Source organism: Dioscorea cayenensis, chromosome 2, assembly GCF_009730915.1.
Source record: "Dioscorea cayenensis subsp. rotundata cultivar TDr96_F1 chromosome 2, TDr96_F1_v2_PseudoChromosome.rev07_lg8_w22 25.fasta, whole genome shotgun sequence".
Lineage (NCBI taxonomy): Eukaryota > Viridiplantae > Streptophyta > Magnoliopsida > Dioscoreales > Dioscoreaceae > Dioscorea > Dioscorea cayenensis.
In genome coordinates, this window is record NC_052472.1 from 16,567,713 (window position 1) to 16,639,801 (window position 72,089).

A 72,089-nucleotide genomic window follows, 5' to 3' on the forward strand; every position below is an offset into this window, starting at 1 on the left:
GAAATTAAGGTGGGATCAAGGTTCAGATGAGAGAACGTTGGAAATTTTTGAAGAGCTTGAAGAAAGAAGCAAGGGGCAGAATGAAAAGGATGCCCCAGAAAGGAAAGGTGAAAGTGATGATGAGGGAGTGGCGGAAGGAGAGGCTGAAGAAGAAAGCAGTGATGATGATTATAATCAGAACATAAACTTTGATGATGATGAAGATGATCTGAATATGGAGGAAGAAGCTGATGAAGATTTCTATGAATAGAGGGTTGTTCTTGTCCCTAGGTAAGTTTTCGCTGCAGAGGTATGTTTTCTCAGCCATTTTGCATAAGGTCTTCTTTGGTATTTTCTCTGGGAAGAGTAGCACTTCTCAAGATAAAGAGTTCCATAGTGTATCTTCAGAGTTTCTAAAGCTTTTGATTTACTTACAATAGTGATTTTTCTGCTCATACTGAGTTCATGCCACCTAACCATTGAAACTTTTTTTTTTCTAAATTCATTCTTTAAAGCTATTTTGATAGTTAGAGTGTGAAATTTTGGCTATTATCTAACTGAAATGCAAGCAAAAGATTATAAAATTAATTGGAATTAAATGATATTGTTGGATCTTATGACCAAATTATGTTCAGAGAATTTAATCAGACCCATAGTTATCAGATTTGCTAAGCCCCCCACCGATCTTCGACTAGATCGCTCCTACCCAATCAGAGTTCGTTTTCATTCCGGATCGATTGGGTACGCGATCTAAGACGATGAAAGGGGCGTATCGAAATTAATTAACCGTAGATTTTATAAAAATCTATCTAACCTACTTTTTCTTTTTCTTTTTTAATAGTTATAAATAGCGTTACAATTTATTAGATTTAAAGTTGTTATAGATAAAATTGTTATCAATTTTTAAATCTAGTATAAGTTTTTAAATTATTATCTAATATAAAATTTTATTACATAAAATTATTATGTATATATTCTTTAAAATTGCAATAAAATTAGTTTTTTAAAGTTTGCTTATTTACTTCTATAATTTTAGTCATGATAAATGTTATCCTTATGCACTTTTGAATCTATTTAGTAATCTAAGAACATCTTTTTATTTCAAATTAATATTAAAGTTTTATAATTTTATATGTATTTTATATAACTGGATGTAACTATCAATCGTATCTTGAATCGAATTAATCGTACCGATTATGCCTACCTCCCACCATATCTGATATAGTACAAGCATCGTTTTCTTGTATCTATGATCATACCTCACCTGATGAGCAGTAGAGTCAAACCATGACTTAAACAGGTTTTATTACTATGAAATCTTTTTCGACAAACTGAACCATGGATTTTACACAACTTTGTGTTTTTATTTTATTTATTTATTTATTTATTTTGTGATATTTGTAAGAATTGAAAGCTTACTTTTTGTTGAGATAAAAGCTTTATAAAATGAAACGTTATACTTATCACAAATTATATACTAGTGTGTAGATAAAGATAAGTATGAAAGCCATCAAAAATATCAAATTTGATTGGATTACAAATACAAACTAAATCCTAATCCGTTTAATATTCAAAATTTGAAACCAAAACAACTAGAAACTAATTGCTTATATATATATACACATATCGCTCATTAACCAGTTTTGCACTTGCACTAGTTCATTATTGGTTGAAGATGAGTTGCAGAAATACTAGTAAAATTGCAGCACTTGTCTTGCTGTCCTTCCTCTCCTTCATCGTTTTCTGTCATGCTTCTTCTTTCAGAATCAATGATCAAAATTGTGCTAAATATAAATATGATCCTTCATCTTTCCCAGACAAGGACTTTGATTATCTACTGACTGACGAGTACACTCTTTGGTCTCCTTCTCAGAATGAAAGTGATCACAAGGTTAATTGTCTAAAGCACTACTGGGTCACTGCAGAGAGAAGAAAAGTGCTAGACTGGGCTACTGCAGGGTGCAACTTAGAGTCAACTCAGTGTTTAGATTCACCTGCGGAATTTGTAAGTATATCTGCGGAATTGTTCGCATTAAGTAATAGAAGACCTGTAAGAATTTCAGATGATTTGCGTGATAAAAGAAGAAAGGAGGAAGAGGAGGAAAGCAGATTTCTCTACTCATTGAAAGATATTTACTACAAAGAAGAAGAGGAGAAGAAGAGTGGAAAAGTAGCAGAGCATGAGCCTCATTGCTTCATGAACATCACAAGGCCTGTCCGATATAATCGGAGAAGACCAGCTAGTCCTTCCTAATTTCAGGAATTTGCATTTCTAAGTGTTTTTTTACCTTATCTTTTTTATAGATGAATTAATTTATCATTATTATCATTGTTATTATTATCTGATATGGAATTTTGTTATGGTTAATGACATGGATTGTGTGATTTAGATCTATTTGAATACATGATAACAGTTAGTTTCTTCAAATCAAAACTCAAACTGATTTTCTTTCTTTTCCAATTAAAAGTTCATTAGTTTCTTTTTGAGTTTTGGCATCATTGGAAGTTCATTATTACTGTTACAACTCAATGTTGGTCTGAAGAACTTAAAGAAACTTATGTTTTGATGCATGATGGAAAGAACCTTTCTTTTTGTTTTCTTTCACAAACACCTTTGTGATTATATTATTTATTTATTTATTTATTTATTATTATTATTTTGCTTTGGTAGATGGTTAAAATATTTATTAACTGAATAAAAAGGATGTATCATGTTTTATTTGGTCCATGCTTATATGAATTACTTTGTTTTTTCTATCTCATTCTAAAATTTATAAATTATGTTGAGATATTTTCCTCATTTGATAACAATGAAAGATTGCATGAAAGGATGACACTGCATCAAATCTTATCCTCCCAATTAGAGATTGTTAAGTCAGAAATTTTCGCATTATATCAAACTTGCATCCATATCATTATGCATGTCATTATCCTAAAAATTGTAAAGCATTATAAAATCACATCTAAAATCCCAAAATCTTAAAGTCAATTACTATATTTGAAATTCTAAAACCTAAATCCTTAATCATAAACCTTAAACCGTAATTCTTAAATCGGGGGTTTCAATTTATCATTTACATGTTTATACGATAAAAAAAAATTAAGTTTTTTTTTTTAATATATTCAGATGTTGTAAGATTTGAGGAGAAAAAATTTTGTGTCACCGTATCATTTAATCATTGTACTCTGATAAGATGGTTTCAAGGCCATCATCATGAATAAAATGATCCTAGAACCATCATAATATGGTTAAAGCCAAATCTTAAGTTGAAAAAACCTTATAAGAAAAGCATAAAAGCTTTCAAAACTTGATTGGATAAAGATAAACGAAATCCTAATCAGTATAATGCTCAAAGTCCAAATCAAATAACTTGAAACTTAGTACTTAGCCAATTAAGCATATATCTTTTATATATATATATATATATATATATATGGCGCATAATTAATAGCCCATGCATGTTTTGCACTTACACTTGAAGTTGCTATTCATTATTAGTTCACAATGAATTGTAATACCAAACTACTAGAACTGCAGCAATGGCCATGCTCTTTATCATCTTCTTCATCCTTCTTTCCTCTCATGCTGCTTCTTATGTAATACCTTATGATTTTTATGGATGTGATAAATATAAATTTGATAACTCATCTTTCCCAGACAAGGGCTTTGATTATCTGCTACCAGTTCACTATCCTGAGTTTGATAATGACAATCTATTTTACAATAAAAGCAAACACAGGGCTGACTGTCTAAAGTACTACTGGTCATCTGAGAGGACAAGTGTGCTGTTTTGGGCTACTGCAGGATGCAACTTGGAGTCACATGAATGGTTAGTTCCACCTGGAAAAGTTTCATCAGAAACTAATACAAGAATATTAACACCTTTGGAAAGAGTTGCAGAGATGAGAAGAAAAGAAATAAAGGAGTCAAATGAGGCAGAGAGATTGCTCTACTCATTGAAAGATAGGTACTATGAAGAAGAAGCAGAGAAGAAGAGAGGAAGAGGAGAAGACCATGGGCTTTATTGTTTTATAAACCCTGAGCTACAACTTTTTAATTCAAGACAAGGATTTCCTTGTAACAAGAAAGGGATTACTAAGCTGTGGAGCACAGACTTTAAATGGTTTTTGGAAATGAAAACGTGACACCAATAGATCAAGCGGACCTTCTATAATGTATTGAGCATGCCAAGTTCGTGTACGTGAATGCTTCAATTTTTCCGGTCTTATCCTTTTTGAATAATAGTTCTTCGATTCTCATAATTTATGTACTTAAATTTTTTAATTTATGAATTATATTTAAGATCTTCGAATGCCAAGTTAATTTTGTTGGCTACCCCAATAGCTTAGTGATAGGATAATTGGTTTCTATAGAAAAAGGTTGGTGGTTTAATTACTTGTCAATTCAAAGTCTAATAATAAAAAAATGTGTGTGAAATGATTTCTTTGCATTGTTAGAAAAAGACACTCCATCAATATTTTAATTTATAATAAATACAGTCATTTTTTTTATTGGTAAGATATTTAACTCTTATGCTATGTTTTTGTTGAGGGCCGGTGAGAGAAAGTAAAGCGAAGGGAAAGAAAAGTAAAGCGAAGGTTTTGAAGAGTCAGAGTGATCACTTCCCTCGTTTGGATAGATATTTTTAATTTGACGAAGGGAAAGGCCCTTCGAAACCCCACTTTTCTGGACCCCGATTTGGGATACCGGGAAGAAAACCTCCTAAGAATTTTAAAATTATTTAAAAGATCTTAATACCTTTAATTTTTTAAATTAATTTACATAACGCCACTTCATAAGTTTCTTTTTCACTTTTTCAATCTAATTTTATTTTAATTAAGTATTCACACAACACTCATCACATATCCTTATTTGTATATATTCCTTTTTTGTTTGCTTATTTGTTTATGTTGTGTTTTTTTATCTGTGAATTCATCCCTAGAAGAATTTATCTCAATAGAATTCTTTGCTATCTAAATTTTAATTATTCTAAGTACAAATAAAATTAAAATTTTCTTTGAGTGAAAATTATTATGCTATAAATGAAAATATTAGAATAGATTTACTAACAATATAATAAAGTGATATTGTAATAATCCAATAAATGTTATAGGAGGAATTAGTCTTTAAATAATGTATGATATACTTCCAAAGAAAAAATAAATGATGGTATTTGAAAAAAAAAAGTAAAATTAAAATTTTAAAATAAAAATCAAAATAATAATTATAATTTTAATAATTTTAATATTTATTACAAAATCTGGTTAAAGTGTGAATTTATTTGAGATATTTACAATGCATGTATTTAAATAGAAATAAAAAATTTCTATTTAATAATAAGGGTATAGTTGGTAAATTATATTATTATATGTCATTTCCTTTCATTTCTCTTCTTTAACCAAACAAGATTTATCAGAAAATAAGAGTTGAACATTTCCTTTCCTTTCCCCTACTTTCTCTCTCCTTATTTTTCCTTCTATCTTTAAATCCAAACACTATGTTATGTGTGAAGTTGAGGATTCTACTTAAACACATTATTAAAAAAAATTCGTTGAAGAAATAATTTTTTAAATAAATCAATCCGTCTTTTAAAATATTAAATACATCAAATTATATATATACATATATCAAATCCAATTTTTAATAACTCAAAATTCAACTGACCAATTTGAATTAAGCCAATTGGAGACATAAAATAAGAGCTTGCATTTCCTAGAACGCCCCATTAGTAGTTCGATGCTAATCCGTCTCATAAAAAATTTTTAACAGGCTACTTACTTATCTTGGGAAAAAAAAGTCTCTTAAATAGAAAATTTTATAATAATCTCCCAGGTGTCACCCATCCATTCTTAGGGCCTGTTTGGTTCAGAAGTGACTCACTGAAGTGGTGGAAGTGTAAAAAGGGAAGTGGGACAACAATGTCCACTTTCATGTGTTTGGTTTGGGGAAGTGAAGATCCCGTAAACTTGACTTTAGTAGTTCCTGATGTTTGGTTGGCAAAAAAAAGTCCAGTTCCACTCACCATTTAAGAACAATGGTGAGGTTACCTCCCTAAGTTTGGTAGTTAGGATATTTTTGTTAGGATATTGTTATAAGTTAACAATATTGTGATGAATTATACATAAATTTATATTTTTAATTTATTTATTTAGTTTGTAAAATTGGATAGTATGATTATCATTAAATTTGTGTAGTGTGATGAATTGTGCTGAATTGTAGATAGTATTTTTTGTGTTTTGATAAGTTAATGGTTAGGATATTTTTGTTAGGATATTGTGATTATTTTATTTTATAATTTTTGTATATATTATTTATTTATTGAGATTACATTTTTTTTCCTTGTCGTGAACTTCGAATAATTGTTTACCACTTGAACTCATAAGTAAGTTTGTATTACAATAATCTCGTAAGTTTCAACTACAATAAGTTCAAACATCATTTACACACATACGCAGATTTGTACACATACCCAGACTTGTTTACATTCACAGGTAGAATTTACAAACGAATGCTAATTTACATTATAACAACTTTAACCACATTGATGCCAGTCATAGACAGTGCATGAGGGAAAAACTATCAGAAATGTGCAGAGGAATCCTCGTTGTGATCATGGCTATCAATGTCATGAAGCAGGCTGTAGTGCACTCCATCTTGGCTTAGGTGGCAAGTCAGTTTTGCACTTCATAGGCAATGATTGATTCTCATCTATTGGTTGTTATGCAAACAAAAACTAAAAAACCTATGCAGAATGCAAATGAGAAATCAAGTGCAATTTGCAACTGACTGTGAAAACCAAAAAAAACAATAATTAAAAAAAATGCACAACGCATAAAACACCAAACTGAGATGTAGTTGTCCCTTAATGTACCAAGTAGGGTGCAATGGAGACAACGAGTGCCCCTTTGCCCCACCATACCTGCTACCAATTAAGAGACAAACCTGGAATTAAACCCTCAACGGACTTCATTGACAATTGGGAAGCAATCATGGCTGCAAAAAATGCCCCGCCAGTGCACCCAATCCAATAGAAGCACACATCGGATGATACAAATTATTAACAACATAATATTAGGGAACCTTGCCTCAGTGCTTGTTAAAAATATTGTCGTTATCATTGCCAGAATACCTGTACCTGCAAGCATAAAGCAAACAAACAGAAAAGACAGAAAATGAAAATATAAACTTAGTAGACTTGATAGAACAAATAAATGAAACAAGACATTAATCAAAATAACCAAGCAGGAAACTGCAGAGGAAATTAAATCAAAACAAAGAGCACATATAAGTCTAGATAGTTGCATCATAGTGTCTAAGATGGAAGACCCCACCAAGCCACTTGCTAGAGCCATGGCCCAAAATAGACAAAAATGTTCTAGGTCTTTAGCAAGCAAAATAAACATGATTGTCTAAGCAGATGCATGAGATGCAATTAGTGCAATATGCAGATAATGCATAAAGCAGTGCAATTAAAAGTAGACAACCAACATGCCCCAAACATCCCTTCAGCTAACCAAGGTCCAAGCATTCCATATTGCAAGAAATATTCAACCGAGGTTAGCGAGATACTTATGAACCCTAGGCCTGCCGCATGTCCATTCGTTTGACCATGAACCTCCTGTCTTCAGTTTCCCCCTCTTATAGGTAATCAAACACTTCTTCCAGCACATGTTCACTGAAACCCTCAACTTCCATAGCCCTTGAAAACAGTGTTTTCGTCCAATGTGTAGGATTTTTAATCACAGTTGCCATTTCCCCAACAACTGTGACCAGATCAACCATCATTAGAATGCCTTTTGGTTCCCTTGGTGCGTTGGGACCTCATGCTAGATGATGTCATAGGGCTATTCACAACAAGAGGTGTTGAATTCCCAATGCCGTCATCATCACTGATAGCTTGTTCGACTGGTGACTCAAAATTCTCATTCTCATTGCCTTCATCCCCAACAGTTTTCTCTCCAAGGTCCGAATATAGAGATGTGGCATACGACCCCATCGCATTATCCTCACCACATATAATCCGGTGTCCTTCATAGTTTTCAATAGGTTTGTTGATATAGGGTTTTGCAGCTGGGTGGGCCTGGAAAAAAAATGAAAACAAGTGAGTATGACTGAATAGAGATGGACAAAAGATGTGAGAATAACAAAGCTAAAATACCTCTATATAAGTGAATGCGACGATTGGATCAAGGGTGATCATTTTGGTTTCGTCGTCACATCCAGCCCCACTCAGTTCTCTTGCCTTTTTAATCTCCACAAATCAGGCCTTCAGCGTCCGGTAGTGGTTTTCAACATTTTCAGCTGTGAAATCAGTATTGAATTTGGTCTTCACAGCGGACGCAGCATGGGTAAAAGCAGCTCTCTCAAAAGATTTATCGCATTTCAGCCCTTTGTTTGCATGCTCAACCAACAACAGAATCAGAAAATTATCAAATTCTTCTTTCCATCTCTTGTTGGGAGTTCCACGTTTTCCCTTAGTGGACCTCACATTCGCCCCATCGATTGCGCAATTGCCAACTTCTATTCTTGATGAAATTCTAATTAACAAAACTGACGATGCATGTCAGACGGTGCGGGGAAGACAACTAATGATGTATAACAACCACTTCAAGCATTAGCATGTATAACAGATGAATTGACAACCACTACAACATGATAGTGGCTACAGACATGCATTGCGCATAATAACATAGTGAATAGAAGCAATCCACCTAAGAACAACCATCATAATATATAGATATAAAGACAGTTAAAGTAGGAGTGCATCAAATCCCATTTCAATGTCTATAGACATGCATTAAAGTAATTTGAGTAATGGAAAAACATGGAACCAATTCAGAATTCTAGAAGAACAATTAGTACAATGCATGAAAAATGTCAAGTGCAAATGATAGCATGCCTAATAAGGCAGATTGCATGATTTTTAAGGCACTAATTAAATACATGCAAAAGTTGAAGATGTTCATGGAAATCATGCAGGACAAAGCAAATTTAGCTGACAAACAAATAGTTCAAATAAAAATGCAGTCATATATGGCCAGAATATTGTATCCACATCTCATTAGCAATTCGATCCCTTAGCTCGACCCACTGTCTGTTCTCTTCACGCTATTTCTCATTGTGATTGAGGTTGGGATGCAAGAACATCATCATCATGCGTTCCTCTATCGCGGAATATTTGATCATTCGGGTCAACACCCGCTATGTAATTGTGAAAGATACAACATGCAAGAACAAACAAAACCTAAGTCATGAAAGGGAAAAACTGGTGATAGGTCAAAATTTTGAATCGATTTTTTAATATCGCAAACGCTCGCTCAACACGTGACCGTAACATAGAGTGCCTTAGGTTGAATAACTCCTTTGGGTTCATCAGCGCCATACTAGAGGAACGGACGCAACATATCTGCTAATTGTTTCCCTGGACTGTAGGAGCTCTATTCGCATGGTTCTATTTTTTGTATTGTGTCCAACTATGTGTAAGAAAATCGCTACGTGCTCCTCTACGAAAACATGTCTTGTTTCAGCGAGTAGGTGCCTATCACGCGTAATGGAGGATAAATGCTTGAACAACCCTACATCCATCCTAAGTTATTAACTAACATAGTAATCTTTTCCACCCCTTAAGATACGCTCAATGTGGTGCTTCCTAGTTAGGTCTCTAAAAACTGAAGGCTGTCGAGACCTTGACACCCTAGGTTTATGCAATTCTTCAAACAAAAATGCAACAACGACAACAATTGTTGTGAATGCAGCTGACAGGGGTATGGCACGCTCATTAAGTACCCAACTATCCATCTACACCAAATGATGAACAAGTGATTATTTATACAACATATCCTTTTGTGTCCGGAATAATTTCCTAACCTACATGCTGAAGCGGTGAATATGTTCACATTCATAGTTTGTTAAGAGATGAATGCAGCCTGATTGTGTCCTTAATTCAATCACAGTTCAATATGGACATAGCATTGATTAAGAATAACAAATTCTACAGCATCCTAACAAAACATAGAAGGATAAAGAATAATTGAATTATAGCATGCACTACCACAATAGAAAAATATTCCACATAGAAATTGTCAAACCTGCATATATATATATATATATATATGGACTGCATTCAAAGTATCCTACAGAGGGGTCAACATCCATGTGGTACAAATTGAAACAAGTTTGAAATTAATTAGCAACAACTGTTATAGCAAACCACATAGGCATACAAGAATTAAAACCCTAGGTAACAAAAAACAAATGTAGTAACGAAAATTTGATATGCAACAAATAACAAATGTAGTAACGAACCATGGATTTAAAAGACTGGAATGACAAATTGGATTCCAAACAAAACTAATTTAGCAACATGCCCACAAAAAAATAAGATGCAACTACTAATGCAACACATCAAGACATCTTATGAAGGAATAAAATACAGTAACACTAGTGCCATGGCTTACAAATTTGTTTCATTAGCATAGGCAAATAACAACTACAACAAAAAAGTGATTGAATTCAACATCTAATGGAACATTCTATAATAATTAAAAAGCATGATCCATACACACAGTACATGATGATGCATGCCATAGCAAAAGAAAGAATTTACCAAAAAGAACATGAATAGAGCAACACATCAAACATTCTGCAAAAAGAATTCATGATTCCAACGTCATGTAAAGAAAGCATGGTATCCAACCATAGCTAAAACATCAGATAGGACAAAATAAGGGTGCCAAGCACAACTGAAAAAACAAAATACAGTTAAAAAAAGTCATGACACTAGTAATACAACAAACACCTTGCCAAACAACTGTAGTACTCGATTGAAATACAAAATGAAAAAGCAGAATTTGAAAAACCTTTTAACAAACAAGGGATCACAAGTCTGATATTAGAAAATTCATGAATGAATCAATATGCCAGGAAAAAATGGTGCCATGTGGCAGATCAAAGGAAAAATGGGGGGAAAACAATAACCAAGCAACATAAACATGAAATTTGAAATCTTGAAAAAGAAAAGATAAATCCAAGTAAAGTATACAACAAGTTGAAATAAATAAACTGGAATCATGGGTGAAATCATAAATCGGGCATTAAGAAGTCATAATCGAAAGAATATCGCCTGAAAACTTGATGGTAGATGGCAAATCAAAAGGACAAAAAAAAAAACTTCAACGAAAACATATCATAGATCTGGCAACATAAATCCACATATTCAAGAGCCTAATATGAAACCAAAAAGTAGAATTAGGGATGAACCCTAGAAAAAAAAACCTAGGAAACAAAGGATAAAACGGTGACGGATGAATCCTAGAAAGGGAAAAAATAATGAAAACACCGAGATATCGAAAAATATTGGAAAAAAAAAACCTGATTACAAAGATGAAAAAGGATTAGGGATGAACCCTAGAAAAACAAAAACAAAAATACCCAACCCTACAAAACCACAACATCAACACCTGCGAGAGTGGAGATGTTGGAGACGCGAGGAAGCATTACCTCGTGTCAGGGAAACAAATGGTGAGTTGAACACGAAGGAGAAAGTGAAGCGGCGGGGAAGATGAAAGAGCAACCAGTGGAACGAAAAACCCTAACACAAAGGGGAAAGTGAAGCGGTGGGGAAGAGAAAAGAGAAGGTGAGTGGAACGAGGCCCGCCGAATCACGTGGGCTGTAAAGCCCACTTCAGCCATGTATGCAAAAGTCCACTTCCTCTTTTTTTCCCTGAAGTGGAACGGGTGAAGTGGATGGATAATGGAGGTGTCACATCACCACTTCGCCCACAAAACCTGTGAAACAAACAGATTGAAGTGGGACAAAAGTCACCACTTCAGTCACTTCGGGCTCCACCCCGGTGAAACAAACAAGCACTTACTCTCTCAGTTCTCTCTTACTTTTAATCATTGGCCATAGTTTATACAATATAAATAGATGGTTTTTTTATATTTCAATAAAAATAATAAGTGTCGTCTCACAAGAAAATCGTCAAAATGGCATGTATATACAATAATGTGCACAAATTATAATAATTTAATAACTCCTCAAACTTTAATATGTGAGACAAATTAATACATTTGGCACATCCAATGGTTATATGTCCTAGTCACCTAGATTTTTAATTTTTAAATCCAATGACTTCATATTTTTCCCACCAGATCATAGCCGCACACAAAAAACCAATAATTCAAAAAAAATCCAAATCCCAAAACATAATCCATATCCCGAGACATTTTGAAAAGTTGCCGTCCAGACTCCAGATCACAATCAGACAAAATTTTTTTTTTAAAAAAAGGCGGGAAACGAGACGTTCACTTCCCTCCATTTTTTTTATATTCGCAAATAAATAAATCTTTTGTAACGATCGTGCCGGCCTCTTCGTCCTTCTCTTCCAAGCTCTCTTCATCCCCTTTCCCTTTCCAACGAGGGCTTCAATCTCTCCCCAATGGCGTCGGCTCGGGCCTCTCTGCGTGGAGACCGGCCGATCCCTGTTGCCGTCAGGGCCGGCGGCCATACTGTCCGCTCTCGGCCCAGCACTGTCAAGCGTTCCGTCGCTCAGAGCCTTCGAGCTTCTCTTGACGATGATGAAGGTGTGTTTCTATCTTATTTTGTTGTTTTTGGTCTATGGGATTCGATCGGTGTGCAGGGTAATGGGGGGAGAGGTGATGGTTTTGTGATCTCTTTGTTTGAGGAATGGGCTGGAAAAAATTGATTTTTTTTTTTAAATTCAAATTGCGTTTTGTTTTGTTCGAAATTTATGTTATGAATGCAAGCTATGGCTTGATAATTGCTGGTGATTGGGTTCTACGTGTGTGCGGGGTAATCGATGGAAAGGTGAAGGTTTTGTGATCTCTTTGTTTGGGGAATAGGCTGGAAAAGATTGATTTTTTTTCTTTTATTATTAAATTCGAATTGCGTTTTTTTTAATCTGAAATTTATGCCATGTATGCAAGTTATGGTTTGATAATTGCTGGTGATGGGGTTCTGGGCGTTTGGATGAGTTTTTGTTGGTTTCCTAATTGAGCCAATTGAGGGTTTAATGCTATTGGCAAAGGGGAGCGCTTTGTGATCTCTATGTTTGGAGAATTTTCTGGAAAAGATTGAACTTTTGTTGCGCTGTCGCATGTGGCTTGAAAATGTTTGGGATTCTAGAAGGCTGAAGGCTGATGGCTTTTACTATCTTATTAGATTGTTTTCTATTGGTAATTGGTTGAATTTTTTGCGTTGATCATTATTATATTAGCTCTAGTAGCTTATAAGAGACACTGGTCAATGTGTTCATTATTAGGGGATGAGCCTCTGTTCCATCAGTCATCACCATGCCACGTGAAGTTCAGAGAGATGGTTCATTGGAGTAGTTTTGTGAATAGGAGAATTTGTGTTCTATGTTGGACTCAGCGACGTTAGGTTGATGAGTCATAGTAAGGGCAAACATTTGGACATTATGCAAAACGTGTTTAAAGCTATCAGCACTTTTTACATTGTTTGATGGCTGAGCTATAAGAAGTTGTAATAAAGATCAATACACTAACAACTTTTTACTCTTGTCACAGAATCTGGGAGAGTGAGAGTAGCTGTTAGGCTTCGACCAAAGAATGCTGATGATCTTCTTTGGGAATCAGATTTTACAGACTCTGTTGAATTACAGCCTGAGGTACGGATTCCAGTGATATAAAATCTTTAACAATGTGTTAATTTAGCACGAGGAGTATATCATCTTAATTAATTAAGCTTTGTGCAGAAGCGGTTCAAGGATTCTTGTATTTCTTTAATAACAAATGCATGGTTCTGTTACTTGCAGCTGAGGAGGTTAAAGTTGAGGAAAAATAACTGGATCTCTGAGTCTTATAGATTTGATGAAGTTTTCACTGAAACAGCTTCTCAAAAACGTGTATATGAAGCAGTCGCAAAGCCTGTAGTGGAGGTAAATGGCTGATCTTTGATGGAAGTAAACTATCTGAATTTTTCCCAATATCTTAAATATTTTAGGAATTCCAGTGCTGACCATTTATGCTCAAAAATTGTAGGTTGGGGTATCATATGCACGCTTATGCTTACTGAAATTGAAAGCTAAATCCCATATGATCAATAAGAAATTAGCAACAAATGAAAGTTTGCCATGAAGTGGATGCCATGATGTACATGCTATTAGAATTTCATTGGTTTAAAGTGCCAGTCCTTCAATATTTTCATTGTCTTCAATTGGTACTGAGTAATTTTTTGATTGGGTGTGGGAGCTTGGAAGCTGACCATTGGCATAAAAATAGAATATCTATTAATATTCTCGGATGCATAATTTTTGTAAAAGTGCAGAAGTGAAACAGCAGGTTGATGACAAAAGAAGAGAAAAGAAAATAAAAAAATGGGAGTGCGGAGCAAAAGAAAAATAACATGCCTAATTTATTAAATATAGCTAAATATTGAATTTAGAATGCTTGATAAGTGTCAATTTATATCATTTGTTGTAGATGGAGGATGGAGATTGACATTTGCTCATTTTGCCTTTTAGAATATCATACTAAAAATATTAATACATATTAGTTCTCCAAGATTGTTTTTAGGGAAACTGTTTTAGCATGTTATTTGCCGTGGACTCATTATTTATCTATTAGCACACTTGTTTTTTATGTGATAACATTCAAATTGTAATCATGCTTCACGAGCAAATTTCAATGTTGACCACTCAAGGTATGCAAACTACCACCTCTTAAATATGATTTTTATCTGCCATATTATAAGTTGATATTTTATATGCATCATATTCTCTTCATAAGCTATGCAGTATCTGAGGAGCATCATAGGATAAAGCATCTAAAGTATTGATATCCTGATTGACTGTTGTTCTGATTCATTTTTTGAGACAGTTAATTATCTGTAATCTTTTGCAGAGTGTCCTAAATGGGTATAATGGGACTGTGATGGCTTATGGTCAAACAGGTACAGGGAAAACATTTACTCTTGGTCAACTTGGGAAAAATGACGCATCTCAACGTGGTATCATTGTCCGAGCTTTGGAGGATATTCTTGCTGATGTCTCTCCTGCTTTTGATACTGTATCTGTCTCCTACGTGCAAGTATGTCAATAATTCTCTGTGCAGCAATTGGTTCCCAGCTTCCAAAATATAATAATTGAGGTTTCAAAAGCACAGGTCGTTTACAGATTCTGTTATAGGCTGTTGTGCAAACTTAGTAGTTTGAGTGTCTGATTACCTTCTTGATAAAATTTCTGATTGATTCTTGTACCAGTTTGTCAAAATCACTTTAGGCCAGAGCGTGATGCTATCTTTAGTTCTGATACAAGTTGGCAAAGTGACAAGTCCATTTACCTTAGAAAATGCATACTGACTCATGCTATGGCTATCCTTCGTGAATTTATATAAATATAAGCTGATAGGTCAGACACCTTAATGACCAAATAACAAAAAGTTGTTTGTATCTTGTTCTCTACAAATGGCATTCAGCTTTCAACCTTTAGATGCTAAGGTCCTAAAATATTTATGTAAGAAAGTGCCTTCTATTTTGGTCCAGGAAGAGGCTACTTGAGGCGTTTTTTTTTTCCCATGATCTACATTGTGTGCATACAGATTATTCCATCTTAGGTTAGAACAGTAAATGTAGCTTAATAGTAACTGGCAACTCTATTTGCTAATGCCATTAAGCACATTGATTATGTCTGTTCATTACATTTACCAATAATTTACTGACTTAGTCTTTTCCATTCTTTTATTAGCTATATCTAGAATCAGTTCAAGATCTATTGGCACCTGAAAAGATCAATATTCCAATTGTTGAGGATCCAAAGACGGGTGAAGTTTCCTTACCTGGTCTTGCTATAGTTGAAATTAGGAACCTTGGCCAATTTATTGAACTTCTGCAAATTGGTGAGGCAAATCGACATGCAGCAAATACTAAGCTGAACACTGAATCTTCTAGAAGTCATGCAATTCTAATGGTTGGTTTACCTAATTAAGAGTTATACTGTCATAGTTTGACCTATAGATATATTTCTGTTTTTTCACTTGTCTGGGTCATGCAGGTTCATGTCCAAAGGTCTTCCAAAATAAAAGATGAAACTGAGGTCTCTCAAGGAAATGATACAGATCGAAGTATTTCTTCTCAACATGTGTCAATGATCTTGAAAAGTAAATTACTCATGGTTGACCTCGCAGGGTCTGAAAGAATAGATAAGTCTGGTAAATTTTCTAAATTTTAACTTTGTATCTACCATAATTCATCTTTCCATGTCTTAGATAGTCAGAGAATATGAGAATCATCATCTATTTATCACACATTATGAGCACTTTTCCATTTTAAGTTGAAAATGTCTAAACTGAATAATGAAATAATTTTGAGCTCAGGATGTTTCAGTTCATGAAAATTTTTCTAGTCTCTTGCTCACATTGTCCACTTAATCCTACAGTTGGTTCATGCTTGAGTACTCTTTGTCCTATCCTGTTTGCTGTAGTATTAAATGCCATAAATTTTTGGTAATATCCCTTCGGGCCTTGTCAGATCTCTCATTTGATTGTTCTTGGCCTACGTTTGGAATCAATGTGTAAACTATGATTTTGGATAGCAGTAGTGTTTATTTAATCATTTGAGGCTATCACACAATGAGCTTTACTTGTTTTAAAAGAATGTTAATCATTTTACATGTTATACCCATGAAGAAGATATTAAACTTTTAGTTCTTCTGGAATTTATGACACCTGGATTGGTATTTGATCACATGATTGATACTTAGATGCTTGAGAGAGCATGTGCCGTCCATTGTTTTGTGTATGATATCGTCTAAAGTGCTGCATTATAGCTTTCCTAGAGGTTTGATGCAAATCAAACATATTATCTGTATTCAATTCAACCAAATAGCTTAACCTAATATATGAGTGACCATGCTTACATATTCAGATCCATATCTACGAAATTAACCTATGTGGGACTTATTTGCTACTCTAATAAAACCTACTGAGTCAATCTTTTCAGTTGATTTTTTAGTAGTCCTTATATAAGAAAACTGTCTTGGTCTCTTCCTTCCCATTATCATCTGAATTTTCTTATGTTTTTTCAGTTTCTCTTCACTCTTAACAAAACAAGTGCTAAGCTTCTTTTTGAATGTTTCCTTTTGTTCCTCTCATACTTCTCACTGCAATGCTCAAGAACTTGTCAAGTTGATTTGGAACCTACTCAAATTTTTTGATATCTCTCTGGTTTTGAATTGATTCTGTCAGATGCAAACCAACATTTATCGTATGGGCTTCATTTGACACCAAAAGATAAGCTGATAGCATGAGAGACACAAACATATGTATTCAAATCCAAATTTACTGTATTAACCAACGTGTGACTTTTAATTACTCCAATACATCCATTATATTTGTCAGCCTTTTTAACTTGCCAATTGCCAAAAATATGGCAACACCTATATATTGAAACTAAATTAACTAATATGGGACTACTAGTTACTCATAGATTTAACCTTTACCCTAAAATGTAAAAAGAATCAATGCTCATATCAGCGTGCTGACTTTATGACTTTGAGGATAATTTATATCAAATTTATAGGATCAGATGAGTCTTGACAACATAAGGCAGAAAATAAACGACAGTTTTCAAACATAAACCTGGTGACCATAATTTGCAAGGCCTTTGAAAGGTACTAGGTTAGATTGCATATTATAATGATGCCTGTGAAACCTTTGCATGTCATGATGACTCCAAAAGTATATCATGAATTACTGACCTTTTTGCCTGATCTGTAGTCATAGCATATAATGACCTATTTTATAGGTAGTGAAGGGCACATGCTTGAGGAGGCTAAATTTATTAATCTTTCTCTCACGTCTCTTGGGAAGTGCATCAATGCATTAGCAGAAAACAGTCCTCATATACCAACAAGAGATTCAAAGCTTACAAGGCTGCTTCGTGATTCATTTGGAGGTATCTTCCTGTTATATTATTAATTGTAATCATCAGCTTTAATTTTTTTTGTATTCAATAAAATAGACACAGGCGTTCTTATATTCTGCAGTTGAAACATGAAATATCTCATTCTGATACCTTCCAAGTGTGCAGGCACAGCAAGGACATCCCTAGTTATAACAGTTGGGCCATCTGCCAGACACTACTCTGAAACAGCGAGCACAATTGCATTTGGGCAAAGGGTTAGTGTATACGCAGTTGGTATTGTGATGGTACATTTTTTTATTGTTGGTCTTGAAAAATCCTCTTTTGCCATAATAAAGTTTGTGTTCCCCTTTGTACTGTGATGGGATGGCACATTTTTGATCGTTGGTCTTGAAAATCCTCTCTTTTTGCCATAATAAAGTTTGTGTTGTTTTATTTTCAGTCCTACATGTTTAGTACGTCCTACTGTCCTAGAATTTAGGTATTGTTTTTATATATGGCTAAATTATAAATAAAGTACTGTTCCTGAACCGGAAATTGGGTTAACGTAGTTATAATTGTTTGATTGGCTTTGTTTTGTTATAATTGGATTTCTTCAATTTGTATCCTGAGAATTTTGTTTGATTGACTTTATAAAGTTATAATCATTTCAGGCAATGAAAGTGGTTAACACGATAAAACTGAAGGAAGAAATCGATTATGATAGACTCTGCAGAAAGCTTGAATCTCAGGTTGACAGTCTTACTTCCGAGGTGGAGAGATTGCAGAAACTTAGAGATGATGAGAAAGAGGAGATGGAAAAGCAACTTAAGAACTGTGAAACCCATTTAGCTGAAGCAGAAAATCAGCTTGATATTTTCCAATTGGAGGTTGATAGACAAAAGAAACTCAGAGATGATGATAAAGAGCAGATGGAGAAGAAACTCAAAGATTATGAAGCATTATTATCTGAAGCTGAAGATCAGGTGGAGCTTCTTAAGTCACAGATAAATGAACAGAAGAAGCTCAGAGATGCTGAGAGAGACTTGATGGAAATAAAATTGAAAGAGCTCAACACCTTGTCCGAAGCTGAGACAAATTTTGCTAATAAATATGAGGTACGTTTTTTCTTTTATTTTCTTTTATCTTTTATCTCTTTTTATAATAGAAAATATCATTAATGACAAACTTTTAGTGTTTTTGAGTAGCCATGCTTACTGTCAGCATCAGTTTTGCCAGCTGCGAGTTGAACAGTGCCTTTTCATTACCCCTAGATTTAGTCATAGATTGTTTCATTTATGACATAAGTCACATAATGATAATTTACACTAGCTGGTTTGATCTTTTTTCCCTTTTTGTCTTTGTGTATGAATATTGTTTATATATTAATGAACTATTTTTATTCAGAGTTCTTACAAATGAACATTAAAATCAGTGTCACAGAAGAAGCCCACAATTACATAGTTCTAAATCTAAATATCCACGCATTCAAATCAGGCCTTTGCTTCACTTGATAAACATTTTTAATTTCCTTGGATATTATCTCCACAACCATGAACAATTAAAAGAAGGTAATGATCAATCCTCATCTGATCGATTATTGAGTAGGAGCGAGTTCTCCTGGATTCTGCGTAGCTTCCTGTTGTCTGTACTATTCACAGTGAAACCATGTTGATTCTCTTGTTAAGCATTGCATGCTTTGTTCAAAGAAGATCTACCCTTGTCAATATAATTTAGGTATTATAGAGTAGTAGTGATTCCAAATTTCATCTTATACTGGCCAAAACTTTCTGATTTACGATATTTTTTTATAGGATTTTCAAAACAAATACTACCCTAAAATTTGCAACATGTTGGTTGTTCAAAATGCATCATGCTTTGCAAAAATTGGCTCACATGGTCCATGAAAAGTTTATGAAAACTAACTGCAGAATGCTTCTATGATCAGTAGTGCATTTCAGGAAGGACGTCTATCTGTCTGATATTCTTCTATATTTATAATTGTTATCAATTTTATTTTATATTATATATATATATATATATTTTTGCAAAAATGTAATTTGTTTATCAAATTATACAATATATATAAACCTCAAAAAAGATACCATCTTGGAATTATTCCTGTCTAACAACATGTTTTGATTTGTCCCACTTTTTTGGCATGAGTTTGGAAGATGAGAAATAGAACATTGTGAAATCTTAGTCTATACCAATATGTGAATTTATTCTATCATTATTTATTTGCAGTGCTTAGAGAAGGAAAAATCTCAATTACATGTCGAAATCAAAAAATTAATGGAGGAGTTAAATACACAGAAGGGCCGAAATGATCTGATGAGTGGTGAAATTTTTCGATTGGAAATGTGTTTAAAGCAAGAAAAGGTAATGTTTGTTTGTTTTTTTATAGTTTAATTTAATTTAATTTTATTTTTATAATTGAAGTTATTTTCTGTTTGTTGACAATGTTATAAAATCATGCAAATACCCAGTAAGCAATAGTTACTAAATGACCTAAATGTAAAATGGATGTTGCTGGAGTTACAGTTGGTTGATCACTTGATTGAATATAAAAACATGGAATCTGAACAGACATCTCAGTGTATTTGTATTTTAGCTGCTTATGCAGATGTCCAACCATGTATGAGATGTACAACATGGTTAGATATATATAGTATGCCTATTCTGTTCTAAAAATTTATATTTATCGTTCTGTTTGGAGTTTAAGCTAATCAGTTCTTTCATTGTCAGTAGCAGCACCAGCTCAAAAATGCTTCTTATCAGAAAGTACAAGCAGACACTACTCAGATGTATGAGAACAAGGTAGCAGAATTAATCAAGAAACTAGAAGATGAGCACTCTCTTGCCATAAGTTTGGAGAAAGAGCTAAATACAGTGACACAGAAGCTGAGCAATAATGAAAGAGCACTCATGGTAAAACTATGGATTCTATTGGCTGACAACCACCCCTACTCTACTCTTAGGTTACATTTTCTTTAATCTCATTGGTAGATGACATCCCAATAGATTACTAAGAAAAATTGGTCCATTTTTTAATGCTTTATTTCTAGTTCTTGGGACATCTTGGCAAGATTGGAAAGCAAATTTCTAATTTTGACATATTTCTTCTGGAAAATTATCCCCTTAATATAATCAATTTACAAGATATCATCCTTTCTTATTTGAGTCAGAATGTAAGTCCATATTAGCTACAATTTTTTGTTTCTTGTGCAAAAGATTCCTTGAAGGTAAATTTGTCTATCTTCAGCAAATCTCTGCCATTTGGAGCAAACCATAAAATGACATCACATGTGCCCTTTGATTAAAATCGCTGAATTAGATGCCCCACCACCTATGAGCCTAATTTGAACTAGTAGTGGCCTATTTAGTTCAAAACCGAGTTATAAAATGCTCAAATTTGTGCTTTAGATTTTAGAATTCAGACTGTGGTTCTAGCAGCTGTTTATTCAAATCTTTTATGTAATCTGCATAGAAAGTTGATGTGTATCACAGTGCAAAGTATCATGCAATTCCTTTAGCTTTTTAGAGAAATTCGTCTTTTATATTCAAAAAAATTATTTAGTTTATGTTACGAATGTGAATTTCCCCAGTCAATTGGTAATTATTCAAGTTTCAGGCTCAAAACAGACTGTAGCACCTATTTACAATGGTTAAAAATTTATGAACAGGATAATTGATTCACTTCTATCTGCAAACTGGTCTCTCTTTCTTCGCAAAGCTTAAGAGTTGAAGTTTACCTACTTCTTTATAACAATCTTGCTTTTGTAAAGCCCCTTTTCTACTGGCTTTATAATTTTTCCATTAAATTTAGTTTCTCATATGAAGGGACTCTGACTTCTATCTCTGATCTCTGATTTTACTCATTTTGTTGTCTTATATGGTTTAACACACTCATTCATGATGGCCATTCCTCAGATTTCTGATTTCTTATTTTGTTCAATTGCTTTTGCCTTATATTGTCTAATATGCTCATTCATGGGCATTCCTCAGATGTTGCAGAATGACTTTGAAGAGCTTACTTTGAATTTGGATAAGATATCCACACTAAATAAAGAGGCCACTATTGAAGTTCAGTCTCTAAGATTGGAAAACAAGAAACTTGCATCAGAAAAGGTACAATTGTTAATCATTCTTGTATACCCAAAACATTGCTACTGTATGTTTCTAACTCTCAGCTGATTGCCGTGTATCTGATACGTTCATAAATGTTATTCAATTGATGGTGCAGCTTTCTTGTGTCTAAGTTGTGTTCTATACTGAATTGCATATTGTTGAGACAAAAAAATAAAATCATAATCTTTATATTTACCTTAGTTGTTAGTGTTCATTATTTATTTCTTGCTGTCTTAGAAAACTCATAAAAACTATAAAACCTTAGGAATATCTGAATAAAGAGCTTATAACTTCTCAAGAGAAGTTGTCCAATGGAGAAATGAAAAGAAAATGTCTACAAGATGAGCTTGCCCAAGTCAAAAAGCTTTTGCCTTATGACACCATGGGCCCTGAGGTAACTACCATGCTTATGAAAAATTGCCTTTAGATTAGTTTCCCCTGTAATATATTTGTTTTCAAGATTTCTCACTAATGTTTCCCACTTTTGTAGGCTAAAATGCAATATCTATCAGATAGTTTGAATAGAGATACATCAACTCTCACCGCTTCAATGAATTTATCGAAGTCTAACAAGCCAAGGGAGACCTTGTCTAGTCAAAAGGCAAAAATCTCCAAAATATTTGATGAAGGCATGCTTCTTTCCATCTAGGAACAATGCTCTGATTCATATAATTCTTGCTTACTCCGCTAATATGCATGTTAGTTATTACCTTTTCAGTTGGCCTTTCAAATGTCTTAACTCTGTTGAAGTCTGAAGATTTGAATGTCCAGATACATGCTGTCAAGGTGGTTGCAAACCTTGCTGCTGAAGGTAATACTCATGTTAATCTGTCTTTATTATGTGCAAACCTTGCCACTTATAGGTATGAATTGGTCACAAAAGATAGCTTTTTTCTGTTCTGAATTTTTTGGACCAATCAGACGTCTTATCAGGTCTGTCTGGCTTGGCCCAAAATAAGACCATATCGCAGACTATAGGTCAGTTCTTTCCAAGAAGTGGGTTAATTGATGATTCATTGTAATAGAAGTTCCAAACAAACAATTATCATTTTGTGATATTAGGGATTGAGATAATTTAGGAATGGAAATGGGGAATAGCTCTTTCAAACTACTTTTCAAACTACTCCTTGCCCTTTTATCATGAACTTTGTTAGAAGAGAGAGAGAGAGAGTGGAACAAGTCTATATGCCTTTAACAAATGTCATTGATGATCTATGTGTGTTTACATATAGGAACAAATAGATATCATATACATACAAGTATACATAGACATCTAACACTCCTTTCCTTTCAAACTTATGACGGATTGTAAGTTTTGAGTTTGGATAATATGAAGAAATGTTGATCATGCATCTGCGCTTTGGTGAAGAAATCAGCCATCTGGACTTCATTAGGAAGATAGTGAAGTGCCATTGTTTGGGCATGTATATGGCATCGGGTAAAGTGAACATTTATACCAATGTGTTTGGTCAGCTTATGCTTGACCGGATTTGCATTAATTTGAAGAGCGCTAGTGCTGTCATAGTGACGAGGAATGGAAGAAGGAAGTAGTACACCAAAGTCCTGTAAGATCGAATGAAGCCAGAGTATCTCCTAGACGGTGGAAGCCAAAGTATGAACCTCAACCTCAGCACTAGACTTGGCAACAGTAGTTTATTTCTTGATTTTCCAAACAAACGAAGCGAAGACTTAAGAAAGATACAGTAACTGGTGACAGATACTTGATCATTAGGAGAATTGGCGGAGATAGTATCAGAATAGGTATGCAACTGAAGAGTAGACTAGCAAAGGTAGAACAGACCACGTGATGCAATGCCACAAAGATACTACAACACTCGAAGAAGATGAATATAATGAACAGAAGTGGGTACCGCAACAAACTGATTGAAAAAATATGAAATGTATGAAATATGTCGGGACGGGTGATAGCTAAGTGGACCAAGCCGCCAACCAGATGTCGATAGCGAGAGAAGAATCAGATAAGGGAATCCCATTAGAAGCATGAAACTGTAAATGTAGTTCTATTGGTGTAACTGTAGTACGGGTATTAGTCAAATTAAAGTGAGCAAATAGATCTTGAGTGTAATGCTGCTTAAACAGACAGTAGTCATCAGGAGGATGAGAAGTGATCTCGATATCCAGAAAATAACAAAGCAGATCTAGATCAGTCATCAAGGTCTCACACAGCTTCTGCTTCACAAAGGTAATGTACTAATGTGAGTAGAGTTATCACTCGTAAGAATCATGTCATCCACATACTAAAAAATAATGGTTCGGCCCTGAGAAGAAGAATGAACTAAGGCTGTTGGATCATGTATGCACGCAGTGAAACCGGTAGCCTAAACTACTGTGTTGAACTGCTTAAACTAGGTCTGTGGAGGTTGTTTAAGATCATAAAGAGTGCGGCGAAGGCGACAGACCCCGGAGCCACTTGAAGGCCAGGAGGAGTCATGTAAACATCCTTTTTCAAGTCCTCGGGAACAAAAGCATTCTTCACATTAAACTAATGAAGGACCCACCTACGAATAGTTGCAAAGCAACTAATGTGCGTGCAATGTGCATGTGAGCCATTGGGGCAAAAGTCTTCTCATGGTCGTGGCCATACTCATGCTAAAAATCACAAGCAACTAGATGCGCTTTATAAAGCTCAAAAGACCCATTAGAATGGGGTTTCACTTGGTAGATCTAGCGATAGGTGATGGGAATAACATGGGCGGAAAGAGAGACTAGATCCTATGTGAGTTCAATATAAGGCGTTAAGTTCTTTTGCAATTGTAGTTCACTACTCAAATAACTGAACCGTTTCCCTGTAAGCATGGTTTAAAAAGGCGAACGAGGCGTACGCCTTGAGGCGCGCCTCAAGGCGAGGCGCTGGTTGCTTGCCTCAAGACGCATGCCCCTATGGCCGGTGGCGGAACCTACGCCTTAACATGGCGAGGCGCTCCGCCTCGAGGCTCATCACCTCGAGGAGGAAGAGGCGTACACCCCATGAAGAAAAGATAAGAAAGTGGTGATTGAGGAATCCGGTGAGAATTCAGATGATGGTGAAAAGAAGATGCCAGTGGTGGGAGGATGGCTTTGAGTTGGCGGTGGTGACTTTCGATTGTGACGGCGATGGATGGATGGGATGAAAGAAAAGAAACTTTACATTAGAAGCTAGGGTTTTCTTAACCATCATCAAATCATGAGATTATTCTAAAATAATTATATATTTTAATAATGATTGAGATTAGTCCATATATATTTTAATTACAAAAATTTTTAAAAATATGTATTTAAGAGATAAAAATTATTAAAATTATTAAAAATATGTATAATTTAAATATTAATTTAACACTAATGATTAATAAAAATTAACTATAATTCTTTATTAATTATCTACAAATTATTTAAAAATATTTTCTTGATAAGTTATTATATAAATAATTATTTTTAATGATAATTGATAATTATTTCCAATCCTATTTTATCAATTATTAATTTATTATTTATAATTTTCAGTTTTTTGTTGAGGCTTACGTCTTGGACCGCCTCGAGGCTTACGCTTCGCCTCATAAAAGCAAAACGCCTCAAATACGCATTTCGCCTTTTTAAACTTTGCCTGTAAGTATCCAAGGCAAAGGCATCTAAAGCATTGGTGCTGATAGAGGCATAATGGTCAGGGGGATGTAAGGTAAAGTGATCATATAAAAAGTAAGTGTGAGAGGATACCTCAGGTTTTGGATCGGTAGTAGGAGAGGCGTCAAAGAAAATCAACCGAGGTGGTGACGCTGCGGGATCCTGATGATGGTAGCAAAAACAAATAGGTGAGTAAGCAGGAGGAAGTGAGGAAAGAAGGGAAGATATTGCAAGAGACTCAACAGATAAAGAATGGGAAGACACTGCAGGAGATTCTTCATATAAAAGAGGAGAAGAGTCGAGAGAGGAGTGAGTAAGAAGCTTTTGAGGAGGGTTGAGTGATGGAGGAGAGCAAGACATAAGGGAAGCATCCTTAGGGGAAGGGGAAGGGGAAGTGAAAAGAAAAGACAAGAACCGACAGAGAGATAAACGCAGTGGAAGAAGGAGAATGATAGAAGGGAGTGGATTTATCAAACGTGATATCATGGGGATGCGTAGATGAGTAACGTGATCATAGTAACAATAACATTTATGCTTAAGGCTATACTTTGGAAAATCACAAGAAACAAACTAGGTAATTAGCTTTGTTCGCTATTGAGGTGAGACCAAAATAAAGCAGCGACAACCAAAAACATGAAGATCATAATGCGCGCGAGTGCCCCCGAGGAAAGGGGTTGTTCCATGGAGACACTCATCTGGGCTATGATCATGAAGATGAGTGTTGCAAGTTAATGAGATAATAGTATTAGCCTAGAAATGAGGGAGAAAAGCTCCAAGAAAAAAAGCATGTGTTGTCTTTAAGATGTGACGATGCTTGTATTCAATGACCCCGTTCTGAGAGTGAGTCCTAGGACAGGATAATTGAGGTAAGGTGCTCTTAGAAGATAAAAAATCATGAAAGGCTTGAGAAGTGTACTCATCGCAAAAGTTAAACCGAAAGGTCTTGATAAAGGTAGAGAGCTGGGTGTGCATCATAGTGGTAAAAGAGCGATAGATAGATAATAACTGACTACGGTAATGCATAAGATTAAGTCAGGTGAAGTGAGTGTATTCATTAATAAAGAACATAATAGTGATTACTGTCTTTAGATATGAAAGGAGCAGGACCCCAGACATTAGAATGAATAAGCTTAAATGGAGCATCAGTCTGAGAAATTGAAAGGATAAGGATGCTATATTTGCTTGCTAAGCTTACAACCAAAACATACTATATCAGGAGGAGAGATAGCTCTTAAGATGCGAAGACGAATAAGAGACGCCATACGAGAAGGACAAAAGCGACCAAGACGACGATGTCACTTATGATGAGAAATTTCCGTAGTATAACAATGATAAACGGATTCAACTGAGGATGGAAGGTGAAGGGAATTCAACACATAAACTCCATTATAACGACGATTAACTTCAATCACCGTTCCACTATGATCCTGCACACGACACGAGGTATGATAAAAAATAACTTAATAGTTATAATCAGTAAGCTGACTAACAGACATAAGGTTTATGGATTAACGAGGAACATGAGAAATAGAAGGGATGAAGAAAGCACTAGATGAGAGATGGCTAGTAGAGGGGACAGGAAGAAGTGTGCTATCAACAGTGCGAACACAGATTATAAACAATGGTGGATGAGAATGGTGAAGATGAGTGGCATCGGGGGTTATGTGAAGAGAAGCACCATAGTGAAGAAGCTAGAAAGGACAGGAACTACTTGGAGCGGATGGAACAATTTGAGTCGAACTCGCATGTCTAGTGGAGGTGGTGGAGTCCGCCAGATGGCATTGTTAGAATTGTTGGAATATTGCCAAAAGTTGTTGATTCGTAGGAGACAACGGAGCAAGAGAAGCCTGTACAGTGTGTGCCTAGGGATGGAAAGAGTGAAGCGTTGGATGAAGAGGCGGAGCCGGTGAAGAAGTGTGAGGGAGCGATATGTAGAAGGCCACGTTGCTTTGTTCGGCAATAACGCTCAAGGTGACCCAATATACCACAATAGTAATAAGTCACTGTCCGTTTCGGCCGTGGAGGCCGAGAGAATACAGGAGGGAGTGAAGGGTAAGTAAGGGAGGATGCCGGAGGCATAGAAGAAAAGCTGGAGTTAGTGAGAGTACTAACCCCTCTGTGAAGGAAGCACAGAGGCGGGTTTTTTCAGCACGAACAAAGACGGGTCCATAAGCATCCATTTTTTTAATAACTCAGTCATTGTTGATTTATTGTGGAAGTACTGTAGAGTCAATGTTTGGGGGACAATGCGCTGTAAACTGTAGGTTTATATATATATAACTTTATATGCCGGGCCACAACTTATTTTCTCTTTTTGTTTGGAAAAATTCTTCAAACTGTGGTGGAACCCAGCATATTGTTTTTTTGTCTTTGTAAAGAGAATTCAAGTATCTTTTTCTGTTTGTAATGAGAATTCAAATCCTGGATTCCGGTGAAGTGTGAGATTTGAAAAGGGGTGTTAGGAAGGAGCGTGCGGGGCGGCGCTAGCGCGTCTGTGGTGCTGGCAGCAAAGCATGGTGGCGTTGGGCTGTGTCGTGGGTGGCACCAAGATGCGGTTGCATGTGGGCGGTGGTGTGGCGGCGGGCGATGTCAGGTGTGGGTGTGTGGAGGGTAGGATCTGAAGCTTCTGTTTTTAATCAAAAACAAGGAAGAGCAAGACAAAAAAGAGAGTGGACAGAGGCGGCTGCCGGGTTGGAGAAAGAGCTGATGGCGGGAGAGATGGCCAAAGGCGACTGTCGGGCCGGAGATTGAAGTGGTCAGGAGAGGGGGTTGTCGGCAGCGGCCGAGAAAGAAGAAACCTAGTATGATACCATGTTAGAAGAGAGAGAGAGAGTGGGACAAGTCTATGTGCCTTGAACAAATGTCATTGATGATCTATGTGTTTACATATAAGAACAAATAGATGGCATATACATACAAGTATACATATACATCTAGCAAACGTAACCTAGTATCTAATACCAAGTTGTATCAACCTTCACTTCCTTGATCCTAACATGTTCACTCTGTTATTACTGCAAGGATCCCTGACAAATTTTAAGTTTGGCTGATTTTAAAATACCTTTGACCATTGATCTTTCTGTTATGCAAGAATTACCCTTTTATATAACTTTGTATATGGCAATTATGATATGAGACGTGTGATCGAATGTAACTGTAATTTCCTATAACATGCATATGAAGTGGTCTTTAATCAGGTTTCCCATGGTTCAATGTCATGTATGACCAAAAGTATTGTGAAGATTTTGCTATTGTAAAATAGCTTTTGGTTATTCATGGAATTAAATTATAATTATTTTATATAGGACTGTTGTAATTCAATTTTATGTATGTTTGCATGTTGCCATCATTTTACAGATTCAAACCAAGAAAGGATTGTTGAAGAAGGAGGATTGGATGCTCTTCTCATGCTTTTGGAGTCCTCTCAAGATGCAACAATCCATCGGGTTACCGCTGGCGCTATAGCAAACTTGGCAATGAGTGGTACTTCAATTTTCAAGCACATGCTACCCAAAGACTTTATTATACTCCTTTTTTTTTACTTGTTAAATTTATCTACTTCACACTCATTAAGTAAATCGGTTGATGACAATTTAAATTTTATAAAAAATTTCATTACTTTTCAAAACTACCCCTATTGAAAACTCCACTAAGTGGAGTATATGATTTAATATTTAGTTGATTATTATTTATTGAAAATTGTACAAGTGCATTAAATTAAATGGTAAATTAAAAAAAATTTATTTAATGCTGTACAAAATTTTTAATGTGACAAGTAAAAAGGAATAAAGAAGAGCTTTAAACGTGATAAATAAAAAGGTTTGGACGGAGTACAATCTTACCTAATAAGAATTTGCAATATTTCTGTTTCAGGAAGTAATCAAGACTTGATAATGAGGAAAGGTGGTGCTCGATTACTAGCAAATATTGGATCTAGAACAGATGACCCTCAGACTCTTCGAATGGTAGCTGGTGCAATTGCAAATTTATGTGGAAATGGTATGTCAAAGAGCGCTATTTTCACTATTTTATATACTGTTCTAATGGACTAGAATATGAGTTTGTTAAAATATCTTATTTATAATTTAGGCTCATAAAAGAAACATTTTTTTTTTTATTAAAATGGGCCAGCCTTATAAGTCCTTTTTATTCTTCACTTTCTTCTTGATAAATTCACTATTATTGCAATATTTTCCTGACATAAGGTATCTTGGTTTTGTGCCTAAGCAGACAAACAATTTAGTATCACAGAGAAGTTTTGGCTTCAGAAGAAGATCTAATAACTGTTATAGGCATTTTCAACTTTTAGCTGCCTTCCAATCATTTGAGGAATCGTGCATAGTGCTTCATCTATAGGTGAATATCCATAATTTGAGGAAATTGTTCTTTTTATATAACAGTTACTAGCGTTGTGGCTCTATGCATACATTTAGTACTTATTTCCTCATTTTAAAATTTTACTTCCATGTTTTACGGAATCCAGCATCCAGCTATGTTCAGTAATCTTTAGGGAACTTTTCTTAATAAATTCTTCAAGTAACTAAATACTCATTGAGTTTAAATGATGTAATTGATACATTCAGGCAAAGATCAGTTTAAATAATTAAAATTACATCTTCCCTGTATTATTTTGAAGTGTATTTATTAATTTCATCACAACAGATGTTCTGGTGACAAACAAACCGTATTAATCTTCTAGAAAGATATTAGTAATGAATCAAATTAACCATTTCTTTCTATTGAACTTTTTTTGTCAACAACAATGTTTATCTTTGTTATAGAAAAGCTGCATACGATGTTGAAGGAAGATGGTGGTACCAAAGCACTGATGGGAATGGTCAGATGTGGGCATAGTGATGTCATTGCTCAGATTGCAAGAGGCATTGCGAACTTTGCAAAATGTGAATCTCGAGGAATTAGTCAAGGTTCTTATCCTATCTTAACTTGTTTGATAAATTCACGCATATAGTTTAAGTTAAACCTTACAAGGCATCTCAGCACCGTGTCTAGCAACTGTCTTGAACATATCTAATTGCTTTCATCGTATCATGACGTGTAAGGGCCTTTTTGCCATGTTGAATGTTGTTTTGTACTGCACATGTCCAATATGTTCCAAAATTTAGCTATAAATTATCTGATGTTATGAATTTGCCTCGGAAAATACTATGCTTGTGCTAGCACATTTAGTTCATTCTCCATTTGTTCTTGAATCTTGTTAATTTGTAGGATTTATAAGAGAACGCTTTCTTTATGACCAACTTTAACAGTTCTTGACTTGAAATTGTTTGTGGTCTTTTTACTGCATGAATGATTATGAAACAATAGCAATTTATTAAACATATATATATATATATATATAATTGAATTTTAGGACACAGAAAAGGAAGGTCTCTTCTAATTGATGATGGTGCACTTACTTGGATGGTTGAAAAGTCTACAGCATTTTCCACTTCAACAAGACGGCACATTGAGCTTGCTCTTTGCCATTTGGCTCAGAATGGTATTATTCTAACACCATCACTAGTGTTCTAAATTGCATGATTACTAACTGTGCTATGATTCATTTTAAACTCATTCATTCACTATCAGTTATAGTTTCATCACTAGAACAATCATATTCTCTAATTTCTGCCTGTAACCATTCCTGAATTTTTTTCCCAACACATGATTAGATTGATTGCCATGGTATAAAAAACAATGCTATGAGGAACAACTTTTGAAGCCCATGATCCAATAAACTATAAATTTACATGGCCAATGTAACAACCCCATGTTTTTTTCTGTGGAATTTATTGTTGTTTCTCCTGTTTCTTTTAGTTGTCCTCTACAAACATCCCAGAATATATACTAGCTTGGTACCTTCTTCCTCTTGTTTGATATTTATATGCTTTTTATCCCACATGCACACATCTGCAAAGCATGGACCACGGTGATTATGGAGCTTAATAATTTCGTAATAAACTTAAATAGATATTTAAATTGTGGATATAGAACAATGTTTTAAAGTGATTACCAGACTTATACTGTGACAATGTAATTAGTTATATATGTTTCACTCTTTCATGTGCATGATGCATGTTAACAAAATTGGCAAGAAACCATCATAACTGTAATTTTTGTACTTAAACAGTTTACATAAATATGTTACTGTTGATACATTATGCAGCTCTCTATTTGACAGTTTGTTTTAACTGTCTTTTACTTTGGTTTTATTATTGTTACACATTTTTGCATGATGTTAACAAAAATGGCAAGAAACCATCATAACTGTAATTTTTGTACTTCAACAGTTTACATAACATGTTACTGCAGATACATTATGTAAATCTCTATTTGACAGTTTCTTTTAACTGTCTTACTTTGGTTTTATTATTGTTACACATTTTTGCATTGAATTTGATTTAATTGTGTTAATTATGCAGAGGCAAACACCATTGATGTTATATCAAGTGGAGGAATCAAAGAACTGGTTCGAATATCTCAAGAATCTTCAAGAGAAGATATTCGAAACCTCTCAAAAAAGGCATTGCATTCAAACCCTGTATTTTTAGTCGAAATGCGAAAATTATGAGAAAAAAAAAATGTTGTGTATATTCACCCTTTAACAAAATGTCCTTTTGATATATCTTAATTTGTACAATTAATCTCTTTATAGCAGAAATGCTAACCCATCTGTAAATTCTTCTCTTTCTTTTGATCAATGATGACTAAGAGTCAATTTAAAGAAATAAAATTATTTCTTTTATTTTTCATTATTTTAAATTATACAATATAATAGTAACATTTTTTTTTGTTACAAATGCGACAAGTGCAGTATAGTCAGGTGTGTGTGCAAATGCCGGAAATTAGTTATTTAGTTTGTGTCCTTATCCTGTGATGTGGTGGTTATGCTAGTAGTTTGCATTTGTTACTATTATTGCTTCTAGTCAAATTTGAATTTAGTGTTTTTAAAAATTTATACTGCAGTAGGGCTTATGTCATCGGACTATAAACCCAAACATTGTTACCGCAATTTCTACTATTCAGAATTTTGCAATGTGATTGCATCACATTATAAATATACACAAGGATAAGTTTTTGGTTCAATCAAACTTAGATAATATATGTAAAACTTGCAATTTATATAGTATTAGATTACCTTAATTATTTTGTTTACAAAATGATTAATTAATATCTATATTAAATCATATAAAAGATTTAGGGTAATTAGACAATATATATATTTGATAAAGTGAATAAATCACACTATTTATACTATTCGCCACGTCTTATCAAACTTGCCATTTTTAATCGTTAAATTATTCTAGAGTTTGATGGCCATGCCATCTCATCAATCCATTAAATTCTTACTCATTAAACTATTTTCAATGAGTAGTTATATTATAAAATAGGGTCCACAATCAATCCATTAAACTCTTATCTATTAAACTATTTCTTCTATTATAATTATTTAATAAAATCTTAAATATTATTAATAAAAATAAAAATTAAAAAATTTAAATTAAAAAAATTATTTAAAGATGCAGATCCCATCACTTTTAATTTAAAAAAAAATTAATAATAATGGGACTCACCCATTGAGTGTTTGGTAAACACCAAACACTCCATGGACATCGTTTACTGAACCCCCATTAAACTCCAACTAAAGATGCTCTATAGTATTAGACTTCCATACTTTTCTTTTAGACTATGGTGCTGTTTGTTTAGATGCGTTTGGAGTTACATGTAAGTCCAAATGCACCACTTTTTATGTTCATCTGTTTGTTTTGAAGGGTTTAGTTTTTCTTTGACCAGCCACGTAATATGGCTTTGATAAGTACCTATATTTTTTTAGATTTTAATTTTTAATTAGGAAAATAAAAACTGTTTCCAAAACATTGATGGTTGAGCATAAAATTTAATGTGGTGCAAAAAATTCTTGTTATATTCTAATGCTTAAAATGACCTCTATCCAACTTTGAAAAATAAACTCCAACTAGTACACACAAAAAATTATGGGATGAGTGTTTAAAAGAGAAAAAAAATTATTTGTAAAATTGAAATAAAAATAATATTGAAAGAAAAGTCTACCGTCACGTACGAAAATGATGCAAAAATGACATAAGAAATTTTGATATATATAATGTGAAAATTGTAATTATCATCAAGTCAAATAAGATATTAATGACTAAATCAAATCATGTGTGAATACCTACTCCCCTTATTTAATTCTACATACGAAGTCCATTATTTAAACCCATTATTAATGCTCATAAGATAATCACATCTTAACAAACAAATAGATTAAACAAACCTTCTCTTTAAGACACTTGTCTTTTGAAACATCAAACCTTCACTATTTTTTTCCACACTCCATTTCTCCCCTTAATCAACAAGCTAAGATTGAATTATGATCCAAGATTTAATTATGTTTAATTTTTAACTATATATATATATATATATATATTTTTGATTGTTTATAGACACTTACCAACTCCAACTCACCACACATAGTATCAAGAGTCAATCCAAAATTATATTGTTTGAAAAAATTAAAATTTTTTTTCCATTCAAAATAATGATTGGATGATGCTCTCTTTCTATTATTAGTGTTATCATCCTATTTCTTTAATCAAAGATTCCATGACAAATGTCCAACATTGAATGGATGGATATCTCTCTCTCTCTCTCTCTCTGTCTGTCTGTCTATCTTTCTGTATTTATATGTATCTATCCAATCAACACAACTCACTTTGCATGCATTGATTTCTGATTCTTTATTTGCATGTTAATAAGAATTAAATATGTATATTATCCAACGAAGCATTATTTTCAATGCTGGCTGCTTCACTTGTTTCTAATTTTATTTCTGAAGGTTGTTGTGGATTGTTTGACAATTATATAATCATTAAATTGTGTACTTAATAAAAATGATTAAGATTAAGATATAAAAACAAGTTTTATAACTTATGTGATAAATTAGGTTGGTTTATAAAGTTTTTATATGATGATTTTATTGTTTACATTAATTAAGTACTGCAAATATACTAACTTATTCATATATATATAGGTGAGAAAAAATTTTTATTATTATTTCTTAGTGTTTTTTTTTTCATTTTGATGTTTGAAAATTGTATGATTTCTTATCAAATTTCTACGATATATTTTTATTTTTAATTTTTTAAATAGGTGCCACATGTTAAATGGTGTGTCAGAGTTTTTTAAGATTCTGTAACGCAGCAGACTATATCCCCTGTGCCCTCGACACATCGCAGTAGACCTTCGGGGATGCTACTTAAGTCAAAGTTCTTTAACTTGTTTATTTTATTTATTTATTAATAAATGCAATGAGTGGTGTTAGCAATGTGTGCACAGATTAAAAATTGAATTTTTAGTTTATTTGACCTCACCTGGTGACTTGTTTATTTTTCTTTTTCTCAAATATTATCATTAATAAATTGATGTCCCCGGGGCCTCTCTCTCTCTCACGCGCGCACACACACATATGAGAAACAAATGAAAAATTTGGCTTGTATTGGGCATGCCAAACTCTCTCTTTCTTGATGGTCTCTTGAAACAAATCAGTAGTCTTTTCTTTTTTTCTTAATTACTGCATTGACACAAATAAGAAACAAGTCACTCAATCTCTCTCTCACTAGAAACGATGGAAAATTTATATATAGTTTTAATTTGATGCCTTGACATTTCTAACCCCATGTGGTTTTTTCTTCTTTATATTAAATTCATCCAATTGGACAGCATGCTCACTTTCTAAATTTTGCTTAATTAAGTGGACTATTATTTCGTATGCCATGGCGTATGGTGGGTTTTGATTCTTATATTTTAACATTATTTATTATTATTTTTAAATTATGCCTATAAAGTTTATTTTAGTCACTATCACTTATGTATAGCAATTCATTTATATATATATATATATATATATATATGTTTAGTTTTTTAACAAAACTATTTAATACCAAAATGGATAGTATCTTGTAATAGTCGACTTGTATGTGACAAGACGCACATCATAAAATATTGTCACGTTAGAAAGTTTTTTTTAAAACAAAATTTTAAATTTTGATTTTCTTTATAAATTTTGAGAAAATTTAAAAGGATTTATAATTTTTTTTATAAATATTTACAATTTTTTTATAAACTTTTATAATTTTACTTTTTTAAAAATATTTCTTAGAATTTTTACAAATAAAAAAAAAGTGAAATTGTTTTTTTTTAAATGCAACATGATAGCAAATTTGACAAGTTATGCCATATTAATTTTAGGAAAGAATTAATTTTTTCCATCTTAGTAATGTGGCCAAATATGTCATAGTTGCATACATTTCATCTACAATGTTATTGAAATATATGTAATTTAGCATTCAGTAATGCCATGTAGACGCCATGAAAATAATATGCGTGTATACATGAGAAAGTTGAGGAAAACAAAAGTTGATATATTAATATATATATATATATATATATATATTCATTAAGAGAAAAAAAAATGTCAAACTTTTCATTTGATAAATTTTTTTAAAAAATAATGGTCGGTTAAGTTATGATTTTGTCAATAAGATCATTAATGCTAGTTCTTATGTATTTCTTTATTTATTTGAATTGTTTTTTTGATTTATGGTTGCAATTCATCTTTATTTAATGCATTAATTAATGATCTACTTGTATTTTTCAAAATAAATAAATAAATAAATAAAATTGGAAGAAGAAGAAGGAGGCTTGAATATTGCATGGTTGAACTCTAATTGGGCTTAGATACAAGACTTTTATTAATTAATTCATTTCCAAAAAAAATTTGTCCTTTCCCAAAGAAATGGTTGTATCTATTTGGTCAATGCTTTTGCTATGAATAGCTTATGGAATATTTGTTTTCAAATAATGCTTTCCAAGTGGCGAAACTTAAATTTGCATTCTCATTCTCGGGTCATTGTTAAAAGTGGAAATTTCTTTAACCTTTTTATCCCATGATTCTTCATGTATTCGTTTTTATCGTGCCCAGCGCACATGTATCATAATTTTTTTTTCTCTTGATAAATCGATGACAATCACCCCAATTAAATGTCAAAAAAATAAATATATAAAAATATATATATTAATTATGGTGGTGTAATTATTATTTTTAAAAAAATTATTATATGGATGGGCTAACACATGAACAATAAAAATTTATTACGTACACTTAAAATAATTTATCAATAACTATAATCCTATAATAATAAATTCCATGCCATGATCATTTTATTATTTAACTTTATTATATGATAAAATTAATGCTTTATCATCTACCACAACTTTGATATGATCTTTTGTATGATATACATAAATGAATGCATATTATTCAAATTCAATTCAGTTTAAAAACTACATATTAATTATTCAACTAGTGATTTTTTGTTATAAAAAATTTTCCGCCACAAATAATTAAATTTTGAAAATCTCAAATCAAAACTCTCAATCAACATCAATACAACAAAATTTTCAAATAAACCTATCGATGTTTCATGTCTAAATACATGTCTTCTTGACTAGCAACCTCATAGTCTCTTATTTTTCATACAATTCTTGGAGGAATGAAACCCACTCGAACAAGGGATCCAATGATCAAAGTTTAAAGACTTTGAGACTTTTATCATTTGTGAAGTAATTAATATTGTTTGGTGAAAGTTCATGGCAAACCAAACCTTTTGAACGAGTCTTTGATGGGGAAATAGTCTTTGTCTTAGTTTGGTGTCCAAACTATGGTTTTGATTGATTGATAATTGTGGTGGCTATCTTGAATGGTTTTCTTTATTTTTTTAGTCACATGGTTGTACTGTTTTGAGGGAAAATATAAGCCTAGAGTGATAGTGATGCTTGCTTTTTTTTTTTAGAGTAATATGTACAATATTTTTCTTATGATCCACACATATCCTTACTAAATTGCAAAAGGACTTGTCAAATTTTATGATTTTAATATTTTAAATATTTTCTTTCCAAAATATGTCCCACAAATCTCTATTTATGAGAAATGCTATTTTATTATTATTTTTCTTATTTAGTGAATTTATTGGTGAAAAAAGAGAAACGTGATAGGAGATGAGAGTAAAATGGTAATTTTTTTAAATTAATTAAATTTAAAAATATTATATAAAATATGTAAATTTTTAATAAGTAAGCGCTTGTAAGTATTTTAAAAGTTAGATATTTTAGGTGGACTAATCAAAATCGGAAGTGATAGTTATAATATGATGATTAGTCGAGAGATAACGTTATTCCCTATTTAATAATTAATTTTAAAATATTATATATATATATATATATATTATTTTGAAAAAAAATATTAATTTTACAATATTTAATTTTTATTAATATTAATTTAGTCAAATTTTGTTCAGTTAAAATAAATATTTTCTCCTAACCAATATTTCCAAAAAAAAAAAAAAATTCTTTTAACCTATCTCGTTATCACTCAACCAAACACCTATTTAGATTCTTCCAAACATGCTTGTACACTTCTTTCACAAGAAAAATTAATACAAGATGATAACGTTTGGTTAGAGAATGGAGTATAATCCACCAGTTCTTACATGCTTTGCTTTTGGGTCCTCTATGTGAAAAAGAGTGATTTTTCTCCTCTAAAGTATATGAGAGATATATCCATAAGAAGTCTGTAAGCGATTGTAATTAACGCACCTTCATATTTGTTTGTTTTTTGATGTTTTTTAATATTCATAAAAAAAATAAATAATGTTTAGTTAGAGGTTAAAAGACGTTGATAGTTTGGAGTAGAAGCATTTTCTTAATATTTAATAATTAAAATTGATTAAGATTGTAAGACTAGAATTATATTTAAGATTGAAAAAATTGAAAAAAAAATAATGTCGTTTGACTTAAAAGCATGACAAGAATGACCTTGATGCACAGATCTCAGATTGGACTGGCGACACATGTCTCCATGGCTTCCACGCACCCAGGATGGAGAGCCTTCTTGGGTCTTGAACTGTGTCTAGTTTTCTAGTTTGTACTGTTCTATACTGTTTTTTTTTTTAAAGTTTTTTCTGATTTGTTGGCTTGTGACTCCACTCACAATGGTCATTGTTTTGTATGTTTGTTTGTGCTCAATTTTTTTTTTTTAATATATTCATGATTTATTCACTTTATCAATTTTTTTTTTCAATTTAGTTTTTATTTTTATTTTCACTCAAAATAAACTAAACAAAATTTAATTGGAATGATCCATATTTTCTGGATTGATATAAAATAAAGCAAGCCATATTTGTTATACTATTATATACAAATTCCCTAAATTGATTAAATGCAAATTAATGCAACAATAGACTTTATCATAGCAACTGAGGTTATATAAAAGTCAGAAGTGGAGGCTACGGCTCAAATTTCTCCTCCAACAGAGATCAGTTTCTCCGCATCGTTTCATACTGCACCGTTCACCCGGGATTCTTATATTATTCTTTATATCATATATATACAGACATCCTAGTCTCCAATCATCGCTTATATTCATAAAAACGACGCTGTCATTGCTATTATTCACTGAGGTTATATAACACTTTTATTTCTAATATAGTTATACTTTATTCATTTTAATTTAAAAATTAAAACAATTTAAGAAATAATTGCATTCTATTCTTAAAAAAAATAAACTTTAAATACTTAGATAACTATGTGTTACACTTATATATGTTTTTTCACTCCAAAATTATAGGTTACAACCTTATCATGAGTGATTAATTATTTAATAATCAACAGTTCATAAAAATATATATACATACATGCAAGTTTCAACCATGCTCATGCCTAAACAAGTGGAATTATAAGATGGCTATCCAGCGGTTAGACCATCACTTTCACAAGTTTGGTTACCCTTTTTTCCTTTCTAGACTTGTATGAAAAATGAGATGAAAAAGAGAGGCCAAGAGATGAATGAAAAGCACACACATAAATAGAATAAAGCTTAGATTAGATGCATGTAGGGACATCCAAAGGCAAAGGACTATCTCAACTATTAAATATTTATAAGTGAAACAACTAGTCTTTGTGGCATTGAAGACTTGTGAGAAGAAGCCAGGGCCAGCTTTGGTTTGGGACTTAATGAAAACCAGAGACAGCCTATCCTTTGACTTCACCACCACATTCATCTTTATTTATAAGACTCTTCATCTATATATATGTACACATCTATAACTCTTCTCTTCCTTTCTATTTCTTGTTTGAAGTGAGAGATATAAAGAGAGATAATGGGGAGAGCTCCATGTTGTGATAAGGCAAATGTGAAGAAAGGGCCATGGTCTCCAGAGGAGGATAGCAAGCTCAAAGAGTTCATTGAGAAGTATGGCACTGGAGGAAACTGGATTGCTCTTCCTCATAAAGCTGGTTTGTTGTTTTCTTTCCTCTTTCTTTTCTTTCTACTTTTTAATTATATATATATCTATATATATACGTTGTGAGGTTTTGTTTTATGTTGTCTTCTTTACTTTTGTACTTGTTTTTGTGTATGGATATGATGATGGCAGGGTTGAAAAGGTGTGGGAAAAGTTGCAGGTTGAGATGGCTGAATTATCTCAGGCCAAACATAAAGCATGGGGAGTTCTCTCCAGATGAAGATAGGATCATTTGCACTCTCTTTGCCAACATTGGAAGCAGGTCAATCTTTTTGTCTAGTCTTTTTGGCCAGTATATGATAAAATAAATGAAAGTTTGGTCTATGTTTAGGTGGTCTATTATTGCTGCACAGTTACCTGGAAGGACAGATAATGATATCAAGAATTACTGGAACACAAAACTGAAGAAAAAGCTCCTGGGATTCACACCATCAAAGAGAAAACAACTGCAGTTACAGCAGCAACACCAACAGCAACACCAACAGCAGCAAATTTATCAACCCTGCTTTGAGATAAGCACAAGTACAATCTCATCAACTTATGGTGGAAAAGAAGCAGCACAGCAAGTATTGAGCTTGGATCATGCAGTACAAGAGCAGTACCAAATGAAAAGCAGTACTGGGAGTAGTATTCTCATGTTTGGAGGTGAAACAAGTTGCAGTTCATCAGATGGAAGTTGCACTCAGATCAGTTATGATTACAACAGTATGGGTAATAACATTAATGGAGGTGAACCAATTGGGTTTGAACAACAGTGTTTTTATGATGAGAAAATGATGGTTGGAATAGTTGGAGGAGGAGGAGGAGGGGGGCCAATGGATTATGGTTATGAGGAGATTAGAGAACTGTTATTGAATGGTCAAAATGGGTGCAATGACAACATGTGTTTTGCTACAGCAGCAGGAACAGAAGGAACAAATAGAGGAACTGGGAACTACAAAATTCAAGAGAAGGTTATGTACTACCACTGACTCCTGTGTAATTTCATGAGATTTTATTTTTATTTTTGTTATTATTATCAACTTTCTGTTTGTGTGTGTGTTTCTGTGTTGTCTGAGGGAAACATTGATTGATGGTACATGGTTAAAAGCTTGTCTTGGTTTTTCAATGTGCAGTATTGTTGATGTTTTCCATTTGTATGTTTGTCATAGCTTGTGTTTTAATTACTTGAAGCCAAAATCCAAATCCATGTATATATATATATATCTATATATCTATATATCTATGCACTTTGATTAATACTCTCTCAGTAGTTAATTAAATCAGTCAATATTGCATCAATGTTGTTGATGTAAATGACAGATGTTTGACTTAAGATTTACTATATATCTTATTTGCAACATAATAAGTTAAAATAGACACAAATATATATGAAAAGAGATGTATTCAACTCTTTTAATTCATGTTGATTTAATAAAAAAAAATCATATGAAAAGATAATATAATTTAAAATTCATAATAAAAACTAATCTCTAAAAATCACATGGATGGAGACAATAGAACTCAGCGTAGGAAACGGGTCGGGTTGTCAGAGTTGGAAATATTATAAAGAGGGAGGACTTGGGACTTACTCTCTGAACTGAGATTCTTCTCTTTTGGGGTTTGTATTGTAGAATATTAGGTTAACCAGTGTTCATTTTTTAATCTCATTCTTTAATAAATTAATTATTGAGTTGTCAGTATCTTGCCTTTTTTTTTGTTTATTATTATTATTATTATTATTTTTTATTTTTAAAAGTTTGTGACAACCCAAATTAAACCATAATTAATCAATCTAACTTTTTTTTTTTTCCTTAAAAAGTTAAAATCCAACATGCTTACACATTCATGGAAAAACACTGATTTGTCTCAAAATTTATTTTAACGTTGGGCACATATAGAACGTTTTTTTTAGAAAAATAGATAAATTACATATATTAAAGTAAAAGAATATTAAAAATAAAGCAACAAACGCATAACCCCCAAAAGACACATTATGACGCTTAGAGTTTATTAGACATGGATAAAGATGCAACAAACAAATAGAAAAACATAACAAATGAGAAACCCTTGAAAAAGATACAAAAGATATTTTCTTTCTGAATAGCATGAGCCTATACACACTCGAAGAGTACTTGATTCCCAGATTAAATGATGGATCTTCAAGATCATTAGCTTGCATAGGTTCCTAGAAACTCAAGGCTATATGGTGTTCACCAAATCCTCTAGTTTTTGCATATTTTTGCTTTTGGAGCCGTAGACATTTGAAAAATAAATATGAATAACTTTAATTATAATCAAGATTGACGCAAAGAGAATTAGATTAATTTTGGACATAATATAAAATAGTTGTTTAGTTGAGATCTATCTAGTGAAGAGTGATGGAACGGCCGTAAATGTCCGGCCTATGATATATCCACCAATGAATAACAAAGGTTTTTCATCTTCGTTTTCATTGCTCTATGAAGCAAGCATAGGATGGTACGCTTTAATAGTTATTTAGTACATACAAAACTAGCTTGGGGGAGTAATTCTAAGGGTGCCATGTGTATGAGTCATAATATTCACCAAGAAAAACAGCTAGATTGTACTCTCATCATGTTGATGAAGAAGTTTTCCTAATTTAGGGTAAAATCTTGACGTAAAGGAAAACCTTTTGTTGTTGAGCTATCAAATTGACAATGAAGTTTAAGATGCTTTCAGATAGTCACCTTATTCCATTCTATGACGAGATCTATTCATGATCTAGGATTATAGGGTGATTAATTAGACTTAATTCTGATCTGGTTCAATTCTGATTCAATTCCGATTCTAAACTAATGATTCTGATTTTGTAAACTTTGAAACTAGAATCGAACCATAGCTTAAGGCACCGGTTAATCAAAATATATTAAAAAATTATTATATTGTTATTATTATATAAAATTATTTAAAAAGTTAAAAATAGAAAATAGAAGATTTCATTCTGGTTCTTAACTTGTAAAAATTTATCCAGATCCTTAAAATGCCATTTGGTTTAAACAGTAATGATTCTGATTTGGCTCGACAATTCGAATTAAGCTGAGTTAGGTGTAAAGGTTATCTAAGAAAAATAGTGGTATATTCCAACTTTGTCTAGCATGAGCAAGTGTGCAAATGAACATAAGTTCTTTGTTTATTTTTTTGTAACAAACAAAGATTCTTTTTACTATTTAACAATAGTTAAAAGAATGTGAATTTATTCATAGTAAGCATATTTATGATAGTTTAATCACTTTCATAATTTAGATAGTTAAGTTATATAACTTTCTGTCGGACCCTTTTTATGACATGAGACTCGTGCTACAACATTAACCAAGATCAATAGCAATACCTGTTAATAATCAATATCATTTAACTCTTTGTTGTCCCCTGCCTTATTACTTTTTCTATCTTAAGTCATATATAATATATATATATATATATATATATATATATATATATATAAAATCTTCATATATCCATGTGATTAAAGTGAAATTTTATTCTTCAATCTTTAATTTATTCATTTATATGTAGTTCATCGACAAAACAACTTTGAGTATATTAACTATATAACAAGGGTTGAATTTATTATTATTATTATTATTATTATTATTATTATTATTATATTATTTTAACAAATGTGACAAATACAATACTGATAGGAGCATGCATATATATGGCGAGGAATTACGGATCAAAAATATCATCTAGTCGATGTGCTCTCACCATGTGGATAGGGTTTGTAGGTCGTTGTAATCCTGCATTCACAATCGAAGACCTGTTATTATCATTATTCATCTAATGAGAATTAAACTTAGGACTTGAACTTTACACTAAGTTTGTGTTGTTTTTTGTTTTTTACTTATATTTTCTTGTTTGGTTCCTTTTCTTTCAATAAATTTGTAGTTTATCCATTTTTATAAAAACAAAAAGCTTTACACTAAGGCTTTTTGGAGTGGGGCAATCATGCTGCTGGAAAATTAACTCTTTGGTACAATTTGGTTAAATTAAGTTTCTAAGTCAATAACAATTTCACACAATTATTTTTAATTTTTAAAAACCTTAATGAGTGTTTTAATTTTTCAGTCAAACATCTTTTCCCTCCTCCTCCGTTAATCAAATAGCTTGACTGATGTTTGATTCCTCTTTTTTTGAATAATAGGCGACAAGTGCCCTTTTTTATGAATACAAAAAAGATACCGAACAGTACTGGCCGTGCCCTGATGTACAGTGTATGTACAATACAAGAATAATATAAAAATCTCTGGTGAACAATACATGAACAGTACGCCGGAGGGAGGGATTGTTTAATTCCTCTTTCATTTAGGATTTATTTCTTAAGACGTCATTAATTATTATTATTATTTCTTTTCTAGCTCATTGTCATTAAAGGGTACCAAAGTGGACAACATGAAACACATTGTTAATATTTCCTTTTTTAAAAATTTGTTGTCTCTTATAATTCTTTTCCTCACTTTCAAGCATCATCATTTAATCATGAAAATTTTAGAAACTAGTGTTCGACGATTTAATATGAACATTGAAAATATGAATCACAAGGGGGAAAATAATAATTATAATTTTGTAATAATCTATGTTCAAAAGCCAAAGATTTTTGATGACCTCTCAAGTGAGTTATATTTCTTGAAAGCTCTGAAAAACATAAGTTCAAATGTGAATGCCGATCAGTTACCAAAATTTTTTAAAAATAAAGAAATCAAAAGATTAATCATGATGATAGTACAAATAATTATAAAACTACAAAATCTAAATCTTTTTTCCATCAATCAGACAATAAAATTTTGAGAGAGAAAATTGAATTTAAAAATTTAAGATCTTATCACAATCAATATTCTTAAATAGAGGTTGAAAGCTCATAGAGTAGTTGGTGAATGTAGGTTGAAACATTTTATTCAACAAATTTTATCTTATTTTATTTTGTTTACTTTTACATTAAGCCATAGGTAATAGGTTAATTTTGCAAATAATTCTTTATATTTTAAAGATATTTTTATTGAAAATATTTTATAAATGTAAAGAGAATAATAGGAATAAAGTGCCATAATATTTACCAAAAACCCTTTAAAATTCACCATACATATGTGTGTGTGTGTGTGTGGGGGGCTATTTATACGTTTATAAAAGATGAATGAACGATCATGATTGATTTGATCCAACGGTCCAAAATACCCTAGTAGATGGAATAATAACAGTACTGGCGGCTACTGCAATAATATCTAGAAGGTTGTTGCAGTAATGCCGATAACCTTGCTAGGAAAAATCCAATGGGATAAAAACCTGGCTAAGGAAAAAGAGTATACTATCCTTGGTATATTTGAGGATTACTGCCTCATTAAAAACTTTGGCGAAGGGAAAAAGAGTACAATCTCCCCTTCAAATAAATAATTTTAATTTATTTCAGGAGTACTTACATCTTTGAATCTTCTCATTCCCATTTTATGTACAAGTTTTTGGTGAATGCACTTGAGAAGTGATTTTGTAAATAGATTTGCTTGATTCTCATTAGATTTAATCTTTTGAACTTTTATAACGCCTTCTTTTTGGTGATCATGAGTGTAGAAAAATTTTTGATGATATTTGTTTCGTTCTGTCACCTTTAATATAACCTCATTGTATCTGAGAAATACAAACACTATTGTCTTCATAAATTACGGTAGCACTTGTTGTAACAGTTGGTAATTTGCATGATGACTGTATATAACCAATCATAGATCACAACCATTGGCATTCTTGAATTGCTTCATGTAAAGCTAGAATTTCAGCATGATTTGATGAAGTAGCTGCAAGAGTTTGTTTTGTAGAACACCATGAGATAGCTGTACTATTGTAAGAAAATATGTATCCAGTCTGATATCGCCCTTTGTGAGGATCAGACAGATACCCAGCATCAGCAAAGCCTATGAGGTTGGATGAAGATTCTTGTGGATAAAATAAGCCCACATCTATAGTTCCTCGTAAATAATGTACCACATCTTTTACTCCTTTCCAATGTCTTCGTGTTGGTGTAGAGCTGTATCTTGATAGGAGATTTACTGCAAAAGGTATATCTGGTCTTGTATTACTTGCAAAGTACATTAATGCACCAATTGCACTTAGATATGGAGTTTTTGGACCAAGAATGATTTTTTTCCTTCTTCAGGTGGACGAAATGGATCTTTCTGTTCATCAAGTGCTTAGACAACCATTTAGGTACTTAATAGATAAGCCTTTTCCTTATTGAATCTCTTTAGCACCTTTTTTGTATAGGTTGATTGATGTACAAATATTCTCGAGGGTAAGTGCTCGATTTGTATACCAAGACAAAATTTGGTCTTTCCCAGATCTTTCATTTCAAATTCCTTCCTCAGATATGATGCTGCAATTGCAATTTCAGAAGGAGTTCCTACAAGATTTAAAACATATACTGCTATCACAACAAAACCGTTAGTATAACATTTAATAAACACTCATGGATATTTACTATCATTTTACTACCCTTCTTTAATAAGATATTCACTGAGACGGTTATACCACATCGTCCAGATTGTTTTAATCTATAGAGAGATCTTTGTAATTTAATAGAGTATAAATGATGATGATTTGTAATGTCTGTTTTTCTGTATCCTTCAGGGATTTTCATATATATATATATATCATTTTCAAGTAATCTATACAGATATGCTATGACAACATCCATCAACTGCATATCTAATTTATTACTTACTGCCATGGCAATTAAAAATTGAAAAGTAATTCCATCCATTATAGGAGAATATGTTTCTTCATAATTAATACCAGGCATTTGAGAAAAACCTTGAGCAACCAGTCTTGCTTTGTATATCATAATTTCATTATTTTCATTTTTTTTCTCACGAACACCCATTTATAACCGACTAGTTTTTTCTTTTCTAGTATTGACACTATCGGCCCAAATACCTCTCGTTTTGATAGGGAATTTAGCTCAGCATGGATAGCTTCTTTCCATTTTGGCCAATCATTTCTTTGTCGACATTTATCAATAGATTGTGGCTTTGGATCATTATCAGTATTTATTTATATATCTGTAGCCACATTGTAGATGAATATATCATTTATTTCAGTCTCATGCCGATTCATTCTTTGACCATCATCTACATATCAAATTGAATTTTCAATATTTTCATAAATATCATTCCCCATTGATTCTTCATTAACTTGTTCTGAGGGTTTCATAATTTCCTCTCCCTTTTTACATGGGAGATCCCTCTTTTTATTTTTCTACTTCCTTTTTCTAGGAGCTGAATCTTTGGCGCCAATTGGTCTTTCACGCTTTTGTCGTGGTTTATTTTTTACTTGATTTTCTTTCAGTGGAGTCTTTAGGAATCTCAATTCTTGCAGGAGCATTGGCAGCTGGTATATATGATTTGGTTACCATTTTAGTATCAGTGAATGCATCAGGTATTTCATTTGCAATATTTTGTAATTTAATGATTCTTTGAACTTCAAGTTCACATTCATTGGTGTGAGGATCATATGTGTGCAATCATGATGCATTCCAATCAATTTCTTTTGGCTTGTTTTGAGTAATCATTTCTCCCCCGAATGAAGGGAACATTGATTCAACAAAATGGCAATATGCAAATCTTGCAGTAAATACATCGCCCGCTAATGGCTCTAAATATCGTATAATTGAGGGAGAATCATAACCAACATATATACCAAGTCTGCGTTGTAGACCCATTTTTGTACGATTTGTTGGTGCTACTGGCACATATATTGCACAACCAAATATTCTCATATGTGAAATATCAGGTTCTTTACCCATAACAAGTTGGTGTGGTGAATATGAATTACATGTAGTGGGTTGGATCCTTATTAAAGTTGCAGCATGCAAAATAACATGACCCCACACACTTGTAGGCAGTTTCATCCTTGATAACATTGGACGAGCAATAATCTGGAGTCTTTTAAGTAATGACTATGCCAACCCATTTTGGGTATGTACATGAGCTACTGGATGCTCAACATGTATTCCAACTGTCATACAATAATCATAAAATGATTTTGATGAAAATTCACCAGCATTATCAAGATGAATTGTCTTTATGGGATAATCTAGAAATTGTGCTTTAAGCCTGATAATTTATGCCAATAGTCTTGCAAATGCTACATTCCTTATAGACAAAAGTGAAACATGAGACAATCTAGTCAATGCATCGATTAAAACCATAAAATACCTAAATGGTCCGCATGATGGATGTATTGGTCCACATATATCTCCTTGTATTCTTTCTAAAAATTTAGGAGATTCACCAGTCACCTTAGTTGTCGAAAGTCTGGTTATTAGCTTTCCCATTGAGCATGCTGAACATGCATATTCATTATCTGTTAGGATTTATAATCCTTCAGTGGGTGTCCATGAGAACTAGTAAAAATCCGGCGCAACATAATAGCACCCGGATGTCCAAGTCTTTCATGCCATATTTTAAATATCTCTGGGTCATTAACCTTCTGGGTTAATACAGTATGTGATTCCATTACTTTGATACGTGTAAAATATAACCCTGAAGATATACAAGGAAAGCTTTCAAGTACATATTTTTGGCATGAAATAATTTGTGTAATATGAAGATATTCTTTTTCTTCTTTATCAACCATCTCTAAATGATATCCATTGAGACGTATATCTTTAAACCTTAGAAAATTTCTCCTAGACTAGGGGAATAGAGAGCATTTTTCATCTGTGAACCTTAGAAAGTTCCTCCTAGACTAGACGTATATCTTTAAACATCAATGCTGCTTCTCCAGAACCTTCAATCAGGTTTGATGACCTTGCTATTGTGGCAATAAATGCATTTCTCATTGATAAGGATATAAAATATATTTTTCTTATCAAAATAGTATGCATTGTTTCGCAATTAATAATGTATTCATCATCAGTCATATTTCTAACAAAGCAAACAAAAGAAAATTTATCTTTAATATAATATTCATAATAAGACATGCTATATAATAAAACAATAAAAAGAGCACACAAAATTTAGTATACTAGGAAATCTGTTACATCTAGGTATGTATTCAAATTTTCTGTTATAGTTTCTCTACAGAGTCATAATACTAGGAATATCTTAAATAGCTCAGAATTGTATTTTTGTATACTTTTAAAGTCCTGGATTCTGAGATTTAACCGGTCATTACGTGCCTTTGGCAGATAGATCATTTTAAGTGATCAAATCTTTCTTTCAGGGATAACCACAATTCCTGTGGATCCTCAATGATCAAATATTCATTCTTAAGGCCATTATCAAGGTGATGCCTTATAAATATTAAGGCTTTCACCTTATTATCACTGGTTTCATTCTCAATCGTTTTAATTAGGTTACTTGCATTCAAGTAAAGCTTCATATCAATGCTCCATGATATGTAATTTCTCCTAGAAATATAGAGGGACTCAAATTCCCTTTTAGCAATATTTTTCATTTTTTTTCTAAATAATAATATAATAGGTAATTAGAAGAAAGTGTACAGAATAAAACATAAACCTTATATACTGTTCATATATATGATACTATATATACATATGGTATTGTTCATATATGGTACTGTTCATATGCTGCAATTATTGCAGCACCGGGAATGAAATTTTGTTTGAAAGTGAGGAGTATGAGTTATAGAGGGAAGGAAGGATAAGGGAGAGAAGAGAAAAGGGCCGGCGGAGAAGAGAAAAGGGTTGGCGGAACCCCTTTTTAATCGGTGGAGCTTTTACATGATTTTGTCAACAATCGTCGGGATCGGAGGTTTGCTGTGGCAAACTTGGGGAAGATCATACTAGATTATTTGGATTTGATGGAAAAACTTGTTATAGTATTAATATTATTGTTTTTCATGTTTATTTTAGATGTACTTTTATTATTAGCCTTAGTGCCTTTTGTACTGTATGTTTTTTATGTATGCTTCTAAGAAAATCCTATGTATAATTGACTGAAATTATGAATTAAATAAAATGTATGGTTTGCTAGCAGTATTATGCTTACCTACCAGACCTCCCTTCTCTTCTTTCAGTGTTAAAAACAGATTCCACATATAAGATATATATTACATGAGCCAAGGAAAATCAAAGCCATATGAGCAAGGTCATGCTGATAACGTGTTGAAAATATTTTATAAATGTAAAGAGAATAATAAGAATAAAGAGCCAGAATATTTACCAATTTTTTTTTAAAATTCACCTCTTCTTTATTCCTCTTTCTCTTTTCCTTCTCTTCTATATCTTTTACAATATATAAAGGGAGGAGAAGAGAGGGGGTATTTATAGGTTTATAAGAGATGAATGAACGGTTAGGATTGATTTGATCCGATGGTACAAAATACCATGGTAGGTGGAAATAGTATGATCGATCGCTCTAGACCCATGGCTGCTCATAGTACTATCTGGGAAGGTTACTACGAGTAATGAATGCTACAAGGTTGCTACTGATGAGGCATCCATTTATAATATTCATAACAATTTTCATTTTTTAGAACATTGTTATATATATTCTTTTTTCAATGAGATGATGACTTAATTTTCACTTCTTAACTTACATTTATATTTTTTAGTTCTTTCTTCTTCCCAACTTTTTTTTTTTGAAAAGGGTGTGGTGTGTGAGTTGGTTGCGACATCACCTGTGAGTTAATTCCTCTCACAAGGATTCGAACGCTCACCACTCTATACGCCATATGAGAGACTTATATTGATGCAGCTAACCACTTGAACCAAGTGGTTTTGACAGTGATTTATAATCTCAATTACATTGCCCTTGCATTATTTTTATAAAACAATTTATTAAAATTTTATTTTATAAAATAACGAAAGAACATAAATTTTTATAATTATATTAATATTAGTATTTATATTTATGAAATTGTAGTTATGAATTATTTTTTCGAAATTTATTATTTTTGAGGCTAATTTTGAAAAATATAAAAGTGAAATAAAGTGCATTAATGAATTTATCTTTGTTTTTTTCTTTATAATTTTAGAAGTCCAATTCAAGGTAGAGGCATATTTTAAGTAAACTCTTGCATTTTTTTTAACTTAAAAATCTCTATTAAGAAAATTGTTAGACTTTTAAATGTAGGTGTTATAGACAAACATTCGTGCATTCGTAAGAGTATATATGAAGATTTATTTATTTATTTTTTGTTTATTTATTAAATTTTAATGTTTCATGAAAAAAACCAAATATTTATTATTCATAGCTATAGGCAAATATGACAAGGTTTAAGGGGTAAAATTGAGTTGAAAAATGAATTTGAAGACATTTTTAATAGTCATTGCAAGTTGCTTAATTATAAGGGATATATACTAACCTGTATAGATTATTTATATCGTTCAAACTATCATTAACTAGGGATAAAATAGAGATTAATGAGCATGTGGTACTGAGATTAAGATAGTAGCATGTAGGTTTGAAAGTAATTATATTACTTAATTATTACTTAATTAATATTAATTTATTTATAAAAAATATATTAAAAAAAAGCTCGATGAAATACACATGAGGTGAAGATGTAGACTACTTGCACCTGGAAATAAAGACTCTATAAAGCTTTACTGGGATTGGGGTTTTTTTTTTTAATTGAAAAACTAGTGTTATGCACTTTAGATTTTATTATGATTATATTATGATTAATTGCTTATATTAAATCTTTCATATTACACCACATTGATAGGGAGGGCTAGATAGTATGCATACGATCTTTTTTTTTATTTTTTTTTTTCTGTGGTCTTTTATTGCTAAGGTTTTTCTAGATATGAATTTTTTTTTTTTGTTTTTTAAAAGTGGATAAACCTTTTTCAATTAAAAGGATAAAAGTACAAACATAAAACCACAAGCAGCTGTGGCTATAGACAAGAGAACACAGACTACTAGCAGTGGTACAACCCCAAACCCAGAACAAAACACAATCCCTCTCAGAGAGAAAGAACAATCTTTCTCAACACCCCTACAATGAACTCTCGACTAACCCATGCATTGATCCTGCGCCTCCTCGGCTCTCGAGCTATCCCCCAGCATCTCCGCATGCTGTTGTAAAAACTCTAGACTGCGTCTAACTGTGTGGGTGGAGTTTTCAAATTAACTTCGCTTTGGTATCATCTGTAGCTGTTGAAAACCACAATAGTATCATGCGATCAATTTTCAAGATAGTAAAGAGAGCAGGCATGACAATATTATTACAAATGCGATTATTTCAAGCAAGCCAAATATGCCACACAAGAGCTTTCACAATCTAAATTCCCCTATCTCTATTTGCCGGCCTCAGTAAAGTTGTCCACTCTCCCCAGCTATGACACATGGACTGGGGTGCATCTGGCAATTGAAACAAATTACAAAAATAATCCCAAATGCCATTGACAAAAGGACAATGCAAAAACAGATGATTCACAATTTCAATTCCAGCATGGCACATCACACATGTAGCCGTTGGCAGCCTATTGCAACCTTTCTTTTCCAAATTTTCAAGGGTAAGTATTTTATCCTTCAACACTAGCCAATTAAACAGACTAATCTTTCGAGGGCAAATGCCCCGCCACAACCACCTTGAAATTGGACATCACAAACCCCCATTATTCAAGAAATTATAAAAGGATTTCACCAAAAAAGATCTATTCGCCGTGAGAGCCCACTAGTTCTTGTCTTTGACACCCCGGACAATATGCAAGAACCTCTCGCGAAAAAGGATAATGTCTGGATTATCTTTAAAAGGTTCTTCGTCTAATAAGTACTCCAACCCCCACACTACAATGTAGGAAATTATTGAACACTTCTGGCCAAAGGAACCTAGGGGCTTGCCCATTAAGCCAACGGTCTTTCCAAAACAAAGTCACCGATCTCGAGTAAAGCTTTTTGAGTGATGCATCCCCTAAACGCCAACAGAGTCTTGGACGCCTCTTTCCAAAAGAACGAAATCCTCCCCAACAGCTTAGGGAACAAATTCCAATCTAACGATCTATAATTAAATTTGATCATAGATGTACCAAGCTAGCTAGGGTTAGTAGAGACCTTCCACCATCATTTCCCCAATAAAGATTGATTGAAAGAGTTTAGGTCTAAGATACCCCACCCCAACCTCCCTGATTGCATGAACGACAAAGATTTTTTTAGCATACCAATTGGTACTTCTCTCTCTTCAGTCTTCTCTCTCCCTATCCCCCTTACTTTCTTCTCACCCTTAACTTCTTTCTTCCAGAATGATATTCATAGCGCGCAACATTTGGTGCTTTCGTTGAGTCTCGACCACCGATGCCGGAAGGTATGACGACGCGCGCTCGAGCAGTTGACGAGCAGTTGACGACCATGGACAAGTAGCTGCTCCGCCACGACTCTATACTTGCCAAGCTCAATTCATTCTGTAATACTGTCCAACAACATTCTGACACTCTAGAGATGATTTAGAAGTCCTTGGCTTCACAACAAGCTGTAATGGCGGATATGATGCTTAAGCTCTCAAGATTGGAGAAGACACCACCCACACAAACCTTGCTCCTACTTCCACAGTCACCGACAACATCTCTACGACCCCTTTACATGTTGAATTGTCCAGAAGCTAGACCTTAAGCAGCTACACTAGCTGTGTATGCATGGCTCATACGTTAACAGGGTTTAGTCTTATCTCTGTTATGTTGGGTCAACTATCCTAGACTTAGATTAATATCATGTTCTATTAAGTAGGTGTTTGTACTGTTTAAGTTATCACGTGGGTTGTGAGTTGGCTTGCATTTGTTGGCCACCTCTATATATGTATGCTGAATGGGGTGAATGAAAATCAGATCCTTTTTGGAATCTCAAGCTAAGAGCCTAAAACTGAGTGCCTTGTCTTCTGTTGCTCATATATTCTTTTTCATTTCTCTACAAACACTGGTATTAGAGACATTGTTTTAGTCCAGTTTTGAAGGAAAATGGCTACGAATGGCAGCGGTTCTGGCTCTTCTCAGACCAATGTTCCTCCCTTTAATAGAGAGAGTTACAACCTATGGAGCTTGAAGATGGAGACCATTCTCCTCTCTTGTAATCTATGGGGAATGGTTGAGAAGGGATATAATGAAGAAGAAGAAGATAAGCAGGCATTGGATACAAAGATTCTCATCCGAATCTCACAAACAAGTAATTCCATGAAGGCTTGGGACATCCTAAAGGGTGAGTATCAAGGCTGCACCAAGAGTGCTGCTACCCAGCTTCACTCTCATCGATAAGACTTCGAGAATACATGCACAAAGAATGGAGAAAAGATACAAGACTACATTAGCAGGGTGCTAACTGGAGTGTACCATATTCGAGCCCTGGGACAGGAGCTCAGTGATCCAACAATTATTGGCAAGATACTCCGGAGTTTAACTCTAAAGTTCAGTCATGTGGTGTCCTCCATCATTGAATCAAAGGACATGAGTTCTCTCACCGTTAAAGAACTCAGTGGGTCTCTCGGAGGTCATGAAGGTAGATTAGATCTTGAGCAAGACCACACGGAGGCAAAGGATTTTTATATCAAGCCAGATACTGCTTTAGGTGAGAATTCTTCTAATGTAGGAAGAGGGAGAGGCTGAGGTAGCTTCAGAGGTCGCTTATGTGGTAAAGGAAGAGGGCGAAGCTCAGAGACCAAAGGCTTTCAAGGTAATAACAAACCTAACAAAGCTTTAGTGTAGTGTCACAACTACAAGAAATTCGGGCACTACAAAGCTCAGTGCTGGTACAAGGATAAAGCTATGAATTTTGCTGAAGAGGAAGAGATTACACACCTTTTCATGGGCAGTAGAGGTTCAAGCAATGAACATGAGAATGTTTCATTGCTTGACAGTGGATACTCAAACCATATGACTGGTATGAAGAGTATCTTCAAAATTCTTGATGAATCTGTATAACAAACAGTGAAGATTGGTGACAAAAATGTTCTTAAGGTGGCTGGGATTGGTTCTTTGTTATTTAAATCAAAAACAGGGAAGCTAAGGGAGCTTAGTAATGTCCAGTTTGTCCCTCAACTAGCCCACAACCTATTGAGCATAGGACAACTATTAAATTCTAGATGTACTATGATGTTCATTGGCAAATAATGCATTATCAGAGATAAGGAGTCAAACTCTCTCCTTGCTCAGGTTCAAATGACACAACACAAGTTGTTCCCTCTCTCAGTTGATGAAGTAGGGTTAGCTCATGTTTCTTGCAAAGGAGATGCATCTATTCTTTGCCACATGAGGTACGGGCACGTGCACTTTAATAGACTTCAACAACTATCCAAAAGATAGCTTGTCCAAGGATTGCCTCCTATTATCTCAACAAGTGCATGTGAAAGTTATGCGCAAGGGAAGTAGACAAGAGCATCATTCCAAGTTGAAGGTGCAAGATGGGCCATGCAGCCGTTGGAGCTTATACACGCCAATCTTTGCGGCCCAATGCAAACACCAACCTAAGGAGGTAATATGTTTTTATGCTCCTCATCGATGACTGTATAAGATATGCGTGGGTATACTTCCTGCAGACTAAGTCACATGCTTTTAAGAGCTTCAAAATGTACAAGATAATGGCGGAGAAGCAACTTAAGCGGTCCATCAAGGTTTTGAGGACCGATAGAGGTGGGGAATTCACCTCCAGGGAGTTCCAGCTATTTTGCGAAGAGAACGACGTTAAGTGTCAACTCATAGCACCTCACACCCCGCAGCAGAACGGCGTTGTGGAACAGAAGAACCGGACGGTCGTAGAGATGGCACACTGTATGCTGATGGAGAAGAGCGTTCCTACTAATCTATGGGGAGAAGCTGTCTCCACTGTGGTTACTTGTTAGACCGTTCCTGTACTTCAGCTGTGGAAGATGGCACTCCATATGAAGCCTTAATTGGGTTCACTCCTGCTGTCAATTTCCTAAGGGTGTTCGGTTGCCTCATGTTTCCACATACTCACCCTCAGTAGCGCAGGAAGCTGGATTCAAAATTCTAGAAGTTGATGTTTATTGGCTACAGTGGTGAGTCAAAAGCCTATCGTCTCTTGAATCCATTGATTGGGAAGATTATAGTTAGCAAGGATGTGACTTTCCATGGGAAAAGTGTTGGAATCCTGAACAAAAGCTTGATGCAACATAGTTAGCTATTGATGATGAAGCACATGAGTTTGATAGTGATGATCCTAATATATAGCAACCCAGAGTTGAATCCACAGAGTCTCCCTCACCTGATGATGATTCACCACGTTCCAGAAATTTCATATGATGGGCAAGACGTTTAATACAGAAACATTAGAGGACTTGTATGAGTCTTATGATTTTGCACTCAATGTTACTTGACCCCAACTTTCTTCAAAGAAACCATGCAGTCCAAGGCTTGGAAGGATGCAATGGATGAGGAAATTGCCTCAATCCCGAAGAACAACACATGGTCCCTAATAAGGTTACTAGAGGGCAAACAAGCTGTGGGATTAAAATGGATTTATAAATCTAAGTGTCATTTAGATGGTTCCTTGCACAAGAGAAAGACTCGCCTAGTAGCGAAGGGTTACTCACAAGTGCCGGGTGTCGACTTTGATGAAGTTTTTTCACCAGTCACTCGCATGGAAACAGTTAGATTATTCTTAGCAATGAGAGCTAAACGCAAGTGGCCAATATTCTAGTTAGACGTAAAGTCGGCATTCTTGAATGGGGATCTTCATGAGGAGCTGTACGTGACACAACTCGAAGGCTATGTTCGAGAGGGAGATGAAAAATCAGTGTACAAGCTTCACAAAGCACTCTATGGGTTGCGGCAAGCCCCGAGGGCATGGTACAGTAATGTTGACCTTTATTTTACTAAGATGGGTTTCCAGAGAAGCAAGAATGAGCCAATTGTATACATGCAAGTGAGCAAAAACTTAGACATTTTGCTTCTTTGTTTGTACGTGGATGATATTATCTTCATGGGGTCTTCAATGGCAATGGTGAACAAGTTCAGGGAAAGCATGATGAACACCTTCGATATGACAGATCTAGGTTTACTCCAATACTTTCTTGGTTTGGAAGTAACACAGAAGAATGGAACCATCTTTGTGAGCCAAAGGAAGTACGTAGAAGATTTGGATAAGAAGTTTGGCATGAGCAATTGCAAGCACATGACTACACCTCTAAATATAAATGAGAAGTTACAAAACAATGATAGTTCAGGCCTTGCAAATGAGAAGAAGTATCGATCAGATGATGGGGGAATACTCTGTCTTACACACACGCGACTAGACTTGATGTTTGCTGTTGGGTTAGTCTCAAAGGTATATGCAGCAACCCTCCATGCATCACTTTGGTACAATGAAGCATATTATGCACTATATCTCTGGTACAATAAAATTGGGTTTGAAATATGAGCATAGTCCTAAGTTCAAGATAACTAGCTACATCGACAGTGATTGGGGTGTCTCCATCGATGATTGGAGGAGTACCACTAGTTGGGTGTTCAACTTAGGATCCAGGGCAATAGCTTGGGCTTTAAAGAAGCAGGAGATAACGGCTTTGTCCAGTACTGAGGCCGAATACATTGCCGCCACGTCTGTAGTGTGTCAAGCCGTCTGGCTACGATGACTACTAGCGAACATGAGAGTAATACTAGGTAGCACCACCATCATTCTTGCGATAACCTGTCAGCCATCTCAATTGCGAAGAACCCGACGCAGCATGGAAGAACCAAACACATTGATGTTTAGTTTCACTTCATTCGCAGCCTTGTCTCAAATGGAATAATTAGTTTGGTTCACTGCAGCACCAATGAGCAGGTGGCTGATATTCTCACCAAGGTGTTGAGTGCAGCAAAGCATGAGTATTTCTGAAGCATGCTCAGAGTGGGAAGCTTCTGAATAAGGGAGATTGTTAAATTGTCCAGAAGCTAGACCTTAAGCAGCTACACTAGAAGTGCATGCATGGCTCATACGTTAATAGGGTTTAGTTTTATCTCTGTTATGTTGAGTTAACCATCCTAGACTTAGATTAATATCATGTTCTATTAAGTAGGTGTTTGTACTGTTTAAGTTATCACGTGGGTTGTGAGTTGGCTTGCATTTATTGGCCACCTCTTTATATGTATGCTGAATGGGGTGAATAAAAATCAGATCCTTTTGGAATCTCATGCTAAGAGCCTAAATCAAGTGCCTTGTCTTCTCTTGCTCATATATTCTTTTTCATTTCTCTACAAACATTACTTCCAGGATCAACACACTCTTAAGCCTCACTTCCATTACCCTCATCTCATTTGCCAAAGCTTGAGGTACCTCTATTTATGGGGAAGAATGTTCTCAGCTGGGTTTTCTAGATCGAACATTTCTTCACCTATCATTAATCACCGGCAACCAGCGTCTCTCATTCGCGGTTCTCTATATGCATGGCCCTACACTCCAATGGTTCCATTGGATGGATACCACCAACCAGTTGTCAACCTAGGGAGGAGTTTGTCTGACGTATAGAGTTGCGGTTTGGATCATCGTCCTTTATGAACTATGAGGCTTAACTTTACAAGCTTAAACAACGTTCCACAATTGATGCCCACCTTGCAGAATTTGAATGTCTTTCTACCAAGGTCTCAAGCTCGACTCTTGATAACTTCTTGAATTGTTTTTTGTCTGGGTTACGCGACGATATTCAGAGGGAGTTATATATCTTGAAGCCAACTGATCTCCATGACACCATCAGCCTCGCAAAATTGATAGAAGATAAGTGCAATGCCATGCGATGGTGAGTCACCCTTCCACCGGTGAATCGTATCTCTCTTCCTCAACAACCACAGAACCAAACAACTAATAGGCCTCCACCCTTGCCGATTAAATGGTTGACACCGACTGAAATGGCTACTCGGCGAGAGAAGGGACTTTGCTTCAACTGTGACGCAAAGTTCATCCTCGGCCACCGTTGCCGACCGCCACAGTTTCTATGCTTATTGGCTGAGGCCAAGGATGAAGAACATAACTAGAATGAAGACCTCACAAAGATTATCCTCGACAATAGAAAGCCCTTTCGGTTGATGAAGGATTAGAGTCGGCACCTCTCATCTCCTACCATGCCCTCACCAGACAATTAGTACCGTCCACTCTTAAGCTTGCTAGTAAGTTTAATGGGCACGAGGTGATGGTCTTTGATTGATGGTGGCTCTACTAATAATTTCGTCCAAGATAGACTAGCTTCCCACCTCGGACTCACAGTACAACCATCCCAAAACCTTCGGGTTATAGTAGGCAATGGGGAGTCACTTGACTGTGTGGGAGTTTGCCAACATGTATCCTTGATGATTGACAAGTCAACCTTTCCAGTTGCTCTTCTCCTATTACCCATCTATGGGGCGGATGTAGTCCTTGGTGTTCAATGGATACTCAGGTTGGGTTCAATCACATTCGATTATTATCAACTTTGGATGGAATTCAAGTGGAAGGTGAAAGTGTCAAGTTTCATGGTATAGCACAACCAACCCTTCATTACATGGTTGCATCCAATCTGAGTAAAATGGGCGTCCAGGATGAAACACAGTTTTTCCATCTTACTATTGAAAAGCATGTGACTAACTCGACTCTAGTCATTGGACAAGAGGCCCCACATCCTTTTGTCATTCGTCTTCAAGAGTTACTTGACCAATTTGATGATATCTTTACTTTCCCCGCCGGACTGCCACCACCCCTTACTCTCGACCATCATATTCCCCTTATGCCCGGAGCATCGCCGGTGAATGTCTAGCCTTATCGCTACCCTCACTTTCAAAAAACTGAGATAAAAAGTTAGTTACCGAGATGCTCGCTGAGGGGATCATTATAATGAGCACCAGCCCTTTCTCTTCCCCAGTTCTCTTGGTCAAGAAGAAGGATGGGTCGTGGTGATTCTACATTGACTATTGGGTGCTCAAAGCCATCATAATCAAAGACTGCTTTCCTATTCCCACCATCGATGAGTTGCTTGATGAGCTTATTGGTGCCCAGGTATTTTCCAAACTTGATCTCCGTGCGGGATATCACCAGGTTCATCTTCATCCACCGTTCAAGGGAGAAATGACATTTCAAACTCATGAAGGTCATTACAAGTTCCTCGTAATGCCCTTCGGGCTCTCCAACGCCCCCTCCACCTTCCAAGCTTTAATGAATTCAGTGTTTCGACCATTCTTACGCAAGAGTGTTCTAGTTTTCTTCAATGATATACTTGTCTTTAGTCCCTCTTAGGACCTCCATCTTCACCACCTCCGGTAATTATTTACTCTCCTTCGCTCTCACACTTTATATGCGAAGAGATCTAAATGTGAATTTGGTCGTTATGAAAAATTGGATACTTAGGTCATCAAATTTTCAGTAAACAGTATCGCAGTTGATCCTGAGAAAGTTGCTACGATTCACGCATGGCCTTTTCCAACATCTATATGTATGCTTCGAGAATTCCTCAGCCTTGCCGGTTACTATCGGCACTTCGTACGCAACTACTCACAAATCACTGTACCTCTCACCGAGTTATTACGAAAGAACGCATTTGTTTGGCACGATAATGCCACCACTGCCTTTCAGAACTTGAAGAACGCCTTGATGCAAACCCCAGTACTTTCTTTACTTGACTTTACTCAGCCATTCGTAGTGCACTGATGCCTCCGAAACAGACATTGGTGCTATCTTGACCAAACTTGATCATCAAGTTTCATATTTTAGCAAACAACTTTCACTATGCATGCAACACTCCTCAGCTTATGCTTGGGAAATGATGGCTGTCACTGAAGCCATACGCAAATGGAGGCAATATCTCCTTGGTCGATACTTCACTGTTTACACACCGATCACCAAAGTCTACGGTCTCTTCCCAACTAGATTATTCAAACTCTGGAGCAACATCGGTGGTTATCTAAACTGCTTGGATACAAATTTGATATCATATACAAACTAGGTACATATAACATTCCTGCAGGTTCTCTCTCTAGAGTGGATCCTCCATCTCTCTAAGCTTTTGGGAGGCCCTTCACTGCACTTTGGGAGTCTATTCGACAATTCTATAAGACTCATCAACCCACGGCAGTGCTCCTATAAGTTGTGCATGATCAACCGCTTGCCCATCCTAAATACACAATTCGTGATGATTTGCTTCTCTTTTAAAGGTCGCATACTCATTCTCCCAGAGTCTGCACTATAACTATTATTATTGCATGAATATCATCAATCTCCTGTGGGGGAACATGCGGGCATTCAACGCACTTTCACATGGCTTTCCTCTGTTTTTTATTGGCCAAAGATGCGCCAATCAATCCACGACTTCATTGCATGTTGCGTTCCATGCCAAACATTCAAACCATTTAATCGTACATCTCAGGGGCTTCTATAACCACTCCTTATACCAGGCAAAATATGGGACTGCATCGCGCTTGACTTCATAACTCACCTTCCGGTGTCGTCTAGCAAGAGTACGATCCTCGTTTTCGTGGATCGACTCTCAAAATACGGCCATTTTTTTCAGCACTAGGCCCAACCTTTACAGCTCCTCAAGTAGCTGTTGTCTTTGTTCGTGATATAGTGCGTTTACATGGTATTCCTTCAAACATTCTGTCGAATCAAGATCCCATCTTTATGAGCGCCTTCTGGTGTGAGCTATTTAAGCTGCAAGGAACCGTACTCTCCATAAGTAGTGCTTACCATCCTCAATCGGATGGCCAAACTGAGGTTTTGAATAGTTGGTTACCGTCCGTACAATCTTACAACGAGGATGCCCTCTTACCCAGCTTCTCATACGTTGGGAACACCAGCCACTCTCAGACGCCACTTGGGAATTGACGGACTCTATACGTGCTGAATTCTCAGACTTTCACCTTAAGGACAAAGTGGTCTCTCAACAAGGGGCAGATGATGTAGATGGACTTCGGAGTCAAACAAGGCACGTGAGACAGTCAACAAAATTAACCCGGTTTAGTGAATTTATTATGGAGTAAATTGTGGAGTACGGTCATGGTCGTGCATGGAAGGAAGATATTTGAGAGTTAGTGAATGGATGGAATCAATGCATGGGATATTTTTGATGTTAGTGCTGGAAGGAATATCAGAGTTATTATTGTAATGGTATTAGTAAGTGACTTATAACCAGATGACATGTGTCATCTTTGGTTGGAGTTTGTTATGATATTAATGAATGAAAGATGATAGTGGAGAGGAGAGGATTATTCTCCCAGCTTTTGCTTACTTCTCTCTCTTCAGTCTCCTTTCACTCCCTGCCCCTCTTGCTTTCCTTTCATCCTAACTTCTTTCTTCCAGGACGATCTTCATAGCGCACAACATAGCAACACTAAAATCTGAGTGCTAATTCCATAACAAGATGGCTATTTCTAACCTACCCTTTGATTCAATAAAAATTCTAAAATGACAAGGATCAAATTTTCAAGAATTAACAAAATTGTTAGAAGAGATTTAAGTAACTACATGATCCTCATGAATTCAACAACATCGTCATCACACAACTTTGCTCATTACAGCACTAGTAAATACGTATACATCACAACACTACCATCCGAGCGACTGGAGGGGGGCTATAAGTTTTAAAATAATTAATTAACAAAAATTTTAAATAATAAAATACATTTAAAAATTTTAATAACAATAAGTAAAATTTAAGAGAAATAATTAAAATTAATAAATATATCAAAATAAATATTTTTATTAAAATTTAGATTTTTTTTATAATTCTGACTCAAGGGCGGCTTAAGATAACTAGAGGTCTATAAAGAAATTTTTAAATAAAACCTCTCATTTATTTGATAAAAATTAGATATATTTAGATTTTATTTTAATAAATACCTATTTAAAATGTTTGTTTATCTTTTCACATACTAGTAAGTTCATGATAAAAGGATATATTTAAAAATTTGTGAATAAAACTCAACAAAATAAAAATCTAACAAAAAAAAATTGTAACAATATAAAAACTACAAAAGCTCTTATTTATAATTAAAAGAAATAAATATTATATTAATTTTGGAGAAACAACTGTATGAAAAAACCATTACATAATAGAATTTTGAAAAGTTAGTTAGCGAAGATATGATTGATTAAGCATTAAAATAAAATATATAATATTTAAAAATTTTAAAATTAACCAATATTAAATTACATTGATTAAATATTAAATTAAAATATTTTTGTATTATGATAATTATTTGTAGTCTTTCAAAATTTGAGTTTCTAAAATTATTATTAAAAAAAATCTAAAGACGAGAACTTAAAAAAATAAAGAGACTAACATAATTGCTTCATTGGCCTTATTCTTGAGTTGATGTTGTTTTGATTTATAATTGTAAAAATATAGATAATATTTTAAATTAAAAAAATTCTAATTTGCGAGGCATGTGTAATTTAATAATTTATATGAATTCATTTAAATAATTTTTTTAAAAATTATTTTTTATAAATTATTTACATTTAAGATCTTATTAATTACAAAATAAACTGATATTTAAATATATTTGAAAAATAATAACTTTCATTTAAACTTCTATTTAAATTAATCATAATTTAAAATTTTTATTTATTACTAAATCAAAGCTTTAATATTTCTCAAATCCCTAAAACAATGCACATTAATCAATCATACATATTTTTACAAATTTTCTCAATTTTTAAAAATATGAAACTAAAAAAAAAACATATAACAAATGAGAAATAAATAAATAAATAAATCAAATCATTCAACAAAAAAATAAAATTTAAAAAATAATAATGAAAAAATAAATATATAAAATATATAAAGATAAAAACTTAAAAAATAAAAAATATATTAAAAAAAACTTTGTAAGGGGCGGGAGCAAAGGAGGAGGGCTAGGGGGAGGGGAAGGGGGACTGGGCTGGGCGGAAGGGGAGCGGGGAGGGCTTTGGGAAGGAAGAAGCAGGTGGGGTCAACTAACCCTGCTAGCGACAGGGGAGTGGCCGCCCCCTGTCGCTTTGCCCCTGCTACAAGCAGTAGTTCACCATCCCTACTACTGTTACTATAAACATCACCTACAAAAAGGTACTCTACCAAGAAGCTCACTAGCTTACTCATGATATCTAACACCACCATTACCCCCTGATCATGACAACAATCCAAATTGAAGCAATCATATAGAAAAACAAAGTCTAAGGTTTAACTTACCCGGTTGTGATGATTTCTCTCTCCGATGGGCTTCAATTCCTAGTGATCGCCTCTTCAAATCTAGACCTCCTATTTTCCTTTGTTCTTTTCTTCGTTTCTTCTCTATCCTTCTCATTTCCTCCTCTTCTCTTTCTATTTTTTATCTTATTCTTCATTTTACACCTTGATCTATGTTCTTCTCGCTAGCAAGTGCAATAGTAGTATCATGTAATAAAGTGTGCGATAAATATAGGTTTCTCGATCATTCAAGGACTAGAAGTACTAGTTCTAACTAATCATTTATTACCTAGCCATTTTATAATGAAAGAGAGAAAACTAAAGAAAGATTAAATCAAGAAATAAGAGGACAGTGGGCATCTATGAGAAGATAATTAGTCATAAGAAGGAGATATTTTGGTATGAATCCTCCTAGGACTACAGTTACAATCAAACTTCAAACATTGGTTTAACTATGGGATCATTGGATCATGAAAATTCCTAAACTATGCTAATTTCTTTCTCAAGGCTACTAGAAAGTAATCTCATACGGATCTACGGTTGAATCTCTTCCTAACCAGATTTTTTCTACAATTGGTTTAAAATTTCCTTGAATTCCAGTACTAGATTTTATCTTAATCTGACGAGTTCAGGATATCCTATCTCTAGGTTCACCCTCAGCCTTTTCCACCTATGGTAGATCTAGGCATGAAAGATATCTCTATCTCAACACACACATTAAATATAGATCAAAACTCTCATTATGAATAATCTATGGCATCTAAGCATTACATAGATGAATCATCAATGAAATCTTAATCTTAAACTAGGGGAAAAGAGGTTCAATTATAAGCTCATACTAGGGTTTATTAATCCAGATACCCTAGGATGCTTAGTTCCTCATCCTATTGGAGTTCGCAATACAAAATAAATACAATAAACATCAAAACCGTGATAGGAAACTTCCTTGCATTCCATTCTTCTCTAGATTGAATAAAAATCCCTTCCAAGGAGATTTGATCACATCTTAAATCCTTGCATTATATTGCCCATATCTAAATGATGGCAAAGGATTTCTCCTATATGCAGCATCTTCAACTTCTGAGAAGATTCGCTCAAATCCTATCCAAAAACCTTCTCTCCCAAACCAAACTAAGAAGCTATCTAAAAAACTCATGTATACCTTTTATAGTCCAGAAAATAGGTCTAGACATGGGCCAACACAGGGGAAAGGGGGTGGTGTTTCGAGCCATGTACTTGCCCCTAAAACAAATCTCTAGATATACTTTCAAAGTTCTAAAAGGAGCACAACCTCAACATGAGGACATGTTGACTCTGTGTTGTTCTTGGAGTTTCCTGTATTTCAGTGAAACTTTGAGTCTTCAATGAATAATTAACATAAGGCCATGTTGGACTCGTGTTTTCTCTTAGAAGCGTAATACTTGATCAATTTTTTCTTGAATTGCTCCAATTTAGTTTCTTTTGCTTCAAGAATGTAATTTGTGGTCTGAACATGAAAAAGAAATAAAATAAGTACAAAAAAACTATCAATTTCCTAAAAAGGACAAACTAAGTGCATCAATTTGTAGTATAAAAACATGTACATTTAAGCACTTAACACAACTAGCTCCTCACTTCAAACAAATCATCCTCTTGAGTTCCATTGAAAACAAAACTCTCAATCCCTATGCTACAGTGAAATGAGGATCCGAAGCTATAATGACACAATGAACCATTTTGGACTGAAAACCAATGAAATTCGAAAGAGCCAAGGCTAGATACTTAACACACAAGATAATATAAACTATAGACAGAGGCTTAAAGAAGCTAAAGAAATAAATAATATTTAAAGAAATGGAGATAATGAAGAGATGATCAATCCACTTACCTTTTTATAGAAAAACCATATATCCTTCATCTTCTCTTCTAAATCTTTTTCCATTGCTACGATCATAGTGGAAGTCAAGATAGAAATAGGGAAATCAAAGAATGAACGAATGGATTCATGCTTAGTAGATGTAAAGTTCAAGAAAGACCTTCTTTATTGAAAAGAAAAATTAGAAAGAATTCTTTCCACGAACTTTCAAGGTGAGGGAGTGAGAGATGAGTGAAGGAGCAACTAAGGGCAACCTCCAGTTGAGAAAGGAAATAAATGAAAAAGAGTTGGAACATTTCCTAGGAAAACTCCTGTAGCTACAATAACAATAAGTTGATACAGAAATTAGCATGGGTTGCTATAGGAACTCCTTGATGCAAAACAAGGCCCACAATTGTGCTATAATAGACAACATCTCGAATACACCATGAAAAATGTTTAACCACCAAGAACTTAAAAAATCCCCTAAACAAATCCTCAATAAATTTCAAATTAAATCCCCTAATGGTTAATGGTGTTATATGTAGTTTTAGATTTATAACTTAGTTAATTTATTCATAACGACATCTAGGATAGTTAACTGAGTTTAATTATTACTATTACAACTTAATAGGGAAGTTGGTATTACTTAAGAATTGCATTGCAATGACAAAATGGTTCAATGACAAAATCTCTATAATTTCTTTTAATTGAATCATCAATTAGTCATTAACTACCACTTAGATGATGCTATGCTTATTAGTTAAATAAATTCCAAAGATTTAATAATCTGATCCCAAAGTTTGTATTTAAGAAGTTTTGATTTTAGTTAATTTTTCTTATTATTAGTTTGGTTTAAGATTTTAATTGCCATTCAAATCTGAGCTCTTGGATAATTATAGGTTGTACTGAACTTGATAGATAATGTGGTAATCATTATGGGAATGATACTTAATTCGTACTCTTTATTACTTGTGTGATTTGCATACTTGTAGTTAATATTCAGACAACAAGATAAACTAGGGAGGCAATGATTGTGGTCTAAGCCCCTTTTTCCTTGTGGCCAACAGGCACCCTAATTAATGTTAAGAAGTTGTGGATTTAATTGACTTTATGGATTGTTTGCACTTTTCATGTTGGCTTCCTAGTTTCCAACTATTATGGTAAGCGAGTATAGTGAGGCTATTAGTGTTAGTCAAAAACCAATTCCACCAATACATTGGCTACCAACTCCAACTAAACCATGAGCTTAATCCATGGATTATAAATCAATGACACCCATGTGTTAAAGGAGAGGCATTCAAATATGATGGTTGGGTCGGTGAAAAGCAACTTTCCACTCTCCTATAAATAGGTGATGAAGCTCTCATTATACACACAACCAAGTGAAGAAGCAAAGTGAGGGTGAGGAAATTAGAGAGAAAAAGAAGAGTGAGAAGTGTGAGAAAATATTTTTGAGGGTTTGTATTTCTCCTAGTATAAGAGAGAGTGGTGATCTTCTCCTTATTATTAGAGAGAGTTTGTAATCCTTGAAAATTTTCCACTTAGTAAATTCTTCTATCCTTGCCGTGGTTTTTACCCAAATTACTTAGGGGTTTCCCACGTAATATCTTTGTGTCATTTATTTTGCTGTGGTACTGCCTCTATTCGGTCCTATATTTTATCACAAGTGGTATCAAAGCTAGATCTGGGTGTATATATATCTACTTATCGTATGCTTTGTAGTTTGCAACTATAAGTGGATCCTCCACATCAGAGAATAAGTTAGGTTATTATTCACCTTTTGAAAGACTGATTACTGCTTTTGCAACAATTTCTAATAAAAGCAATGGCGGCAAAATATGAGATTGGAAAAATTCAGTGGGAGTGATTTTTCATTGTAAAAGCTGAAGATGAAGGCAATCTTGAGGAAGGACAACTGCTTGGCGGCCATCACCGAAAGGCTAGCTGAGGTTAATGATGACAAGCTGGAATGAGATGGACAAGAATGTCATTGCCAATCTTCATCTGGCACTTGCTGATGGAGTTCTATCAAACATAGCAGAGAAAAAGATGGTGAAGGAGATTTGGGATCACCTCACTAAGTTGTATGAGGCCAAGTCACTCTACAACAAGATTTTCCTTAAGAAGAGACTCTATACTTGGCGTATGGCGGAACCTACTTTGGTGACGGAGCACATGAACACACTGAACACTCTATTTTCCCAACTCACATCATTGGGACATACAATAGAGTCAGATGAATATGCATATATTCTACTCCAAAGTCTTAGATTCATATGATCAACTCGACATCAACTTAACAAATAATGTTCCAACAGATAATCTAGTCTTTGACAACATTGCAACTGCTGTTCTGGAAGAAGAGTGTCATCGTAAGAACAAGGAAGATAAGCTAGCAAGTTCACAACAAGTGGAGGCCTTGATGGTGATGAGAGGAAGACCAATAGAATGTGGATCTAGTGGGAGCTACAATCATGGTAGATCAAAGTCAAGGAGTAAGAAGACTTTCAAGTGCTACCACTATGGCAAGAAAGGTCACTTGAAGAAGGATTGTTGGAGTCTAAATAAAAAAGATTATAATCCTTAAGGGAATGTTGCAAACACTTTAGATGATGGAGGGGTCATGGTATGTGAAGCAGCAACGACAACAGGTAAAAGATTAGCTGATCTATATCTTCTTGATTCAGCAGCCACTTTTCATATGACCTCTCGAAGAGAATTGTTCATCACTATGAACCTATCTCCGGGGGATCTGTGTACAGCTGTAACAATCAAGCCTTGAAGATCGTTGGCATTGGCATCATTAAACTAAAGATGTATAATGGCATGGTTCGGACCATGCAAGAAGTCTGACATGTGGAAGGCTTCAAGAAGAATTTGTTGTTGAAGTCCAGAAAAAGATCATGAAGGTAATTCAAGGAGCGCTTATATGAATGAAGGGAGAGAATATAGCTGCAAATTTATACATGCAGAAGGGAGAAACTTTGCAAGAAGATGAAGCTTCAGTTGCCACAAGTAGTTCAAGTGAAAGATGTACAATGACATGGCACAGAAAACTTGGACATATGTCAGAGCAAGGAATGAAGACTCTAACAGAGAAAAATCTACTTCAAGGTCTCACAAAGGTAACACTACCCTTTTATGAACATTACATTGTGAGCAAGCATCATTGACTAAAATTCAACACATCTAATTCTAGAAGCAAAGCTATTCTAGAATTGATTCACTCTGATGTATGGCAAGCACTAGTTACACTTCTGGGAGGAGCAAATTACTTTGTATCTTTTATTAATGACTAATCCAGGAGATGTTGGGTATATCCTATCAAGAGGAAGGCAGATGTGTTTCAAGTCTTCAAATTTTACAAAGTGCAGGTGGAACTTGAATCTGGTGAGAAGATCAAGTGCTTGAGAACTGATAATGGAGGAAAATACACTGGTAAAGAGTTTGATAAAATCTTCAAGCAAGAAGGCATCAAAAGATAGTTCACTACAGTATACACTCCTCAATAAAATGGAGTGGCAGAGCGGATAAACAAGATTCTATTGAAAAGAACAAGAGTAATGATGGGAGCTGCAGGCTTAGATAAGAAGTTTTGGGCAGAAGCAATTAGAGCCGCCTATTATGTGGTAAATCGGGCTCCATCAACTACAATCGAGTTAAAGACACCAATGGAGATCTGGACTGGTAAGCTAGTTGTTTATTCAAACCTTCATATATTTGGAAGTCCTGTGTATGTAATGTACAATACACAAGAAACTAGAAAGCAGGATCAAAAATCCAGAAAATGTATGTTTGTAGGATATGCTGATGGAGTTAAGGGGTACCGCCTATGGGATTCCACTGCCCATAAGGTTGTAATCAGCAGGGATGTTATCTTTATTAAAGATAAAGAACAAGATCAAGCAGATGGTGAAAGAACTTCAAAATAAAGAATAAAGACTACAATAGTACAGGTAGAAAAAGAAACTAAAGCCACACTATAGCACGAGGTACAAGAGCCATCTGAATTTGAAGCTCCAGAAGTTCGGCAGTCAACTCGTACAAGAAAGGCACCAAGTTGGCATTCTGACTATATTATGAAGGGTAACATTGCGTACTGTCTTCTAACTAAGGATGGAGAGCCATCAACTCTTCAAGAAGCACTGAGCAATTTATATGCATTTCAGTTGATGGCAGCAATGCAAAAAGAAATTGAAGCTCTTTATAAAAATAAGACACGGGAACTAATTTCACTACCACAAGGGAGAAAGCCCATTAGTGACAAATGGGTCTACAAGATCAAAGTGCAATAGTGATGATTAAGTAGATCATTATTGTGCTAGATTGGTAGTCAAAGGATATGATCATAAGGAAGGAATTAACTTCAACAAAATATTTTCACCTTTACTTTGACTCACAACAGTCCGAATAGTCCTGGCGATGTGTGCTATGTTTGACTTACAACTTGAGCAATTAGATGTCAAAACTGTATTTCTTCATGAAGATCTTGAAGAAGAAATTTACATGCTCCAACCAGAAGGATTTGAAGAAAAAGGTAAAGAGAACTTGGTTTACATGTTGAAAAAATCTATGTACGATTTAAAGCAGGGGTCAAGATGTTGGTATAAGAGATTTGATTCCTTCATCATGAGCCTTGGATACAATAGATTCAATGCAGACCCTTGTATATATGTCAAGAGATTTGAAGAAGAAGATTTTGTCTTCTTGTTGTTGTATGTTGATGACATATTGGTAGCAGACCCAACAAAGATTGTATCAAGGAGTTTAAGGCACAATTGGCTAAGGAATTTGAAATAAAGGGCTTGGGACCAGCAAACAAGATTCTAGGGATGCAAATTCATTGAGACAGAGATAATAGGAAGATTTGGCTTTCTCAGAAGACTTATCTAAAAAAGATCTTACAACATTTCAGCATGCAAGACTATAAGTCAATTTCCACCCCACTTCTTGTTAATTTTAAGTTATCCCCAAGTATGTGTCCTAGCAGTGAAGAATAGAGGATGGAGATGTCTCGAGTTCCGTATTCATCAGCAGTGGGAAGCCTAATGTTTTGCCATGATCTATACCAGACCACAGACATAGCATATGTAGTGGGAGTGGTAAGTCGGTACATGGTGAATCCTGGTCAAGAACATTGAAATATTGTTAAGAGGATTCTCAGATATGTAAAGAGAACCTTAGATGTTGCGTTATGTTATGGCGAATCAGTGTTTTTTTGTCAGTGGATATGTTGATGCTGATTATGCAAGTGATCTTGATAAAAGCAAATCCACTACATGATATGTGTTCATGCTAGCAGGAGGAGCTGTGAGCTGGGTTTCAAAACTGCAGTAAGTTGTGGCTACGTTAACGATGGAAGCAGAGTATTTGGCAACTATAAAAGGCAGTAAAGAAGCACTGTAGTTGAAGATGGTGTTGGAAGAACTTGGGCACAAACAAGAGAATATTACTCTATATTGTGATAACCAGAGTGCTTTGAATCTTGCAAGGAATTCAGCATTTCATTCAAAGACAAAACATATCGGAGTTCAGTATCACTTCGTTCGTGAGAAAATGGAAGAAGGTACAGTGGATATGCAAAAGATTCATACCAAGGACAACCTAACAGACTTTATGACAAAGCAATCAACGCTGACAGATTCATATGGTTTCGATCCTATTATGGTCTGATAGAGACGTAAGCAATATCGGATGGAAAGGTAGAAAGAATGGTGTGAAGATCTGATTGCCTTTCAATCAAATCTTCAAGTGGGAGAATTTTTAGTCAAAAACCAATCCCACCAATACATTGGCTACCAACTCCAACTAAACCATGAGCTTAATCCATGGATTATAAATCAACAGCACCTATGTGTTAAAGGAGAAGCAGTCGAATATGATGGTTGGATTGGTGAAAAGCAACTTTCCACTCTTCTATAAATAGGTGATGAAGCTCTCATTATACACACAACCAAGTGAAGAAGCAAAGTGAGGGTGAGGAAATTAGAGAGAAAAAGAAGAGTGAGAAGTGTGAGAAAATATTTTTGAGAGTTTGTATTTCTCCTAGAATAAGAGAGAGTGGTGGTCTTCTCCTTATTATTAGAATGAGTTTGTAACTCCTGAAAATTTTCCACTTAGTAAATTCTTCTATCCTTGCCCGTGATTTTTACCCAAATTATTTAGGGGTTTTCCACGTAATATCTTTGTGTCATTTATTTTTTA

General features: G+C 34.2%; 5 protein-coding genes across 5 annotated transcripts; 4 read left to right on the top strand and 1 right to left on the bottom strand.

The window, feature by feature from the left end:
- The first annotated feature begins 12,362 nt into the window (after nucleotides 1–12,362).
- LOC120280202 (kinesin-like protein KIN-UC) lies at nucleotides 12,363–32,315 on the top strand. The gene is made up of 20 exons (XM_039286975.1): nucleotides 12,363–12,565; nucleotides 13,529–13,629; nucleotides 13,777–13,899; nucleotides 14,864–15,049; nucleotides 15,706–15,927; nucleotides 16,012–16,168; nucleotides 17,763–17,912; nucleotides 18,048–18,136; nucleotides 18,533–18,976; nucleotides 20,106–20,240; nucleotides 20,610–20,789; nucleotides 21,867–21,989; nucleotides 22,255–22,383; nucleotides 22,480–22,618; nucleotides 22,708–22,800; nucleotides 28,965–29,090; nucleotides 29,481–29,606; nucleotides 30,389–30,532; nucleotides 30,979–31,107; nucleotides 32,030–32,315. Exons 1-20 carry the CDS (start codon nucleotides 12,421–12,423, stop codon nucleotides 32,176–32,178), a joined length of 3,090 nt encoding a protein of 1,029 aa, XP_039142909.1. The 5' UTR covers nucleotides 12,363–12,420; the 3' UTR covers nucleotides 32,179–32,315.
- Nucleotides 32,316–39,667: 7,352 nt separating this feature from the next.
- On the top strand, nucleotides 39,668–41,149 carry LOC120271491 (transcription factor RAX2-like). The gene is made up of 3 exons (XM_039278175.1): nucleotides 39,668–39,977; nucleotides 40,118–40,247; nucleotides 40,317–41,149. The coding sequence occupies exons 1-3, from the start codon at nucleotides 39,842–39,844 to the stop codon at nucleotides 40,954–40,956; spliced, it is 906 nt and encodes a 301-aa protein (XP_039134109.1). The 5' UTR covers nucleotides 39,668–39,841; the 3' UTR covers nucleotides 40,957–41,149.
- Nucleotides 41,150–45,700: 4,551 nt separating this feature from the next.
- LOC120273187 (secreted RxLR effector protein 161-like) lies at nucleotides 45,701–46,063 on the bottom strand. Its single transcript, XM_039279826.1, has one exon. It carries the CDS (start codon nucleotides 46,061–46,063, stop codon nucleotides 45,701–45,703), a length of 363 nt encoding a protein of 120 aa, XP_039135760.1.
- A 7,825-nt stretch (nucleotides 46,064–53,888) lies between these two features.
- LOC120273196 lies at nucleotides 53,889–55,762 on the top strand. Its single transcript, XM_039279833.1, has 7 exons — nucleotides 53,889–54,053; nucleotides 54,279–54,455; nucleotides 54,514–54,597; nucleotides 54,669–54,804; nucleotides 54,853–54,949; nucleotides 55,046–55,177; nucleotides 55,435–55,762. The coding sequence occupies exons 1-7, from the start codon at nucleotides 53,889–53,891 to the stop codon at nucleotides 55,760–55,762; spliced, it is 1,119 nt and encodes a 372-aa protein (XP_039135767.1).
- A 998-nt stretch (nucleotides 55,763–56,760) lies between these two features.
- On the top strand, nucleotides 56,761–57,759 carry LOC120273207 (uncharacterized mitochondrial protein AtMg00810-like). The gene is made up of 3 exons (XM_039279843.1): nucleotides 56,761–57,194; nucleotides 57,307–57,480; nucleotides 57,693–57,759. The coding sequence occupies exons 1-3, from the start codon at nucleotides 56,761–56,763 to the stop codon at nucleotides 57,757–57,759; spliced, it is 675 nt and encodes a 224-aa protein (XP_039135777.1).
- Nucleotides 57,760–72,089: the final 14,330 nt, after the last annotated feature.

Coding starts and splice junctions, on each gene's coding strand:
- LOC120280202 (XM_039286975.1), top strand. CDS start 12,421: ATGGCGTCGGCTCGGGCCTCTCTGCGTGGAGACCGGCCGATCCCTGTT. Junction 22,619..22,707: donor CTCCAAAATATTTGATGAAG/GCATGCTTCTTT, acceptor TTACCTTTTCAG/TTGGCCTTTCAAATGTCTTA. Junction 30,533..30,978: donor ATCTCGAGGAATTAGTCAAG/GTTCTTATCCTA, acceptor ATTGAATTTTAG/GACACAGAAAAGGAAGGTCT.
- LOC120271491 (XM_039278175.1), top strand. CDS start 39,842: ATGGGGAGAGCTCCATGTTGTGATAAGGCAAATGTGAAGAAAGGGCCA. Junction 39,978..40,117: donor TGCTCTTCCTCATAAAGCTG/GTTTGTTGTTTT, acceptor TGATGATGGCAG/GGTTGAAAAGGTGTGGGAAA. Junction 40,248..40,316: donor TTTGCCAACATTGGAAGCAG/GTCAATCTTTTT, acceptor GTCTATGTTTAG/GTGGTCTATTATTGCTGCAC.
- LOC120273187 (XM_039279826.1), bottom strand. CDS start 46,063: ATGTACTTTGCAAGTAATACAAGACCAGATATACCTTTTGCAGTAAAT.
- LOC120273196 (XM_039279833.1), top strand. CDS start 53,889: ATGGCTACGAATGGCAGCGGTTCTGGCTCTTCTCAGACCAATGTTCCT. Junction 54,456..54,513: donor TTGAGCAAGACCACACGGAG/GCAAAGGATTTT, acceptor CTTCTAATGTAG/GAAGAGGGAGAGGCTGAGGT. Junction 54,950..55,045: donor AGGGAGCTTAGTAATGTCCA/GTTTGTCCCTCA, acceptor ATGCATTATCAG/AGATAAGGAGTCAAACTCTC.
- LOC120273207 (XM_039279843.1), top strand. CDS start 56,761: ATGGGTTTCCAGAGAAGCAAGAATGAGCCAATTGTATACATGCAAGTG. Junction 57,195..57,306: donor GACTTGATGTTTGCTGTTGG/GTTAGTCTCAAA, acceptor ATATGAGCATAG/TCCTAAGTTCAAGATAACTA. Junction 57,481..57,692: donor GCCGAATACATTGCCGCCAC/GTCTGTAGTGTG, acceptor GGTTCACTGCAG/CACCAATGAGCAGGTGGCTG.